Source organism: Bos indicus, chromosome 16 (genome assembly GCF_029378745.1).
Source record: "Bos indicus isolate NIAB-ARS_2022 breed Sahiwal x Tharparkar chromosome 16, NIAB-ARS_B.indTharparkar_mat_pri_1.0, whole genome shotgun sequence".
Taxonomy (NCBI): domain Eukaryota; kingdom Metazoa; phylum Chordata; class Mammalia; order Artiodactyla; family Bovidae; genus Bos; species Bos indicus.
In genome coordinates, this window is record NC_091775.1 from 8,185,162 (window position 1) to 8,257,250 (window position 72,089).

Below are 72,089 nucleotides of genomic sequence, written 5' to 3' on the forward strand. Positions count from 1 at the left end.
CTTTAAGAGTTAAAATCTATGTGGTTGCAAAAGGAAAAAAAGAAAAAAGAAAAAACCTCTTTAATTGAAAAAAGTCATGAAGGTGAGGCACTTTTCCAAGCAAAGAGCAGTCTTTGGGTGGGGAGGAAAGAGAGGTGAGGAGCTGGGGTTTCAGTACATTGTTCAATGCGCTAATGGAAATGTCTAGAAAGCTTATGGGGATATAGTGCTGAGCTTTGGAAAGAAGCTAGTTCTACGTAGAAATTAGTTATTTTTTCATCTTCTAAATGAATGAAACTTAAAAGAATTATTTTTTAAAAGAAAAGATACTTAAAGAAGAAAAAGTAGAAGAATGAATGTTGGCCTATTGAGTAGTAGTACTCAGTTTTAGGGCCAAAAGATGAATGTTCATCAAAAACTCCTTAGAAAAATAACATGAGCAGGAGTAACTCTGACCCAAAATCAGTGTGAAAAGATTTTATATAAGGCATCAAAGATACAACTAGCAAGTATAATAATGCTTTTTTTTTTTTTCTTTTGTGCCATCTGATAGTTAAAATTGGAGATGGCAATGGCACCCAACTCCAGTACTCTTGTCAGGAAAATCCTGTGAATGGAGGAACCTGGTAGGCTGCAATCCATGGGGTCGCTAAGAGTCGAACACGACTGAGTGACTTCATTTTCACTTTTCTCTTTCATGCATTGGAGAAGGAAATGGGAACCCACTCCAGTGTTCTTGCCTGGAGAATCCCAGGGACGGGAGAGCCTGGTGGGCTGCCGTCTATGGGGTCGCACAGAGCCGGACACGACTGAAGCGACTTAGCAGCAGCAGTAGCAGATAGTTAAACTATTAGAACTTTGAGGAATCAGATGATGATAATTCCAGCTGCTAATGTTCTTAAGGCAGCTGTCAAAATTTATATCCAGTAGTGATGATGAAATGGAACACTTTAAGTTAGATTAAAATATCTTATTTGTGATACACCTGGCTTTCAACTGCCCATTCTGGAGACTGCACTTCGTATATAATTAAAATATGATAAAACTGCTCTGTTTTTCTTGTGTCTATATTTACACATATCTTTCCTCCTTTGACCCATAAAATCAGGCCATTTCTATTAGGTATCCAGTCTGCCCTTGTAGTCCCAACTTCTGTATGCCTCTTTTTCAAAGTTTCAATTATATATAGTTTTAAATTGACTGTACCTTATTTCATAAAAAATCATGTTTTTGTTGAGGCTAATATGATTCTTTTCCATGATTCTTTTTCCTGAAATGGTAAGATCATGTTAACCTCTTGAGTATATGTACCTAGCCTTCCATCAAATAGATTTTGTAACTCAAAATAATTCCTGAAACTTTTTAAAACTCAAACATAAAAATAAAATATGGATGTTACAATATATACAGGAAAAATAGGCATGGGATTTTATGACTTTTAGATACTATTATGTGTATTGGTTTTGAGCTAAAACATCAAATTGACTACTATTTTGAAAAAAAAAAAAAGACTCCTTTGATATGCTCTGTATTTTGGGCATTGAGATAATTAAATTTTAGTATAACTGGAGCAAAAAAAAAAAAAAAAAGCTACCATGACAAGATGTACAAAAAGACATTCAAGAATTATTTTTTTTATTAGACTCATAAGTTTAGCAGTGATTATAATATGGAAGGGGACTTTTGTAGCTAAATCAATGAATTTAGGGGATAATGGATTATACCCAAACTCTTTCTAAATGGTTTCTAAATAGAAAACCCAAATGGTTTTCTAAAGAATCGCATGCAAAAGTTCATTTTAATTGAAGGCACAATATTAATTTGATTCAAAGAACAATAAATCACTAGATGATATGGTGATAAAAAGTTTAATGGGCACTATTAGTTTTCTTCATTGATCTACCATGCTATCAATATTCACAGTAATTATAAAGCAGGTGCATGGATAACAAAATGCAGTCGATAGATCCAAGGACACCAATTTCACCTTTCATTTGATGGAAGAACATAGACTACAGTGCTTTAAATGGCTCTTCTCATTTTCATTAAAGGACATCAGTTCAGTTCAGTTGCTTAGTCCTGCCCAACTCTTTGTGACCCCATGGACTGCAACATGCCAGGCTTTTCTGTCCATCACCAACTCCTGGAGCTTGCTCAAGCTCATGTCCATCAAGTTGGTTATGCCATCCAACCATCTCATCCTCTGTAAGACCCTTCTCCTCCTGCCTTCAATCTTTTCTTTCTCAGTTTCAGGGTCTTTTCCAATGAGTCAGTTCTTCGTAACAGGTGGCTCTAAAATATTAGAGCTTCAGCTTCAGCATCAGTCCTTCTAGTGAATATTCATTATTGATCTCCTCTAGGATTGACTGGTTTGATCCCCTTCCAGTCCAAGAGACTTTCAGGAGTCTTCTCCAACACCACAGTTCAAAAACATCAATTCTTCAATGCTCAGCCTTCTTTATGGTCCAACTTTCACATTCATACATGACTACTGGAAAAACCACAGCTTTGACTATACAGACCTTTGGTGGCAAAGTAATGTCTTTACTTTTTAATATGCTGTCTAAGTTGGTCATAGCTTTTCTTCCAAGGAAGAAACTTCTTGTAATTTCATGGCTGCAGTCACCATCTTTAGTGATTTTGGAGCCCAAGAAAATAAAGTTATTTACTGTTTCAATTGTTTCCCCATCTATTTGCCATGAAATGATGGGCCTGGACGCCATGATCTTAGTTTTTTGAATGTTGTATTTTAAGCCAGCTTTTTCACTCTCCTCTTTCACCTTCATCAAGAGATTTTTAAATTCATCTTTGCTTTCTGCCATGAGGGTGGTGTCATCTGCATGTCTGAGGTTGTTCACATTTCTCCCGGCAATCTTGATTCGAGCTTGTGCTTCATCCAGTCTGGCATTTCACATGATGCTCTCTGCATGTAAGTTAAGTAAGCAGAGTGACAGTATGCAGCCTTGACGTACTCCTTTTCCTATTTGGAACCAGTGCATTGTTCCACGCCCAGTTCTAACTGTTGCTTCTTGATCTGCATGCAGATTTCTCAGAATACAGGTCAGGTGGTCTGGTATTTCCATCTCTTTAAGAATTTTCACAGTTTGTTCTGATCCACTCAGTCAAAGGCTTTGGCCTTTGTCAATAAAGCAGAGAACATCTATGATCCAATATTCATAAATATGTCCTTTAATTCGGACATAGTTATGAATATCTTCCTTTTGGTCATTAAGAGAAGAAAAAATCTTCATTATAGTTCCCAGTTTCTCCATTTATTTGTGTGACTCCTAACATTATTACAAAGTGATGAAATACTCATTGCATTTGCATCTGAACAAGACATTTTAGGAGCTGTGTTACATGTATTCAGTTTCCACCTCACTTCCAAGTGCTCATGGCTTCCCACTGCCTCTAGAACAGGAATGGAAACTTATCCTGAAGCTGAAAGTCCTCCATTAGCATCTTTCTAGGTTCTTTTATGAATTTATCTCCTGTTATTTCTTGGTCTAACCAGTCCTCTGAAGTCAAACTCATTTTCTAAACATGCCAAGGCCATCCCTGGGATGGATTTTTTTTTTTTTTTCCAGTCCCATTTCCACTCCACTTCTACCTGGAGAGACATCAACCTAACCCCCTCAATAAAACATTCCCTCATTGTCTGCTTTCCTTTTCATCTTTCTGTGGTGTTTGGAATTTCTTTTTCATGCTTTTATCTGCTTCATAAATTAAACCCTCTGCAGGGGTCATAGAGTGTGGCTTTTCATATTCCCAGATCCAGCTTGTAGTCTAGAGAAGCTCAAGAAACAGACACTCATATCATTAGGCAGTCTGAAGTAAATCATCCTTCTTGAAACAAATTCTAACATTGAAATGTGTGAGCTTGGTAGATGAACATTTACCTATTTATTGATAGAGTGAATTAAGGATAATATTTTTGTCTAATTGCTTAATATAGCACAACCTGAATTTTAGGTTAATTAATTTAAACTGTTATCTATGCACAATGTTCTTCATAGCATTTCTGAAATTAATTTTTTTAGAATCATAGAATATTTAAAAGACTATAGAAATAATTTGGTCAAATTGTTAATAGTTATGAATGATAAAACTAAGAACAATCAAGTGATATATTCATGGCTAGAATTTAGGTCTCCTTGATAGAAAAATAGCCAAAATAAAGAATAATAAATCAATATATTTAAAATGGATAACTAACAAGGACCTAGTGTATAGCACATGGAACTCTGCTCATTGTTATGTGGCAGCCTGGGTGGCAGCTGGGTTTTGGAGAGAATAGTATGTATATGACTGAATCCTTTTGTTGGTCACTTGAAACTATCACAATGTTGTTAATTGACTATACCACAATACCAAATAAAAAATTCAAAAGAAAAAAAAAGAATAATAGATCAACAAAATACAGAATAAAACATAAATGCTTGATAAGGTGAATGTGGTGATGGATTGTAATTGAATGATAATGATTCATCATTCATCCATATTCATCTTCACAACATTTATAGGTATAGAAATAATACAAGCCCTGCAAAACTTTACAGACCAAATAATCAGGAAGTCCTTCCACCAACATTATATAGAGACAAGTTTTGATAACCATAAACACTAAACAAATAAACTTTAAGTAACAGTCTAAAGTGTCAGGGTGGATGAGCTTTGCCTTTAGTTGCTACTGCAGTCATTTGCTTTCTTTTATTAGATACTTAATCCAACCAGATCCACTGGCTTAACTACCCAACAGTGAACCCAGTCAAAAAAACAACATCTGCAACACCATGGTTCAGGACTCTTGAGAGGAAACTCAGCTTTGATTAAAAAAATAATAATAATAAGCTGGGTTTTTTTGTTGTGGTTGTTCTTGTTTTTTCCCCTCCAAGGATGTTGCTTGAAACAACTTTAGATCTTAGGAAAGAAAAAGCATTGCTGGCATGAAATAAACTATATTGGAATATATCCAGTTCTCTCATATTTAAAAAAATCTATTCTCCTGGAAGTATAGCGTATTTTGAAATGTGAAGTACTGCTTGTTGGTACTCTTCCTATTAATATTTGAAAGACATCAATGGAATGGTTTTGAAAACCTAAATCAGAACACAAAAATTTAAACCTGATGTTTCCTTGTTTGACAATGATGCAAGTTGTAGAAACCAATTTTTTAAAAAGTATTAAGGCTTTATGAAAGTAAAGTAGAAATCTATGTTTGGTGCATCCCAATGGACATAAAAGATCGTTGCTCCTCTTAAAATTAAATGTGTCCTATTACATTGCTGTTCTATAAAAACAGCTCATCATACTATGTCTAGTCTTCTTTACTCAGATAAACAAATTTATGTGGCTGACTTCTGTGTAAGGATCATAGTTTTCTTTAGAATATGAATTCTTCAGTCATTTTAACCTTTTTGTTGCCTTTTCATATGATATGATATCCATTTTAGAATTTGTCATGTTGATAGCATGTTTTATTACTCTGAAGAAATCAAAACCAACTAAAATAAATATTAACTACATGAAATTTTCCCTGTCCTTATGTTTGACACACATTATATGCAAAGAAAAGTATAAAAGCAAATATTTATTGTTCTCCTAACATATTGTTCTCCTAAGAGTATACCTAACATAGGGAAAATACTTGAAACACATTTGTCTACTTAAATTTAATCCAAGAATTGAAACTGAAGTGTTAAGTAATGATTTTCATTAAAATTTTGAGCTTTAACATTTTTTATATATCTATATAGTATATTTCATTAGAAAGATACTTTAATAGAGGTATAATTATGCTTTTTATAGAGTAAAAAGTATTTCAAAACATTAGAAGTCCTCATTTATGCCTTTAGCATTAAAATAATCATATTCCAGAAAATGCTATATCAAAAGTTTTATCTAATTTAACTGTACTTTAACACTGTGTGGAAAACATACACAATAAAAATAGGTAGCTTGGGGGAATTCCCTGGTGGTGTAGTGGTTAAGCCTCTGTGCTTTCACTGCCAAGGGCCTGAGTTCTATTTCTGGTCAGAGAACTAAGATCCTGCAAGCTGTGTGGTGTGGCCAAAAAGAAAAGGTAGTTTCTGCCATTTAAATTTAATGCAGACCATAAAGAATTTGACAGTTATAAAATAAAAGTTGACCCTTTGTGACTCCAGTGCTCTTACCTGTATGCATTAGTCCCCTTCAGAAACGGGTTGAAAAACACAGAGCTTAGTTTGCAAGGTAGTTGGAATGTGTTGTTATTCCCATGAAATAGATACTGAAAAATTTTAAAAGATATTTTTGTTCCAAATTTTTTTTTCTGAATTTTACTTTGAATTTTATTTCAACAGAAAGTAGAACATTTAAAACTAGAAAGAGACGTGGTATCATTTCTTTACACAAAGAAGCAGATAAATTGAAAAGAAAATAAGATTAAAGGTAATAAATAAATAAAATCTAATATTCCCCATAATTCTGTGAATATAAAATTTAAAGTATAAAATGTGAAAGTTTAGATTATAGCTATTGTATAATTTGGCTTTGAGTATATGAAATGCATTCTTGTTGTTGTTTTTGTTTAGTGTTTTATATTACTTTCATTTTAGAATAACATGAACATCAAGAATTTCCCCTAAAATAGGGAGACCCTATATTTAATTCTCTTTAACCAAACAAGGAAATAGAAACATAGCTTAAAACAAAGATGGTATGCTTATACATGTGTATATGTTATGAACACAGGTGAAATACATTTGATAAACATATTCACATATAAATTATTCAAACTGAAGGCAGAATTGAATTCATATATGTAATGGAGAACAATAATAAATTTAATGAACTTGTTTCATATTTGCACATTGAAATTTAAATATGATCTTTCTTTGAGTTGCCATGTCTTTACCTGTTACAGTTGTGTTTAGGTATAAATGTAAGGTTTTATGAAATCTTCTATTTCCTCCAATATCTCAAATTGAGTATTTTTGCATTATGACGGTTGCCAAGACTAGGATTTTATGCTAGGTAGGACCTGACTATATTTTCTATGAAAATAAAAAATTTGTTTCATAAATTTTAAAATAATTATTTTTGACTATGAACATTAGTCCAAATTTAAAATTTAACAGAATTCAGATCAGCTTGCTATAATGATGATAGTTTATTAGTCTTTCTGTTATTTAAAAAATAAAAACACACTTATAAAAGCCTTTTAACAAGCGGTTGCCTTTTTAAATTACTTACACTTGCACATGCAAGTAAAATATGAAGTCAATATTAGTTCTTGTAACCCTATAGGATTTGGGTCTGTCTATTGTCTATGTGCCATTTTGCTACCAGTTACATTGTTTTAAAATAAATAATAAAATTATTTCTGATGATGAAAACATTTATTTTGGCAAAACGAGTTGTGTAGGCAAATTATATTTTGATTTGCCACAATTGTATTTTTATCTATCACTTTAATATTTCAAAACCAATATAAACATGAAGGTTATATCACTGGGAAAGTTAGTGATGAATAAACAGTTGTTAAATTATTTAAGGAAAGAAGGACAGGAAAGCCAGAGAGACAGAGGAGGAAGTGAACAAATGGAAGGGAGGGAAAACTAGAAAGGGAAAAAGATGAAGAGAGGAAAAAAAGAAGGCAAAAAAAAAAAAAAAAAGGAAAGGAAAAAAATAAAAAAGAAACACCAATGTAGGTGCCAGAAGAGAAAAAAACATTTTTTTTTTGTTTGTTTCTTGCTTTTAAAACCTAGAACATAATGATTCAAAAGAGTAATTTAAAAGCCAGAAAAACAGTGCTTAGAGAAAAGCACTTTTAAATGCAAAGCTAGACTTTTGGTCAGGGAAATGGAGTAGAAACTTTTCTCCCCATTACTTCTAAGTGAAGCTGAAAACCCCAGCTATGAAACTGAGCAGCACCCTCTGGGCCTTCCCAGGGACAGACACACCATCCTGCATGTCCTAGGAAAACAGTCAAGCAAGACAAAATAGTATTAACTTAGCCAAAAAAACAGAGTCAAGGACACTTCATTCCTCAAGAGCTCTTAGTCATATTCTAAGCCATACCTTGGAGTTGTTTTGCAGACACTGAAACCCCCACAAGGGAAGAAGTTGACTACATGCTGACCACCAGAACATAGATCCCAGACTAGTGGGAACCAGAAAACTGATACTTGAGATTCCTGGAAAACCATTCTGTTACCTCAGCCCCAACCAACCAGAAGGATGTACATGAGCCAGTTGCATACGACCCTCTCCTTCTCCTTGCCTTTAAAAACCCTTCCTTGAAAGCCACTGACAAGTTTGAGTTTTCTGAACACTAGCTGACTGTTCTCCTTACTTGGTGTCTGGCAATAAACACTGTACTTTCTTCACCACCTCAAGCAAGCAGACCTAAGTTGGGTTGAATGACAAAATTATTTCTGATGAGGAAAACATTTATTTTAGCAAAACTTGAGTTGCGTAGGCAAATTATATTTTGATTTGCCACAATTGTATTTTTATCTGTCACATTAATATTTCAAAACCAATATAAACATGAAGGTTATATCACTGGGAAAGTTAGTGATAAATAAACAGTTGTTAAATTACTTAAGGAAAGAAGTAATCAGTCTATTATCAATTGGTAACTTGAAAGAAATTATCAATCCAGCATAAGAAGGCTGAAGAGAAGAAGGAAGATGGACTAGGGAAATAGGGCTTGAGGAGCAGCATGGTGATGAGTTCTCCGGGTTTTCTTTTTGCCTCCTACAATTGGTTTGGTTATTTGGAAATACCAATATGCATGCATGCTCAGTCGTGTGTAACTCTTTGTGACCCCACAGACTAGAGCCCGTCAGGCTTCTATACCCATGGGATTTCCAAGGCAAGTCTATTAGAGTGGGTTTCCATTTCCTCCTCCAGGGGATCTTTCCAATCCAGAGACTGAATCTGCATCTCCTGAATCTCCTGCATTGGCAGGTGGATTCTTTATCATTGTTCCATCTGGGAAGCTGGGAAATGTTCGTGAGAACAGCAAAACCAAGAAAAGCCTGCTCTTTCTACGGGACCAACTTTGCAGCATATGCAACTGTCACAGCACCAGACTCCTGATGACACTGCAGTGTGAGTGGCTTGTTTACAGAACATCGCCTAAAATATATGGCGGTCAAAACATCCAGTGGCCAGGAGCTTCCTTCAGCACCCCCAGGATGATTGTGTAATCAAGTGCCTCCAGTGGTACACTCCTCTGTGAAGACTGTCCTGAGATGTTCAGCAGAGGAGTACCACAGAAGTATCTGCAATTCTGTGAACTGTAGCGATACCAACAGCCTGGTTTCAGTCCTGGGGTCTCTTCCTGTATGCTCAGTCTCAGCTCTTAAGATAATACATGCTCCTTATATCTGTTATTGCTGTGTTATTTTCAAATCCTTTTTACTTAGCACTAACCAATCTGTCATTACTCCAAGGTTCTGATACAGTTAATGATTATCTGTAACTTTCTTTGTCAAAATTCTTCAGATTAGAACCTGGCTGACAATAATACATAAGCCAGTAGTTCTCCATCTGAATAAACATGAGATAATGGTGATATCAAATTCCAAGGCGTGGAATTTGAAGGACAAATTTTAGGAAAATTTAGCAAATTAGATAGTACCTGCTGGGAAATTTTTAAGACAGACAAAACTTACTCTGTGGAGCATTAGACAACTATTATTTCATTTTGATCTCTGATCATTTTATAGGGTTGTTCTCCAATCTATATTATTTGAAGGAACAGGTCAGATTTAACTGCGGCGGATCAATATGAGATTATACCAAGTGGTTCTGAAAAAAATGTTATTTGGCTTATAATTAAAGATTATGTACTATCTTCAGTTCAGTTCAGTCGCTCAGTCATGTCCGACTCTTTGCGACCCCATGAATTGCAGCAGCCAGGCCTCCCTGTCCATCACCATCTCCCAGAGTTCACTCAAACTCACGTCTATTGAGTTGGTGATGCCATCCTGCCATCTCATCTTCTGTCGTCCCCTTTTCCTCCTGCCCCCAATCCCTCCCAGCATCAGAGTCTTTTCCAATGAGTCAACTCTTCTCATGAGGTGGCCAAAGTACTGGAGTTTCAGCTTTAGCATCATTCCTTCCAAAGAACACCCAGGGCTGATCTCCTTTAGAATGGACTGGTTGAATCTCCTTGCAGTCCAAGGGACTCTCAAGAGTCAATAAAATTTCATTCTACTGTTTGTATCTATTAATAAAAATGTTGCAATAGAGTTAAAATGTCTGTCCTCCTAAGTAATAGCAGAAATCTAAGAAATTGCACTGTAATTTAGTCACATTTCAAAGAAATTCAGAGTTGTACTCAGAGACATATCTTTCCTTTTTCTCTCTATACAAATATGTTTAATTTCATGTGCTAACAGACTAGATAGTTTTGCACTTTAAAATTAAATACAATTCCAAAAGGAAAAGTTCCTGAATTTACAGACTGCCATTCCCTGATTTGTATGTTATTAATACTTATATAGAATAAGAAAACTTGAGTATGTCTTGGAATATTCTCAACTTAACAAATGATTAGGCCTATGAGATGCTCTTATTACTAAGCCTAAGGTAAGCACTCAAGTTGAGATTTGTAAATGCGATTATTGATTTATATTATTTCAAGTGTATAAATATAATGGAAATATTTATTATTTTAGCTAAGAATTCAAATGTAGACAAAAAATATTGAGAGAAACACTACTTGAAAAGTGCTTCAATTTTAGAGGTTTGGGGGCCAACTAAGACACAAATGATTTGATTTTGAAAAGAGACTATCTTATGATCACTTTTTAATGAAATTAATTGACTTTTAATGTTTTTGGGAAAAAGCACACTATGACATGACTATAAAATGACTAAAGTTTTCACTGAAAAACATTTTGCTAGAAGTAATTAAGTAGCTGTGTTTGATTTACTATCTCTAACTAAAGGAGAAAAATCTTTTATTTTGAAGTACTCAGCCTCTTCCAAGTTATTGTGAGAAATCCTCGTTTTTCACTTGTGCTCAGAGTCTCAGACATGTCTGATTCTTTGTGACCACATGGACTGTAGCCCACCAGGCTCCTCTGTCCATGGGCTTCTCCAGGCAAGGATACTGGAGTGGGTGGCCATGCCCTCCTCCAGCGGATATTTCTGATCCAGGGATCAAACCTGTGTCTCTTAAGTCTCCTACATTGGCAGGGGTTTTCTTTACCACTAGTGCTACTTGGCACCTCATTCCAGGACTCTTGCCCGGAAAACCCCATGGATGGAAGAGCGTGGTAGGCGGCAGTCCATGGGGTCGCTAAGAGTCCGACACGACTGAGCGACTTCACTTTCACTTTTCATGCATTGGAGAAGGAAATGGCAACCCACTCCAATGTTCTCTCTTGGAGAATCCCAGGGACGGGGGAGCCTGGTGGGCTACCGTCTATGGTGTCGCACAGGGTCGGACACATCTGAAGCGACTTAGCAGCAGCAGCAGTAATATTGGCATTTCTTAAATGAGGGAGATTGGTTCAGGTGTTGCCTTGTACTAACCTCAGGAAATTTCCTTCATGGAAACAAAAAATGCTCCAGGTAAGGTTAGCCTCAACAAATAAGCTGAACTGAGTTTGTTTGTCTGGCGAGGCTGGTTTTGTCTGAGTAGGGAAATAGCAAGGCTGGTCTCCACTGGTTTTTCATTTTAAAAAATTCTAACTGAACTCTCCCTTCTTTATGTTTCTGCCCATAAATGAAGTTAACCTCAAGCCCTAAACAGGCTTGCTTGTTATTTGCTATTGATTTCATGTCCCAAGTTGCAATTCCTCTGCTATTCCTGAATAAACTCATCCTTTTAAAAAGATTATTTAATTTTAATGGAAGGATGATTGCTTTATAATATTGTGTTGGTTTCTGCCATGCATCAGCATGAATCAGCTATAGTTATACCTATATTCTGCATTTCCCTTGTAGCTCAGCAGGTAAGGAATCCCCCTGCAATGCAGGAGACCCAGGTTTGATTCCTGGGTCAGGAAGATCCCCTGGAGAAGGGATTGGTTATCCACTCCAGTATTCTTGCCTGGAGAATCCCCATGGACAGAGGAGGCTGGCAGACTACAGTCCATGGGGTCACAAAGAGTCAGACAGGACTGAGTGACACAGCAGAGCACAGCACATACATATGTTCCATCCCTCTTGGTCCTCCCTCCCACCCCATCTCACCCCTCTAGGTTGTCGTTGTCATAAAGTTATCATTTGGCAATTTTGAGTTGCTTCCTTTTCCCTTTTCATTTTGGTCAACAAAGCCATGTCTTGTAAATACGCTACTAAATGCATATTATTAAGAATCTGCAAGAACAAAAGCTTAGCATTTCAGAATTGTCCCTGTAATATTTGTAAACTTTTTCTTAAATAGAAACTATCCAATATGACAGGATCTGTTGCTTCATAATTATTTGGACTTAACAGAGACATTTTTGCATGTTAAAAGAATCAAAATTCCCTGACATGTTTCAGTATTTCTCAACACCCTGCTTTTGCTTATCTTTTGATATAAAATAGCTACCAAAACAATTACTAAATTCGTGTAAGCTTGAAGGAACTTAGTGAAGTAATTTAATGTCTTTTGTCCCTGTAATATTTGTAAACTTTTTCTTAAATAGAAACTATCCAATATGACAGGATCTGTTGCTTCATAATTATTTGGACTTAACAGAGACATTTTTGCATGTTAAAAGAATCAAAATTCCCTGACATGTTTCAGTATTTCTCAACACCCTGCTTTTGCTTATCTTTTGATATAAAATAGCTACCAAAACAATTACTAAATTCGTGTAAGCTTGAAGGAACTTAGTGAAGTAATTTAATGTCTTTTTGTGTCATGGGTAAAATTCAATATTCATCTGAGTCCAAAATCAATTGTTTCTTTGATGATACTCTCCCAATGTCATTGCAGAATAAACTATGGGATACAGATGATGATCAAGGGTAAGTAAGTAATTTGCTTTGTGTGCACAATATTGATCACTTCTGTAGATTTGCCTGTGTTGTAATTGCCACATCTTATGTTCTGGTATGGATGACTGCACCCACTTACAGAGGCAGCTACTTTGTGCTGGGCATGCAGATGAAGCTAAGTGGTGGGAAATTTTGGCTGGGTGCAAAGGTGATTTGTCATCCAGCACCAGCTCCTCAATCTTGTAACATGGCAATTGTTTCTGTTCCCATTTCTTACCAACTCATATGCTTTGTCCAAGGCTTTGAGGGCTGGAAACTACTGGCCTTGGTACCTGCATGATGAAATTGGGAGAAAATTGTTCATATGCAAACCCATAACAAATCATTTATTTTTCACTATTGCATTCCCACAGAGTAACTCTTATGCTTTCTGTAATCATTTAATACTTCTTGATATGAACTTACTTTCATTAAGTCCATGCAAGCAATTCTCAAAACTATATACCCACTTAAAAAATATCAGTAGGGAATCAATAACTTCAGATATTCAAATCACCTTTAAATCTTTATTTATATGTTTTCTTTTGATATTAAAATTAGGATGGAGTCAAATTTGAATCTCATAATTATGGTATAGTTTGAATTTCATAGAGGGAACACAGATAATCATGAGAGCCCAGAAATTTTGTGATAGACTCAATTCTTCTGTATTCAGAACAAGAGTCCTTACCAGCTTGAACAAAGTTTCCAGAATATAATCATCTCAGTAGAAAAAAACAAATAACGGGGGTAACAAGCTTATTAAAAAAGACAGAAAGAAAACTTCAGTTTATGTAAATTTAGGAATGATATTCTGGGTGGTAATTTTATTGAGAATCATAAACTCTGAAGACCTAGCCCTACATGCAGACCTTCTAAATGTTTGTATGCTGAAAGATGGAGTGTAGATGTTTCAGGTCAAAGATCCTGAAAGTACATATCCAGTTTCAGGAAAAAAAAATCTGGGTGTTGTACTTCCAGATAAATATCCATTGGCTTGTACCATCTTTGAACAGAATTTCATTTAGACAAAAGCCTCACAGAAAGCCACTGAACTAAAGTTCTGAAGGTGAAATTGTTGCTAATAGTTTTTGTATAAAAGTCGTAAATAGTAACCCATTTTATACCCATTAAAACTTCATGGATCAAGATTTTTGTGTATCCCCAAAGTCCTGTTGAAAAATATCATGACCTTTTCTACTTTCTTTCTTTCATTACATCTTCAGTGAAACAGTTTCTCTGAATACTTGGAATAAATATGTGAAACAATGTATAGCCCTCTACCACAGTTTCATTTCCCTGGATTTTTCTGATACTATTTCCATCTGACTTTTTATATGGTTGGGAACAGAGGAAGAAAATACCAAAAATGTTTAGTCTTTACATTTGTGTATTTCATTGATTAAAAAATGCATATGGTTATGAATACATGTTTTCCCCATTGGTTTTGACTGTTCATCTATTGCCATTAAACTTGTTTTTCATAGGAAACAGACTTGTGGTAGACGCATTCATTGTGGGGGTGTTTGTTCCTTCGATTTCCTTAAGGGATGAGGTTTCTTCTTTCAGCAAAATTTTCTGAAAATTAAAAACAAATTTTCTCCCTATTATCAGTTCAGTTCAGTTGCTCAGTTGTGTCTGACTCTTTGCGACCACATGGATTGCAGCATGCCAGGCTTCTCTCTTTAGATTGTCTCCGTGTCTGTGGAGATGAACAAAAACTAAGAACGCCTTCACCCACCCTCACTGTGCATAGCTGGTCATGTGGTATAACCTGCCTCAAGGGCTCAGAAGAGAGAGCTGGAGATACTTAATGAGCGTAACCAATGGCTGCTGCCACATACACCTAGACATGCCCTGGGATTTAGGCCTTGAGTCATAAAAACAACAACCTAAATCTCCCAGAGAAACAAAGACAAATGAACAGACACACAACTAAAACAGGTCATCTAGAAATAAATGAAGTTCAGATCAGCAACAGTTTGCTCTCTGACACGCTTTGTCTAGAATGGAGCTATGCTTTTAAAGTTTAAAGGAAATCATTTTCCACTTTGATTTTATACCAAATAAAACTATCAGCATCTTCTGAGGTTAGAGAAGGTCATTTTTGAGATTCGGAAGGACTCAGATAATCTATCTTCCATTCATCTTTCTTTTTTTCTTTATGAGGTTTTTTGTCAATATACAAAAGCAAAAGCAGAGAACAATGAAGAATGAGATGCAGGGTTAGAGAAAAACTATTTGCTGTATAGAAGGAAGGGGATAGGGTCCTCCATGAAAGAGGTGTTCTGGTTAAATGGGACCAAGAAAATCAATCTTATGATGAATAAATAAACCAAGATGGGACTAACATGTATGGTTATAAATCTAAAGGGGTTACCCATCCTAATTTCACATTGAAAATTTTTAGATTTCTGAGAGCAATTTTCTCCAGATAGCAGTAAAATGCCTTGCACCTAGAAAATCCATATAACAAATGATTTGAAAGTAGAAGTTAGTTGCTCAATCCTGTCTGTCTCTGTTCGACCCCATGATCTGTAGCCCGCCAGGCTCCTCTGTCCATGGGATTCTCCAGGTAAGAATACTGGAGTGGGTGGCCATGCCCTTTCTCCAGGGGATTTTCCCGACATGTACATTCACGGAGTGCCCATGGGTGCTAACTCTGAGGTGGTGCAAGACAGTTCCTAAAACGTGTACCCACAGTGCACAGAGTCTTTTTTTTTTTTTTTTTTTTTAACCTTTGGACCATTCAGTTCAGTTCAGTCACTCAGTTGTGTCCAACTCTTTGCGACCCCAGGAATCGCAGCACGGCCAGGCCTCCCTGTCCATCACCAACTCCTGGAGTTCACTCAAACTCACGTCCATCGAGTCAGTGATGCCATCCAGACATCTCATCCTCTGTCGTCCCCTCCTCCTCCTGCCCCCAATCCCTCCCAGAATCAGTCTTTTCCAATGAGTCAACTCTTCCCATGAGGTGGCCAAAGTACTGGAGTTTCAGCTTTAGCATCATTCCTTCCAAAGAAATCCCAGGGCTGATCTCCTTCTGAATGGACTGGTTGGATCTATTTGTAGTCCGAGGGACTCTCAAGAGTCTTCTCCAACACCACAGTTCACAAGCATCAATTCTTCAGAGCTCAGCTTTCTTCACAGTCCAACTCTCACATCCATACATGACCACTAGAAAAACCATAGCCTTGACTAGACAGACCTTTGTTGGAAAAGTACTGTCCCTGCTTTTCAATATGCTATCTAGGTTGGTCATAACTTTCCTTCCAAGGAGTAAGCATCTTTTAATTTCATGGCTGCAGTCACCATCTGCGGTGACTTTAGAGCCCCCTAAAATAAAGTCTGACACTGTTTCCACTGTTTCCCCATCTATTTCCCATGAAATGATGGGACCAGATGTCATGATCTTCATTTGTTTTCTGAATGTTGAGCTTTAAGCCAACTTTTTCACTCTCCACTTTCACTTTCATCAAGAGGCTTTGTAGTTCCTCTTCACTTTCTGCCATAAGGATTAGTGTCTGCAATTTCTAGTACAATTTATTCTCGGCTTCTAAATCCTCAAATCACTCTGTCCGTATGACACACTGAGAGTCTTGAGAATCTTCAGACGTTACACTCAGCTTCTAGACAAGCTGAAGCATGAGGGTCTTGAGTTGTTTGAGGCTCATGAAAGAGTACTAACCAGTAACCACACCGTTTTGGACACAGGACCATCAAAAGCAGTGTGAAGAATATCAAATCATCTGGGATTGATACTTTGTTATGAATTTCTCTCAATTTCTGTGTATTTTGGAGAAGTTCCTTAATTGTTTGTTGCCTTAGCTGGTTAAGCAAACCTTTCAACACATGGAGATCCAGATGGTGAGGAAAGAGAGGGACCTGACCCAGTGAACAAAAATATCCTTTCAGCTTCTTAATGAGTTTATTATTTTCCCAAGTGCTTGCTCTGTTTGTCATTGTTTGACACTGATCCAGGAGCAGGAAATCTCTTCACTATTAAATAACAAGAAACAAGTCAACAACAATAATGAATATAAATGGCAGTATATTGTTTCCTGTTTTTGAAATCTTATTTTGCTATTATTGCATATGGGTTTCAATACAATAGACTTAATTAATATTCTCTGAGGTAGTAGATATGAGGGGCAAAAAAAATACAGACATGGAACAGATCAAGAAATACAACATAATTTAAGAGAAGTCACTGATTGACAAGAATATTTACATTTAAAGACTTAAGTTGGAAAGAAACACAAGCACTTTGGAATACAATTTTATTTCTTTGAACTTGTTTTGTGATAGCACCATCTTGTGGACAAATTTAAAATAATTTTCCATTGCAAACTAAGTAAAGCTGGGTTTATTTCAATACAACGTCCTATGAACATGTGTGTATGTGTATGCACGCACACATGGGCTTAGTCACTCATTTGGGTCCAACTCGCTGAGGCCCCATGGATTGTAGCCCTCCAGGCTCCTCTGTCCATGGAATTTTCCAGGCAAGAATGCTGAAACGGGTTGCCATTTCCTACTCCAGGGGATTTTCCTGACCCAAGGATAGAAACTGGAGTCTCCTGGATTGGCAAGCGGATTCTTTACCACTAGCACCACCTGGGAAGCCCTTCCTATGAATATTCTACCATATTAAACTCATACAACACTGTCTTTTTAAAATTTACTTTAGTGTAATTTTAAGAACTGGTTTTATGTTATCTAAAATTCAAAAAGTATCATAAATTATTGATAAAGACCTTATTGTACAATTTAAGGCTAATTTAATCCTAAGTAAAAGTATGTAATACTTTTGAAGAGCAATGTTACATTTGAACAAAGAAAAAGCCTGTTTACCTTACATTATATATAGAAATTCATTTAAAGTCAGAACTATTTCCACTTATGAATTTATTATTTAAATATTATAGGAAAAAAGTCAAAGAAATTCTATTATCCTTAAGCTTTAAGATGTTCTAGCATCTAAGGTCTTGATAAGAGAAAAGTAACAATCTATTTCATAGGAAACATGGCATTAAGTATGAAAAAGTGTAACAGAGAAAAGGCTAATACATGTGTGTTTGTGTGTATATATAATGACATGTTGAATAAGACAGCTGATGTGTGTGTGCTCAGTTGTATCTGATTCTTTGCAACCCTGTTTACTGTAGCCCACTAGGCTCCTCTGTCCTTTGGATTTCCCAGGCAAGAATACTGGAGTGGGTCACCATGCTCTCCTCCAGAGGATCATCCTACCAAGGGATTGAACCTGTGTCTCCTGCATTGCCAGTCTGATTCTGTACCACTGAGCCCCCTGGCAAGCCCAAAGAAGCTGGTACCAAGGTAAATACCATTTTTGCTTGAAGGAAGTCCTCCTTTCCTTCTGACAGGCCTTCAGTGTGGGGATTTGTGTTTATCGCTTCCGGGTTTGGACTGAGCTCATAGTTTTTCTGTGTTGTGGCAACTCTCACTGCACAGATGTCAGACTACTCTAGCCACACCTCATGTTTGTGGTGAGATAATTGCTGGTGTTTCTATCTTTGAACATCTTTTCTCTGCTTGTCTCTGGGTCTCCCATTGTGCTGTCCCTCAAGAAAACCTGCCTAGGGCAGCTCTGCCCAGGGTACCTGTGCTTGTCAGTGTGTGGTGGAGTCACACCGGGTCTTGTCTGATGTTCTGATTAGCTGTGGACTGTAGGCAGCCCCGTCAACCTAGGCTTTGGGACGAAGGTGTCACAAGGTTTTCTGTCCCTCCTGCAGGTGTAACTTTGGTCCTAAGATGCCTTCCTGCTCCTCCTCCAGCAGTAGAATTTCCCTGTTCTCATACCCCAGGTGCTACAGATTTCTACCGTGACTTCAGGGGGAAATATATGTGGACATATATATTCCTTTTCCATGTAGACAAAAGCTTTCCATGGAGGAGAGGGAGGAGATGGATTCGTGGAGAGTTCCGGCAATGCCCACCATTTGCATCCCCTGGGTGGCCATACAGGTAAACCTTTCCCAGGAACACCACCCCACCCCGTGAAAAGCTTCCCCTCAGATGCCTGCTTATGTCCATGGAGGAAAAGCCCACAAGACAGAGACAATCCCCCAGTGTCTGCAACCCAGGGAGTCACACTCTTCAGTGGCCCCTGCCCAGTCTTTAGCGAAATATCAAGCGTTCTCACTCCACTGCTAACCAACGTGCCCTTGACATCCTGGCGTGTGTCTCAGGTAAGCAAAAGCTTGGAGTTTGTGTCTAGGCATCTGTAGGTGTTGTCTATTGCTAAAGAAGTGCAGTTAATTGCCTTTATCATTAAATTAGTGAATTTAAAAAAATATGTCCCTTCCATATTTAAACTATTTCCTTACAAATATGTAGTTGTCACATCTCCAGTCTCAGAGTTACTTGGTATCTTCAGTAGCAAGTCTAGCAAAAAGCAGTGCCTGAGAGGTGGTTCATAAGCATATTTTAAAGGATGGGACCTGGAGACTGTCAAACACAGTGAAGTAAGTCAGGAAGAGAAAAACAAATTTTGTATATTAATGCATATACGTGGAATCTAGAAAAATGGTAGAGATGAACCCACTTTCATGGCAGGAATAGAGACACAGACATACAGAACAAACATTTGGACACTGAGGGGGAAAGGGGGAATAAGGTAAGTTGGGAGTTGCCTTTGACATATATATAGAGCTACGTAGAAAATAACTAACTAATGATAACCTACTGAATAGCACAGGGAACTCTCCTTAATGCTTTGTGGCAACCTGAATGGGAAGGAAATCCAAAAGAGAGGGGCTATGTGTGTGTGTCTGTGTGTGTATATACACATATATGCATGTATGTACATATATATACACACAAAGATGTATATACACACACAGAGACATATATATCAGATCAGATCAGTCACTCAGTCATGTCTGACTCTTTGCGACCCCATGAATCGCAGCACTCCAGGCCTCCCTGTCCATCACCAACTCCTGGAGTTCACTCAGACTCATGTCCATCGAGTCACTCATCTGACTCATCATCTAGCCATCTCATCCTCTGTCGTCCCCTTCTCCTCTTGCCCCCAATCCCTCCCAGCATCAGAGTCTTTTCCAATGAGTCAACTCTTCGCATGAGGTGGCCAAAGTACTGGAGTTTCAGCTTTAGCATCATTCCTTCCAAAGAAATCCCAGGGCTGATCTCCTTCAGAATGGACTGGTTGGATCTACTTGCAGTCCAAGGGACTCTCAAGAGTCTTCTCTAACACCATAGTTCAAAAGCATCAATTCTGCAGCGCTCAGCCTTCTTCACAGTCCAACTCTCACATCCATACATGACCACAGGAAAAACCATAGCCTTGACTAGATGAACCTTTGCTGGCAAAGTAATGTCTCTTCTTTTCAATATGCTATCTAGGTTGGTCATAACTTTCCTCCCAAGGAGTAAGCGTCTTTTAATTTCATGGCTTCAGTCACCATCTGTAGTGATTTTGGAGCCCAGAAAAATGAAGTCTGACACTGTTTCCCCATCTATTTCCCATGAAGTGATGGGACTGGATGCCATGATCTTCGTTTTATGAATGTTGAGCTTTAAGCCAACTTTTTCACTCTCCAATTTCACTTTCATCAAGAGGCTTTTTAGTTCCTCTTCACTTTCTGCCATAAGGGTGGTGGAATCTGCATATCTGAAGTTATTGATATTTCTCCCGGCAATCTTGATTCCAGCTTGTGTTTCTTCCAGTCCAGTGTTTCTCATGATGTACTCTGCATATAAGTTAAATAAACAGGGTGGCAATATACAGCCTTGACGAACTCCTTTTCCTATTTGGAACCAGTCTGTTGTTCCATGACCAGTTCTGACTGTTGCTTCCTGACCCACATACAAATTTCTCAAGAGGCAGATCAGGTGGTCTGGTATTCCCATCTCTTTCAGAATTTTCCACACTTTATTGTGATCTACACAGCCAAAGGCTTTGGCATAGTCAATAAAGCAGAAACAAATGCTTTTCTGGAACTCTCTTGCTTTTTCCATGATACAGAGGATGTTGGCAATTTGATCTCTGGTTCCTCTGCGTTTTCTAAAACAAGCTTGAACATCAGGAAGTTCACGGTTCACATATTGCTGAAGCCTGGCTTGGAGAATTTTGAGCATTACTTTACTAGCGTGTGAGATGAGTGCAATTGTGTGGTAGTTTGAGCATTCTTTGGCATTGATACACACACATTTATATATATATACACACACAGATATATATACACACACACACACAAATATATATATATATATATATATACATATACATATATACACACACACATACACACACACACACACACACACACATATGGCATTAGGTGAATAGTGAGGAATGGAGATTAATGAGATTCATTCTCCCAGTCACACTATGAGCTAAACTCACAGAGCTTTGCTAACACACACACATATATATACACACACACACATACATATATATACACACACACACACACACACATACATATATATATATACATACACACATATATATACCCACACATACATATATGCTGATTCATTTTTCTGTACAGTAGAAACTAACACAGCTCTATCAAGTAACTATTTTGCAATAAAATTAATTTAAAAAATACAAAATAAAGGATGGGTAGTGAGAAGCTGCATGGGATCAACATCAAGTCTGAAAGGCCCCTGACTGATGCTGTAGGACCCCTGAATCTGCCACAGGCTCTGCTCAGCGTGGGGTCTCTGCAGCCTCCTTTGCAACATCAGAGGAGCAGGGTTCTCTCGAGGCTCCAGGGCAGATGACTAGCCTGTAGTCTTTGAATCGCAGCCAGGGCCTGACGCTGTGGCTCTTCTGTCTGTTTCAAACACACTTTTCATGGATTCACTGATACGGAGACCCCAAGTGTGCATCCTGAATTAGATTCTGATGCTTTCAGACTCAAGATAGTCAGACCTCTGCCAGGAAAGTGCACAGCTATCTTGTTGACAGTTTGTTCAGATTAACGAAAAGAGCAAGACACACTTCAGTAAATCAAGCCAGGGGGACTATTTAAAGGAAGCAGAGGAAGCTGGTGACCCTGGACAGATGTAAGGACTAAATCTGTAGTTCCTTTCTCAAAGAAGACTGAGTTGAGTGAAAGGAGCAGTGACCCTAGTAGCAGAGGCTAGGGTGACTGGCTCACGACAATTCATTAAGTTCTACCTCTGCTGAGGTTGCTATTCTATACATGTGTGTTTTACAAACAAATACTTTGTAAAAATAACAGATTTTAAAACTTTAATGAAAAACCTTACCTATAAACATTGAACATACAAATACATACAGAACTTGTAGATAAAACTAGATAAAACTAATACTAAATCTATACAACAAAACAACTGAAGCTGTACTAAATGAGGGCCATCAGGAAAGAAGCAATGAGGCCTCCCCTAATCTGATCCAAATGAGGCTCCTCGTGCTGTGTGGGCTCCACCGCCTCTGGGGTCCAGGATGGGGTCTAGATCCAGGTCTTCAGGGATTCAGATGAGAGCCTGCAATGACAACACAGGTGATGGAGTCCCTGGGAGGTGCAGAGTCAGACGGAGGAAGGCTCCCTGGGGAGGGTGAGCAGGACCCAGAAGACTTCCCAGGATCTAGACTTGGCTTTGGGGCTCAGATCTTCAGGGCGCTGGGTCTTTTTGCTGCTCTTTGTTGAGGGTGTTGTCTGTGAGTGGGAAGCATTTAAAAATGCCCCACAGGAGCAAGTACACCTGAGCATCTGGCCAGCAATGTTCAACTGATGGGTCCCCTGGACAGTGAGACTCAGGTGGAAGAACAGGGGACTCGGATTCAGGACTAAAAGCTTGGGCCCCCCTTCCCTCTAGGCCCTGGGAGGAGCAGGGATCAGATGACACAGTGGGTAGGAGAACCTGTTCACCCATCCTACACTCAATACAACTGCTCCTGAGACCTGAGCATTGGAAATGGACAGACACATAGGGTCTCTATTTTCCTGAATAATCATTTCTAACCCCCAGCCAAACTCTCCTGAGGTTTATGATTTTAAATTGTTATTATGTTGTTATAATATAAAGGTACATTTTATTTGTTTAGCATATTACAACATTAAAATTTGAGAGAAGACACTGCTTTTTAAACAGTAATAAAACAAGATATGTTACTAAGGACAGAATTGGAAAAAAAAAAAAAAAGGAACATGAGTAAGTTAAATCCTGCCACTTATCCCAAGTATGCTGCTCAGTCATTTCAGTCATGTTCGAGTCTGTGCAACCTTATGGATGATAGCCCACCAGGCTCCTCAGTCACTGGGATTCTCCAGGAAAGAATACTGGAGTGGGTTGCCATTACCTTCTCCAGTCTATCTTCCCTACCCAGAAGTTGAACCCGAGTCTCCTGTGTCTCCTGCATTGGCAAGTGGGTTCTTTACCACCAGCACCACCATCCCAAGTGCACACGGCACTGAGTTGATTTCTGGTGATTCTTAAGTTGGAATTGGACACATACACAGAAGAATCTACACAACCACTAACTTCAGGTTAAGAAAAGGTACCTGAGCTGACCCAGGACCCCAGGGTTCCAGATCCTGAGGGACCCCAGACTCAGACACCCCCAGGCTCGCTGGGACTCTCAGGGCCAGGGAGCACACACAGGGAGGCAGAGCTGCCAGGTGACTCCCTGACTGCACGAGCTCTGGGCGCCCGTGTCTCTTTCACTCTGTTCCCTGGAGCCCAGGACTGGGGAGGGTGGGGCCACCCGAACCTCTCTCTGCAGCTGGTGATGAACTAGGGATTCCCCCTGCTGCCTTTGGGGTGTTGGAGGGCAGAGCTGGGTCCTGCAGAGGGAGATGAGGAAGCCCCCAGTGGGGATCTTCAAAAAGAACACGCTGGAACAGCAGCTCCTGGACTGCACACAGTGGACCCACAGTGCCCCCAGCCTCCCTGCAAATGTAAGAGCTGCCAGAGGAGCCAGCCCAGCAACCTCGGGGATGTCTGTGGATGGGACCTGTGCCCTGGGGAGACGTGCTAAGGGCATCCTCCACTCATCAGTGCGGATTGTTACCACCCTCTTGTCTCCACTTTTGTGGTCACACTCAGCAGCAGACCCCAGGGTTTTTGCTCATGTTTCTGAAGCACCAAGTGAGCTGGGGTCATGATGGAGACACATGCCCTCGTCTGCCTCACCTTTTCAACTCGGGCCCCACGTTCACACTTCCTCCTGGTCTTTTTCATCATCACTGATGACATTTTTGCCATTCTCCAAAGAGCTGATTAGAGAGTTGTCTGACATCTGGAAAGAAGAGATCAGTCAGGCAGGTCCCAGAGCAGGAAAGCAATCATATGGAGTAGCTCAGGGCAGTGCAGACTTCATGGGGCTCCTTCAGCTTTGTGGGTCCAGCCCTGCTGACTACAGCCTCAACTCCTGCTCAGGCCACTCATGGTGACAAAGCCAGGTTCAAGGGTGTAGACGTGAGGTCAGGAGCCAGGGCAATGCTAAGAAAATGGGGGAAGAGGGCTGCAGACAGATTTCATAGATTTTATATAAGCTTCCAGAACCCTAAGTGCCTACAAGACACCAAGTCCTCCAGAAGGTTAATCACAAAAAGTTGGAAAGAGGAGATGGGGAAGGGTTACAAGGAAGAGTCTATGGATCAGAGAAAGATAAAATTTTTGAAAGATATGGAAGAAGAAATAAATGACCTCAGTATTCTTGCTCACTGTCTCTGAATCTTCATCATCTGCCATGTACTCGTCTGGTGTCTGAGGGCAGCAGTCATATGGAGAGGCTGTGGGAAAGCAAATGGGAGACTTAGAGTCAGGATATGACCAGGGGACCCTGGTGCTCCTCACAGCCTGGCGTTGGGACCCCTGGTGTACTTGCCTCAAGGACCTCCCAGGGCCTCAGAGTTTCATCTCTGCAATGAAAAAGTGGGTCTCTGACCTCCAACATCCTGTTGCCACCCTCAAATTGTCTACATGTGACCACAAATGAGGCCGTGACAACCTGTTCCTCCTCCAGGCGGTCACTGTCTCCATGCTTCTCTGCCCATGACCTCGCTTGCCTCTTTCTCCCACTATTTCCTCTCTCTTCTTTCCTCATTTCTCTCCTCTTGTCCCTGGTCCTTTCCTTCCTCCTTGAACCTCCACCAACCCTAGAGTTCTCCAACAGGGGCACATTGGAAGAAGGACCATGGGTGTATGATCAACATCTCCAATCAGCCCATATTGAATTAACCAATCCATCCCTCCCAGGGAGGACTTGGCATGGATCTGAGAGTGTTTTGACCCCTGTGGGAGGGAAGGACAAAAATTCCACACAACAGAGATTCTCCCGTTGACTGGGGTGACCTGAGGTATCTGGGAGATGCTTAATGTTCAGAGCAACACCTCAAGTTTCCCAAACCCTTAGAGAGGACAGAGGCAAACGCTTCCAGTTTCATTTAGCCAGAATGCTGTGGCAAGGGTCCTCTATAAACACCTGGTAGATTCCGGGTTTGCACTGAGACTTGGAAAATTGGAGGGATGAAACCTGGGAAGGTGTAAGGAAAGGACAGAGGATGGGGCAGGCCTGGGACTGGGAAGAAGGGGCAGGACTCTGTGGATGCAGCAGTGGGTTATGAGAGCAGAAGTGACCCCAGGACCTGCTGCCCTGGGACTGCTCAATCCCAGGAGAGCAGGTCAGCAGGGCTGTGAAAGCAACTGTGTGAAGAAGCCCCGTGGCCCCTTCACAGACTCTAGAATCTGCAGCCATGGAGGGTCTCTAGGAGCAGCTGGACGTGGACTTCTCACATGGAAGCACATCAGCCTTGGCTGGTGCGGAGGCTGAGTTGAGCCCAAGGAGACCGAGTCCAGAGAGGGACACTAGGACCTGTGTGCTGTGACTCATCCACCCCTGGGAGCGACCTCTACATGAGGAATTAACAGTGAAGGCAAACATGAGGGGAAGTCACAAGTCCTGAAAGCTCAGGAGGAGAGAGTTCACATCTCACACACTACCTCACATGAGCTACAAGTACCAGGTTTCCAGTGTCAAGTGGCAATGAGAGTTTTGTGCCCACTAGGATATGGCCATCATAGTTCAACATGAAATAGAAAACAGACTTCAGTGCACAATACCCGAGATGTGCTGACCAGAGACCAGGCTTCCATACTAGTAGAAAAGCAGAAAAGAGCAGCTCTTATGGGCAAAATAATTTTTGAAGAGTAAAGGAACAAAAGGTGTTTATAAACAGAGGACAATGCAAGTCCAGGACACGATTTCTCTATCATATGAAAATATGAAAATAGTAAGTCAGAACTGTACACAGAGTTCCTTCTTCCTAATTTCATGTTCACCTTCCTTAGGCTCCAAGCAGGGTATTTAACCCTAAAGTTCCAGGAAGCCTCTCCCATCAGATCCCAACTGAATATTGTTTCCTGCCCGTGTCCCCTTCCTCATCACTGCACCAAATGCTCTCCACAACACATGCCATAGGAACACAACCAGGAGCAACAAGGTGATTAGATGAGCGACCCACCCACTTTTGCCCCAGTTGAGGCCCTGCTGGCTCTCACAGCATCACCCTGAACTTTTTCCTAGGATACTAGAAAGACACTTCACCATGGATAGCAGATGGCAGTCATCTGTGCTCTGTGCAGTCAGAGTCCTTCAATAAGACACTGATCTCAGTTGCAAACCTAAAGATACAGACGGTGAAAGAGTGAATTCCAACCTCTCACTTCTACACGCCCATTAGACTTCTCACCTTCATGCTAACCAACCTGAAATTCCAAGTGTTTTTGACACCTGTAAAACATGCCTTTAAGCAAATTATAACAGTCACATCTGGCTAGTGGCTACCACACTATAACACACAACAACCACTATATCCGTTTATACACGTGCATGTGCTTAGTCACTGAGTCATGTTCAACAATTTGTGACCCTATGAACTGTAGCCCACCAGGCCCCTCTGTCATGGATTTCTCCAGGCAAGAACACTGGAATGGGTGGTCATTTCCTTCTTTAGGGGATCTTCCTGACCCAAGTTTCAAATCCAGGTCTCCTGCATTGCAGGCGAATTCTTTACTGTCTGAGTCACCAGGGAAGATTGAATGAATCTTGAGATCAGTACCACTTGTTCTAACACTTCTGATAAATTGTGGTAGAATAGTTTTTGGAATGCCAGGGGACTTTGTTACAAGGGAGGGTGTAGGGCTTCCCAGGTGGCTCAGTAGTAAAGAATCTGCCTGCCAATAGAGGACACATGGTTTGAATCCCTGGGTTGGGAAGAGGCTTTGGAGGAGGATATGGTGAACCACTTTAATATTCTTCCCTGGAGAATACATGGACAGAGGAGCCTGGTGGGATATGGGTCCATGGGATCTCAAAGGGTCAGACAAAACTGAGTGACTGAGCATGCAAGGCTATATATAGGATGTTACCAACCCTCTGTTATTTTCCCTCTCCTGATTATTTCCTCTGCAATTTCTGGCCATTTCAAGATGGCTGTTTGCTGATAGATTAACAAAGACAAGACTTCAGCCCCATGAAAGTATTTAGCCTGAGGGGCTAAGAGAGGGATGTGATGCTCTACTGGTTTCCATGGTAACCAATTTAACCAAGGAGCCAACCTGCTGTTCATTCCCACTGTAACTGGTAGACTCCCAATCCCCCCGAGTGAAGAATGCTGCAGCTGCTGTCTTCTGTCTGTCCCCTGCTATCCACAGTGGGTGTCTCTCCAGGATCCTTTTACTTCAGACATGGAAATCATCCCATCTATTAAACCTTTGATATCTCTGTCAACTCTGGGATCTTTCTTTGGTCTCAAGTCTAGATAAGCACAGGACTTGCAGGCCTGTGAATTGTACCCCAACAGTTTCTGTAGAGCATCCGACTGGCTTGATTTGATGATTCATTTGTAGGTATTTCCTGGGCTCATGCACACATCCCAGGTACTCATGAGCCGTTGGGACACTGAAACAGCAATGTCAACACCCAAATCTTAGAGGAATTCCCAGCAGGTATTCCTCTTGAGGGAACAGGTATGGATACAGGGCCCAGGGCACCTGTGCTGAATATCATCAGAGAAGAGGTGAGGAGGAAGGGAGAGACACTGTGTCTCCTCACAAGCCCATCCCTCCACCACTGACTCTGAGATCAGGGAAGGAGGGATACAGGGCCTTCAGAGAGACACGAACAGCACACTGAACGCTACACGCCACACTGAGAGAGTGACTCAAGGATGAGGAATTGACATGACATTCCATGCTCATAGACTGGAGACTTAGTACTATTGACATTTCTGCAGTACCTAAACCTAAGTAAAGAATCATTGCAACACCAATCAAAATATTAATGTCATTTTCATAGAAATAGAAAAAACAATTCCAAAAATATGTATGGAACCACAAAGAACTCCAAATAGACAAAATGATCTTGAGAACAAAGATCAAAGTTTCTCACCTCTTGACTTCAAAACACATTACAAAGTTACTGGAATCAAAGCTGTATGATACTGACATAGAAATAGATGCATAGCCCTAAATACCAGAATAAAAAGCAAACAAACAAGTAAACTCATGGATACAAGGTGAAATAAAATTTATGAAGGTTCTAAGACAACAAAATAGGGAAAGGGTAGTCTCTTCAACAATCAGTAGGATGAAAAGTTAACCTACAGAAAAATTGCAAACCATATATCACATTAGGAGCTCATACTCAAAATATATCAGAAAATCCCAAAGCTCAAATGCAAAACAAACAAAAAAATAAAAGGTAAACAAATGAGTTGAGGAGTGTGCAAAGATGGTGATCAAAACCACCTGGAGCTTTGGTCTGGAGGGAGTAGTGGTTCTAAGGGGAGCAGTCACCCCGGGTCCTGCTGCTCTGAGTCTCTGACCTAGGTCTGGTCAGTCCCAGGAGACCAGGTCAGCAGGACTGCTAGAGCAAATGTGTAAAGAAAGCCAGCAGCCCCTTCACAGTCTCTAGAATCTGTGGACATGCTGGTCTCTAGGGGCAGCTGCACATGGACTGCTCTCATGCAACACAGCATCCTTGGGGAGGTGTGGTGCTGAGATGAGCTCCAGGAGACTCAGCCCAGGCAGGGACACCAGAGCACATGAGCTTTGACTCATCCAACCCTAAGAGCACCCTTCATACAAGGAACAAACAGTGAGGACAAATATGAAGGGAAACCACAAGTCCTGAAAATGCAGAGGGAGATGGGTTCACATGTCACCCACCACCTGACACTCACTGCCAGAACTTGGTCTCCAGTGTCAAGTGACCGTGAGAATTTTGTGTTCATAGCATGTGGCCGTCATAGGAGAATTTAAACAAAAAGCCAAAGTTCCTTGTACATAAAACCCTGCAGGTATTGACCAGAAGCCAAGCTTTCACATTTAGCAGTGAAAGGACAAGGAAAGAGTAGTCTTGTCGGAAAGGAGATTTTTAAATGGACAAACAAAAAGAGATGTCTTGAAGCACAGCACGATATAGCACATGATCACATGGGTCTATAAAATCATTAAAATATGAAAATAACAAATAAAAAGTCTACGCATATTTCCTTCTACTTCCTCAGTTGATATTCACCTTCCTTCATCTCCTAAGAGTTAAGTGTAACTCAAGTGGTCCTGGAACCCTCTCCCTGTTAACCCCACCTGAGAGTTGTTCCCTACCTGAGGTCTCTTCTGCATCACTGTTGTTAATATTTTCCAGGAAGCAGTCTGCAGAAAGACAACCAGGAGCAATAATACAGTTATTATACAAGTTGACCCACCCATTTCTCCTCCTCAGCTTGGCTCACACATCATCGCCCTGGTCTTTCTTCCAGGTTCACAGACCTCCCCTGTGTTTGTGGAGTCAGAGCCTTTCAACAAGATGTCGATCCCAGTGCAAAATTTCATATGAGAGAGAGATGCTGACAGAATCACATTGTAACCTTACACTTCTACAGGCCCAATATAGCTTTTACATTCAAGCTTGCAAAGCTTCAATTCCAACAGTTATGGACACACTGGAGATATGGCTACTCTGATCAACAAATGTGTGTTTTTTGTGATTTTTAAAAAATATGTTAATTATTGTTTGAAATATGTTAATTATAGATAGGGAGATCTGACTACTGCCTACTACATTGGAAAGTTCAGCTCTCATAGCTCCAAAGACAAGGAAAAGGTAATTAATTGCCTCTTCAGGTTTTTCTCTATTGTAGACAATTTGATGCCCTGATGAGATCATTCATATATAGGTATACCTGGGGCTCTTGAACCTAGGCCAGGGATTGGGAGAGTGCTTGTGAACATTAAAATAGTAAGATGAACACTCAGATTCAAAGCAAATTCCCTGTAGGGGGCTCACTTGTAGGCAGTGGTGAAGGGCATGGCCCAGAGCTCCTGTCTGACAAGTAACTAGAGAGTAGGTACAGAAGGGAGGGAAGGGACATTCACAGTCTTCAAAAGCCCATCTTTCCCATCCTTGACTCTAGAGGTCCCAAGCAAGGCAACACAAAAGGCCCCTTAGGAAGTGAAAGATTTGTGCACTGAAAACCATAGAATGCTTTTGAAAGAAAGACGAGACAAGTAATCAGAATACCATACTATATTCATTGACTGGAACATTTAGTGTTGTTGACCTTCCTATACTCCTAAAAGTGATGTACATATATATTGAAACCACTCACAAAGTCTCATGTCATTTTCATAGAAATGGAAAGAAAAAATCCCCAAATACTGAAATTTATGCAACCAAAGAGAAACCCAAAGAACAAAACTAATCTTAAGAGCAAAGAATGACAATGGGGTCTTCAGGCTTCCTGAATTCAAAACAGGTAAGAATGCCACAGTAGTCAAAACTAGTACAGCTACTATGGAGAACAGTGTGGAGATTCCTTAAAAAACTGGAAATAGAACTGCCTTATGATCCAGCAACCCCACTGCTGGGCATACACACTGAGGAAACCAGAAGGGAAAGAGACACGTGTACCCCAATATTCATCGCAGCACTGTTTATAATAGCCAAGACATGGAAGCAACCTAGATGTCCATCAGCAGATGAATGGATAAGAAAGCTGTGGTACATATACACAATGGAGTATTACTCAGCCATTAAAAAGAATACATTTGAATCAGCTCTAATGAGGTGGATGAAACTGGAGCCTATTATACAGTGAAGTAAGCCAGAAGGAAAAACATAAATACAGTATACTAACGCATATATATGGAATTTAGAAAGAGGGTAACAATAACCCAGTGTACGAGACAGCAAAAGAGACACTGATGTATAGAACAGTCTTATGGACTCTGTGGGAGAGGGAGAGGGTGGGAAGATTTGGGAGAATGGCAATGAAACATGTAAAATATCATGTAGGAAACGAGTTGCCAGTCCAGGTTTGATGCACGAGGCTGGATGCTTGGGGCTGGTGCACTAGGACGGCCCAGAGGGATGGTATGGGGAGGGAGGAGGGAGGGGGGTTCAGGATGGGGAACACATGTATACCTGTGGCGGATTCATTTTGATATTTGGCAAAACTAATACAATTATGTAAAGTTTAAAAAAAAAAAAAAGATAAGCATAAAAAAAAAAAAAAAAAAAAAACTGTGTTCCACCTGCAGCAAAATAGGCAGAGACACCAATGAATCATAAGGAGGGAATCTTGAATAAATTCACACATGTGAGGCCAAATGATCTTTGCCAGGGTTCTAAAATGACAAATCAAGAAAAGATGGTCTCTTCAACAATCAACAGAAAGGCTACTGATGGAATGAGAGGAAGTATCTGCAAACTTTGCATCTGAATAAGGGGCCAATATCCAGAATATATAGCAACTACTACAACTCAGCTTCAAAACAACAAAAGGCAAATAACTGACTTTTAAAAATGTGTAAAGGCTTCAATAGATATTTTTTCATAGAAGACAGAGAAGTGATCAATATACATAGGAATAGTCCTCAACATCAGTAAGTATTAGTGAAATGGAAACCACGTCAAACCACCTTTCAGGTTGTGTATTTTAAAAAGAATGTAAAAGATTTTGGCAACAGTGTAGCAAACTGGAAATTTTGTACCTATTGGTAAGAATGTAAAATGACATAGCCATTATGGAACAGTTTGGAAGTCCCTCAAAATATTATTAAGAGACTGATCTAAGATCCAGGAATCACTCTTTTGAGTTTATGTCCAAAGAAGATAAAATGAGAATGTTCAGGAGATATCTACAATCACATATCCATTGCCATATTGTACACAAAATCTAAGAAAACCGCCCAGTGTCTACGGGCAGATAAATAAAAAAGAAAATGGGGTGTACACATACACTGGAAGCCTTTCAGGATTTAATAATGAAGGATACCTTGTCATTCGCAGCACTGTGAATGAAGCTCGAGGATACTGGTAAGAGTGAAATAAGGTAGTCAATGAAGGACAAATACTGCACAATTCCATTTACCTGAGGTTTCTAAAGGAAAATTCAGATAAGCAGAGAGTGGAAGGGTGGTTCCAAGAACTGGGAGGAGGCTGACAGAGGGATTATCTGTTTAATGGTTATAAAATTTTTGTTGCAGGATGGAGAAGTTCTAGACACAAGCTGAACAACACAGTGCACTGAATTAATAGGACTGACTGGACACTTCAAAGCTTAAGAGGCAAAGCTGGCCTGAACTTCATCTATGCTTTTAAGTTCCTCCTTTCTCAGACTCCTCTAGACCTGGGTGTGGCATGTGGGTACCACCAGGGATCCCTGCAGAAGGAAGGAGCCTCCCCAGTACTGGGGGCCATGATTGAAGGGGAAAGATTCATTCTGAGGCTCTAATAGGAAAGAGTTTGAATGATGGAAATGGCAGATGAATCATGACCAATCAAAATGATATAAGACCTAGTAAGAAATGGGATTTATGACTAAATGAAGGTGTAATTGGCCCAGGAGGGGGATACTAAAACACAGTTTTGTTTTTTATGAATTGTATAGGGCTTCACTGGTGCCTCAGTGCTTAAGAATCTACATGCTAATGCAGGAGATACGAGCTCAATCCCTGGTCTGGAAAGATTCCACATGCTTTGGAGAAACTAAACCCGTCAGTGCACCACAAGGACTGAGCCATGTTCTAGAGCCCAGGAACCACAAGTGCTGAGCCCACCTTCCAAAACTACTGAAGCCCAAGAGCCCTAGAAGCCATGCTCTGCAACAAAAGACGCTGCTAAAGTGATACACCTACGCACAACTAGAGAGATGCCCTCATTCTCCACAAGCAGAGAAAACCCTGCAGAGCAATGAAGACCCAGCAGAGCCAAGAAGAAATTCAAGAAAAATTAAAAAGACTCCAGGGTAAACATTTTCCTGGGTAGTGATGAGATTTGTCTTTCAGGGTATTGGATGTTCACTTGGTATAAAATCAATGGATACAGTGAATGTGTATACTTGGTTTAATTTTTATGTACATACTCGTTAATGGTACATGGTGATGGGAAATTTTTTTGGGGGAAGTTGACACCAGTAACAGTGATGTTTAAGGTGACAAATATCGAGGAAAGCACAAGACAGAAAATTCACAGACACGTGGAGAATCACACTATTCATTACACACAGAGACACACCCAGTCCCATGGACACAAACCTACACTATTAACCATAGTACAGCTTCCTCCTGTAATCAGTACAGGAGGAACTATAGTAATCAGCCACATTGCTCTACTCATACATTACTTTCTATCACTAGGGCCCCTATACTCATTGCCAGCAGGAATTTGAAATCAGTTTGGCCTCTACACTAAAACCGGAGAGAAAGCCCCAACTTTCTCATCTACAAAGTTTTTCTCCCAAAGTGAATGATTCTACAATACATACCATTTTCACATTCTGAAAGGGCCACCTGCAAGTACAGAAGAGAAGACACTATGAGGATAAGATCACATAGATGCACACTCTTTGGTTCATTTAGTGACAGTTCCTGATGAAGAACAGTGGTGGAGTTCAGCAATATCAGAACACACATACTCAGGATGAAAGGCAAGATCTTTGCCTGGAGGATGGAACTTCTAAGATCGTTTGGGTTGGAAATTGCAGAATTCTTTTCTTAGAGGAAATCTGACTGCAGGAGAGAGAAATCTGTACTCAACAGGATGTAATGGATGCTAACAATTTTAATATCCTGTGGACTGAGGCATCATGATCTGGTAATAAGTATCTCACTCTACATTATCCCAACCAAGGAAATCGTCTCTATCTGAAATGAACACCTTCAAAGACTCATAACCGAATTCTACTCAAAAAGAAATGAAACAGTATTTCTATCTCAGACCAGAAAAAAATAAAAATAAAAAAAAAGAACTTTCCTTGGAGACACATGGAGTCTCTTTGGTCCTGTCACAAGTTGGGTTGACTGGCAGGTCCTCAGTGAAACCTAGGGGACACAGAGTAGCTGTTAGAATGCTAGAGAGGAGGCTGAGGAATCATGCAGGATTTTTTCTCCTTGTGTGGACATGGGGTGGTGTGTATGGATGTGGGAGGTTAATAAGCATGGACTGAACGTGTGTTCCTCCATCCTCTTGGAGGAGGAAGGAAAGTAAAGGAGAGGAGGAAGCAAATGAAAACACATCTTTGGTTTTCTAGCTAGAGGAATCTAATCAACATGAAATATTCAATCTAAAAAATGGAAAACTCTAAAATGTGTGTATTCTTCAATGAAAGAGACCCATGACTCCTCCTGCTCGTTTGCTGCTGCTGCTGCTAAGTCACTTCAGTATGTCAGACTCTGTGAGACCCCATAGACGGCAGCCCACCATTTGAGCTCCTGCTAAATCGCCACTGTCTCCTGATTTTTCCCAGATCACTCTTCCTCCGAGATCCACAGTTGCTGCTACTCTGTTCATCATGTTTTCTATGAGACTTTGCACTTGATTTAAAGTAAACTCTGTTAGAGGACTGAAATCAATCCTGGGCAAAGTATGCTATTCTATTAATTCACTAATTACTTGTCTTAGAGAAAATCAAATACACAAGATTTTATATTATTGAATTCCTACCATTTAAAAATAGCTATTATGAATAATATAGTATTTTTCTATCAATATTCATTTTCTATACAGTGTGTACATGCCCACTGAGCCAGTAGCTGCCCATACTCACAGGGGCCATCTGTTTAGTTGGCCACAGCTGATTATAGAAAGCACAGTTCCTCCACCAGGTTTTCCTGGGGAGCTAGAGGGACAGAGTAGCTCTTAGGACACAGGTGAGGCTACTCACCAGTCACTCAGCTTTTTTTTTTTTTTTGATAGGGACAAGGGGTGAAGTGTATGCATGAAGGGGTAAGTAACTATGGACTAAGCTGCTGTTGAATCATCCTCTTTGCTGGATGAAGGAGAATAAACGAGAGGAGCAGGAAAGAAATGAAAGAGAGCCTCTGCATTTTAACAAGTGATCTAATGATAACCTAAACAGTGGGGGAAGAGGAAACACTAAAATGCATTCCAGCTTTAAATGACAGAGATGAACATCCCTCCTGCTTGTTTGGAGCATCTGCTAAATCAGCCCAGGATTTCTTCCTAGATCACTCCCTCCCCAAGATGCAAAGTTGCAGCTATTGAAATGAACAAGTTTTCTGTGAGATTTTGTTCTTGATTAAAAGCAAGCTCTATTAGAGGACTGAATTCAATCCTGCCTTTGCAAATATCTATTATCAATCATGTGATATTTTTTCCCAGTCTTCACTTTCCAAACAATATTTGCATGTCCACTGAGACAGTGGCTGTCCACAATGAGAGAAGTGATACATTTAATGGGACAGTTCATTATGGAGAGGAACCAAGGGTGAATGCTGACTGTCTGTGACCCAGCGCTTTAGGAGATTACAACGACTCATAGTCATGAGGCTAACTATCAAAATTGAATGTGAGATCTATTTGACACATTCCCTAGAGTGTGTGTTACCAGGTTTAATCAATGTAGGGCTTGTGGTAATATCATCCAGTAAAATGAAATATCTCCCTGATGATAATCTGCTTTATTCCTTGTTTAAGCATGACACTAGCATCAAGAGATAGGACCAACATTGTCTACACAAGGCCGCAAAACTCTAACAATCTGTGAGTTCACCAGGGGATGCAAACCCCGAGGTGCCTTTCACAATAATGACTGTGCCAAAGTTAGCTGTTAATCCACTTTTCTTGCCCTGGTTTTGGGACCACTGTGCCAACCTTATAATGATGGGCACGGTCTGGACCTCGAGCTTATAGTACCTCCAGGTATAAACATAGATGCAGGGACCCCTTGTTTCATGACTAGGATTTCAAGGATGAGTGATTAGTTCAGGTGAGGTGTGCAGACCAGAAACACTGGAAGCCCCCTAGGTTCTAAGTTTGGCTTTTCCACTTAGGAGGACAAGGGCTTGGGCCATTTTTCTCAGCAGCATCTTCATCTGAGGAAAATGAATATTAATGAAACTTGAGGAATGGCTGAGTTGAGGAAACAATCAGGTAATGTATAATCAGTGGGCAGTGGTGATGAGAAGTGTTTAGAAAGTTCACAGTTGACTTGTGCTGTGTAAGGGGGAAAAATCTCCTGAGGAAACACACATACACACACTTTAAGAATCACATCACAGGGGCTTACACATGGGCCCCCAACCCTGATTCATACAAACTCACATCATCTAAAAGATGTGGTTGTTTCCAGGGACCATAGAACACAGACATTGTTCTTAATGTGAGATCAGTCTTTTCTCAGAACCCCCAACCCTCACTCCCATTATAGGAATCCAGCATCAGGGTGACTCTGCAAAGCTAGCTGGCAAGAGAGCCCCACAATCATCAGCTAAATTGTTCCTCAGCAGAGGGACGGTTGCTGAATATTTACCATGTTCATTGGCTGCTCCGGCTGCCTGTGATTAGAGAAAAGAAAACAGTGTGAGGGTGGCAGCGTCATGTGTTCTCTGCAGTAACTTTTATGTTATCTGATTTTTTTGTTTTCCTCAGGTAACTAAACTCTTTAATAAATCATTCATTCCAAAATAAAACAGAGAGGACCCTTGTTGAAAAGACTGGGCTCTTTCATTTAAGATCTTTCAATTTCAAGGAGGAAAAATTTCTACTTAGGAAAGTGCCTACAGTAGTAATTGATAGTACTTTTAGTGTCCTTTTGAATCAGGGCTGTGTTTATAACAGATTTAACGTCAATATTTCACCAGCAAGGAATTTCATACATAAGTGCTAATATACATTGTCTGATTACTATAACTGTATTTCGCTGAACAAAACATAAAGAAGTGAGGCAGCAGTCTATGTGAGACACAGAGAGTTGAGCTTACCTCCAGGGGATGCAGGGGCGGCTCCTCAGCCCCAGCCTGGGGCAGATCCAACACCAGGTGCTCCTGGGGAGCTAGAGGGAAACAGAAGGCCATCAGGACAGATGAGAGGCTGCTTCCAAAGATCTCAGGCTTCTTTTTTGTTTGTTTGATGGGACATGGGGTGCAATGTGTACATGAGAGAGGTTAGTAACTATGAACCGAACTGTTCTTGAATCCTCTTCTTTGCTGGATGAAGTGCAAAAAAAGGAGACAAGCAGGAAGGCAATGAAAGAGATTGGCTGCATTTAACTGGTGATAACCAAACTGATGGGGAAAAGTGAAACATTACAATGCATGCCAACTTTCAGTGACAGAGACGCATGTCCCTCCTGCTTGTTTAGAGCTTCTGGTACATCACACCTATCTTCTGGATTTCTTCCTAGATCACTCAAGCCTCAGGATCCACTGTTCCAGCTATTGTACCTACCAAGTCTGGGAGACTTTATTCTTGATTAAAGGCAAACTCTTGTTAGAAGACTGAATTCAATACTACCTTTCCAAACAGCTGTTACCAATCATGTGATGTTATTTCCCAGGCTTGATTTTCCAATGTTTGCATGTCCACTGTGTCAGTGCTATTCACACTCACAGAAGTCATACTTTTAGTGGGACAGTTCATTATGGAGAGGAAGCATGGAGTGAAAGTTACTCTCTCTGACCCCCCTGTGCATGAGATTTACAACAAGGATCATGGTCACTAGACTATCATTTTCCACTGTGAGCTTTATTTGACAACTTCCCTTGAGTGTGTACTACAGGATTTAATCAATGTGAGGTTACAGTAATGTTACCCAGTACAATGAAATACATCTCTGATGAGAATATGCTTTTGTCCTTGTGTAAACAAAGACAGGAACACCAACATATATGACTTCCACTCTACAAAAGGTCATGCAACACTCAGAATCTGTGAGTTTACCAAGAGGATCTGAGTCCCGATTACTTTTCCCAATAATGACTGTGCCAAAGTTGGCACTAATCTAACTATGGTTACCCTGGGTTCCTTGAAATGGTGACCACCTTATAATGATGGGCAGGATCAGGACTCCTGGACCTACTAGTACCTCCAGGGATGGACATTGATGTAGGGACCCTGGTGCCCCATGACTAAGGATCACTTGACTGACTGGTAAGAGCAGGTCACTCCTCCAGAGGAGCCAAATTGGGATCAACACTAGGTACTCAGTTTGGCTTTTTCACTACGAGGTCAAGAATGTTGGGCATTTGTATCATTTCCATCTTCACCTGAGGAAAATGAATATTAAGCTAGTTTGAGGAATGGATTCCCTGATTGCTCAGTTGTTAAAGTGTACACCTGCAATGCTGGACACCCCGTTCGATCCCTGGGTTTGGAAGATCCACCAGAGAAGGGAAACACTACCCACTCTAGGATTCCGGCCTAGAGAATTCCATGGACTCTAGTCCATGCGGCCTCAAAGAGTTGGACACAAACTGAGTGACTTTCACTTTGGCTTTTGAGGAAAGACTGAGTTGAGGAAAGAATCAGGTAATGTATAGTCAGTGTGCAGTGGTGATGAGAAGTATTTAGAAAGTTCACAGTTGACTTGTGCCATGTAAGAGGGAAACATGTCCTGAGGAAACACATATACACACACCTTAAGAATCACACCACACAGGCTTACACAAAGGCCCCCAACCCTGATTTACACACACTCACATCATCTAAAAGATGTGGTTGTTTCCAGGGACCATAGAACACAGACACTGTTCTTTCTTTGAGATCAATCTCTTCTCAGAACCCCCAACCCTCACTCCCGTTAGGAATCCAGCATCAGGGTGACTCTGCAAAGCTAGCGGGCAAGAGAGCCCCACAATCATCAGCTAAACTGTTCCTCAGCAGAGGGATGGTCACTGAATATTTACCATGTTCATTGGCTGCTCCGGCTGCCTGTGGTAAGAGAGAAGAAAACAGTGTGAGGGTGGTAGAATCGTGTCTTCTCTGCAGTAACTGTTATGTTATCTGATTTTTTGTTTTCCTCAGGTAACTAAACTTTAAAAAAAATCAATCATTCCAAAAGAAAACAGAGAGGACCCTTGTTGAAAAGGCTGGGCTCTTTTACTTAAGATCTTTCAGTTTCGAGGAGGAAAAAATTCTACTGAGGAAAGTACCTACAGTCGTAATTGATGGTATTTTTAGTGTCTTTTTGAATCAGGTCTGTGTTGATAACAGATTTAACATCAATATTTCACCAGCAAGGAATTGCATACATAAGTGCTAATATACATTGTCCGATTACTATAACTGTATTTCACTGAATGAAACGTAAAGAAGTGAAGGAGCAGTCTTTGTGAGACACAGACAGTTGAGCTTACCTCCAGGGGACACAGAGGTGGCTCCTCAGCCCTGGCCTGGGGCAGTTCCAACACCAGGTGCTCCTGGGGAGCTAGAGGGAAACAGAAGGCCATCAGGACAGAGGAGAGGCTGCTTCCAAAGATCTCAGGTTTCTTGTTTGTTTGTTTGATGGGACATGGGGTGGAATGTGTACATGAGAGAGGTTAGTAACTATGGACTGAGCTGTTCTTGAATTCTCCTCTTTGCTGGATGAAGTACAACCAAGGAGGCAAGCAGGAAGGCAATGAAAGAGATTGGCTGCATTTAACTGGTGATAACCAAACCAATGGGGAAATGTGAAACATTACAATGAATGCCAGATTTCAATGACAGAGACCCATGACCCTGCTTTCTGTTTATAGTTTCTGGTAAAACACACTATCTTCTGGATTTCTTCCTAAATCACTGCATCTGCAGGATGTGCTGTCTCAACTATTGTACTTAACAAGTCTGGGAGACTTTATTCTTAATTAAAAGCAAACACTTGTTAGAGGGCTAAAGTCAATACTACTTTTCCAAATAGCTATTATGAATCATGCAATATTATTTCCCAGGCTTGATTTTCCAAACAATGTTTGCAAGTCCACTGAGTCAGTGGCGGTTCACACTCACAGAAGTCACACTTTTAGTGGGACAGTTCATTGTGGAGAGGAAGCATGGAGTGAATCTGACTGTCTCTGACCCAGCTATGCATGAGATTTACAACAAGAGTCATGGTCACTAGATTATCAGTTCCACTCTGAGCTTTATTTGACAATTTCCCTTGAGGGTGTACTACAGGGTTTAATCAATGTGAGGTTATTTAATGTTACCCAGGACAATGAAATACATCTCTGATAGAATATGCTTTTGTCTTGTGTAAACAAAGACAAGAACACCAACACATATGACTTCCACTCTACAAAAGGCCACACAACACTCAGAATCTGTGAGTTTACCAGGAGGATATGAGTCCCGATTACTTTTCACGATAAAGACTGTTCCAACGTTGGCATTAATATAACAATGGTTACCCTGGGTTCCTTGACACTGTGCCCACCTTATAATGATAGGCAGGATCTGGTACCCTAGACCTGCTAGTGCCTTCATGGATGAACATTGACACAGTGACCCTCCTGCCCCATGACTGGGGATCACATTGCTGACTAGTAGGAGCAGGTTACTCCTCCAGAGGAGCCAAATTGGGATCAACACTTGGTACTCAGTTTGTCTTTTCCACTAGCAGGTCAAGATCTTGGGGCATTTGTATCATTTCCATCTTCACCTGAGGAAAATGAATATTAAGCTAGTGTGAGGGATGGATTCCCTGATTGCTCAGTTGTTAAAGCATTAGCCTGCAATGCTGGACACCCTTGTTCGATCCCTGGGTTTGGAAGATCCTCCGGAGAAGGGAAACACTACCCACTCCAGTATTCCGGCCTGGAGAATCCCATGGACTCTAGTCCACGCAGCCTCAAAGAGTTGGACACAAACTGATTGACTTTCACTTTGGCTTTTGAGGAAAGACTGAGCTGAGGAAAGAATCAGGTAATGTATAGTCAGTGTGCAGTGGTGATGAGAAGAGTTTAGAAAATTCACAGAAATTTCCCTCTTAGGGAAACAACACCTGAGGAAGCACACATACACACACCTTCAGAATCACATCACAGGGGCTTACACATGGGCCCCCACCCTGATTCAAACAAACTCACATCATCTAAAAGATGTGGTTGTTTCCAGGGACCATAGAACACAGACACTGTTCTTTCTTTGAGATCAGTCTCTTCTCAGAACCCCTAACCCTCACCCCCATTAGGAACCCAGCATCAGGGTGACTCTTTAAAGCTAGCTGGCAAGAGAGCCCCACAATCATCAGCTAAACTGTTTCTCAGCAGAGGGACAGTCACTGAATATTTACCATGTTCATTGGCTGCTCCGGCTGCCTGTGATAAGAGAGAAGAAAACAGTGTGAGGGTGGTAGAATCGTGTCTTCTCTGCAGTAACTGTTATGTTATCTGATTTTTTTGTTTTCCTCAGGTAACTAAACTCTTTAAAAAGTCAATCATTCCAAAAGAAAACAGAGAGGACCCTTGTTGAAAAGGCTGGGCTCTTTCACTTAAAATCTTTAGGTTTCAAGGAGGAAAAAGTTCTACTGAGGAAAGTACCTACAGTCGTAATTGATGGTATTTTTAGTGTCCTTTTGAATCAGGTCTGTGTTGATAACAGAATTAACATCAATATTCCAACAGCAAGGAATTGTATACATAAGTGCTAATATGTATTGTCAGATTATTATAACTGTATTTCACTGAATGAAACATAAAGAAGTGAAGGAGCAGTCTTTGTGAGACACAGAGAGTTGAGCTTACCTCCAGGGGTGGCAGAGGCAGATCCTCAGCCCTGGCCTGGGGCAGTTCCAACACCAGGTGCTCCTGGGGAGCTAGAGGGAAACAGAAGGCCATCAGGACAGAGATGAAGCTGCTTCTCAAGATCTCAGGTTTCTTGTTTTTTATTTGATGGGACATGGGGTGGAATGTGTACATGAGAGAGGTTAGTAACTATGGACTGAGCTGCTCTTGAATCCTCCTGTTTGCTGGATGAAGTACAACCAAGAAGACAAACAGGAATGCAATGAAGGAGATTGGCTGCATTTAACTGGTGATAACCAAACCAATGGGGAAATGTGAAACATTACAATGCATGCCAGCTTTCAATGACAGAGACTCATGACCCTGCTTTCTGTTTAGAGCTTCTGGTAAATCATACCTACCTTCTAGATTTCTTCCTAGATCACTGCATCCTCAGGATGCAGTTTCAGCTATTGTACCTACCAAGTCTGGGAGACTTTATTCTTGATTAAAGGCAAACTCTTGTTAGAAGACTGAATTCAGTACTACCTTGGCAAATAGCTATTATCAATCATGAGATGTTATTTCCCAGGCTTGATTTTCCAAACAATGTTTGCATGTCCACTGAGTCAGTGGGGGTTCACTCTCACAGAAGTCATACTTTTAGTGGGACAGTTCACTATGGAGAGGATGCATGGATTAAAGCTGACAATCTCTGACCCAGCTGTGCATTTGATTTACAACAAGAGTCATGGTCACTATACTATCACGTTCCATTCTGAGGTTTATTTGACAGTATCCCTTGAGTGTTTACTGCAGGGTTTAATCAGCGTGAGGTTATGGTAATGTTACCCAGTACAATGAAATACATCTCTTTTGATATACTTTTGTCCTTGTATAAACAAAGACAGGAACACCAACACATATGTCTTCCACTCTACAAAAGGCCACCCAACACTCAGAATCTTTGAGGTTACCAGGAGGATATGAGTACCAAGATTCTTTTCCCAATAATAACGTTGCCAAAGTTGGTGTTAATCCACCTATGGTTACCCTGGGTTCCTTGACCACTTGCCCACCTTATAATGATGGGCAGGATCTGGACCCTTGGACCTGCTAATACCTCCTGGGATGGATATAGATGCTGAGACCCCCTTTCTGCATGACTGAGGATCACATTGGTGACTAGTAGGAGCAAGTCACTCCTCCAGAGGAACCAAACTGAGATCAACCCTAGGTACTAAGTTCGGCTTTTCCACTAGGACATTAAGAATTTTGGCCATTTGTCTAATTACCATCTTCACCTGAGGAAAATTAATATTAAGCTATTTTGGGGAATGGATTCCCTGATAGCTCAGCTGTTAAAGAGTCTGCCTGCAATGCTGGATACCTGTGTTTTATCCCTGGGTTTGGAAGATCCCCTGGAGAAGGGAAAGACTACCCACTCCAGGATTCTGGCCTGGAGAATTCCATGGACTCTAGTGCATGGGACCGCCAAGATTTGAATACAAACTGAATGACTTTCACTTTTGTTTTTGAGGGAAGACTGAGTTAAGGAAAGAATCAGGTAATGTATAGTCAGTGTGCAGTGGTAGTGAGAAGTCTTTAGAAAGTTCACAGTTGACCAGTGCTGTGTAACAGGGAAACCCCTCCAGAGGAAACACACACAGACACAGAGCTTCAGAATCACACCACTTGGGCTCACACATGGGCCCCCAACCCTGATTCACACAAACCCACAACATCGAAATGATGTAGTTGCTTCCAGGTACCGTAGAACAAAGACATTATTCTTTCCTAGGAGATCAGTCTGTTCTCTTCACCTACAGCCGACACCCCAAGTAGGAATCTAGCATCAGGGCCACTCTCCAACCAGAGCCAGAGAACCCCACCTTTATCAGTTGGATTGTCCCTCAGCAGAGTGATGATCCCTGAATATTTACCGTATTCACAGGCTTCCCCGGATTCCTGTGATTGCAGAGAAGAAAACAGAGTGAGTGTGTCAGGATCTTGAGTTTTCTGCACTAAGTCTTCTATTATCTGGTTTTTGTCCTCAGGTAACTAGCACTCTTTATTTCAGTGTCTCCAAAATAAAACAGACAGTCTCCTGTTGGAAAGACTGGTCTGTTTCATATTAGATCTCTCAGTTTTAATTTGACCAACGTTTACAAATTGTTTTTCAAGAAAGAAAACTTTCTGCTGAGCAAAGTACCTACAGTAATAAATGATGCTGTCTTATTTAAATGTCCTTTTGAATCAGGACTGTGTTAATAATAGATTTATCCTCTCTACTTCCCCAGCCAAGGATTTACATGCCTCAGTGGTAACATAAATTCTCAGATTACTATAACTGTGTTTGACTGAAAGGAAAATAAAGAAGTGAAGCCGCAGCCTTGCCCCGGTTAAGAAAGCTGCACTTACGTCCACCATCCTCAGAGGCTCGTCCTCAGCCCCGGCCTGAGGCAGCTCCACCGCCATGTCCTCCTGGGGAGCTGGAGGGACACAGAACAGCATAGGGACACAGGTGAGGTGCTCACTAACCTCTCAGGAGCCTTTTTCATAGAAGGGGCATGGGGTGGAGTGTATGCATAAGGCATTAGTAACTATGGACTGACTTGCTGTTGAATCATCCTCTTCATTGTATAAATAAGAGTAAATCAGAGGAGCAGGTAACTTCTGTATTTTAACTAGTGATAACATAACAGTTCGGGCAAAAAGAAACACTGGAATTCATGCCACCTTTCGATGACAGAGACTCATGAAACTCCTGCCTGTTTATATCTTCTGCAAAACCACCCCTATCCAGAAGGATTTCTTCCTAGATCATTGCCTCCCCAGGATTCAGTTTCAGCTGGTGCACTTATTAAGTTTTCTGTGAGATTTTGTTCTTGATTAAAAGCAATCTCTGTTAGAGAACTGAATTCAACCCTACCTTGCCAAATAGCTATAATCTATCATGTGATGTTTCTTCCTAGTCTCCATTTTCTAAACAATATTTGCACGTCCACTGAGTCAGTGTCTGTTCACACTCAGTGAAGCCATACATTTAGAGGGACAGTTCATCATGGAGAGAAAGCACGGGGTAAACGTTGACCTTCTTGGACCTTGGTGTGCAGGAGGTTTACAACAAAAGTCAAGGTCACCAAGGAGAGTGTCAAGTTCCACTGTGAGATCTATTTGACACCTTCCCTTGAGAGTGTGCTACAGGGTTTAACCAATGTAAGGCTTATGGTAATGTCACCCAGTACAATGAAATATCTCCCTGGATGACACTCTGCTTTTGTCCTTGGTTAAGCAATGACACTAGCACCAACAGATATGGCCTGTACTGTCTAAATAAGGGAACACAACTTTCAGATCTTTGAATTCACTAAGAGGATATGAATCCCAAAGTGCCTTTCACAATAATGACTGTGGCAATGTTGGCGATAATCCACCTATGTTTGCCCTGGGTTCCGTGACCACTGAGCCATCTTACAATGATGGGCACAATCTGGACCTCTGGAGCTCTAGTACCTCCAGGCATAAAAGTAGATGCAGTGACCCCCTTGCTCCATGACTGAGGATCCCATGGTTGAGTGATAAGTGCAGGTCAGGGGTCCAGAGCAGACACACTGGGACCACCCATAGGTTCCCAGTTTATTCTTTTCCAGTTTGGAAGTCAAAAGCTTGGTCCACTTTTCTCAGCACCATCTCCATTTGAGCAAGATGAATATTAACCAAACTTGAGGAATGACTGAGACGAGGAAAGAATTAGGTAATCTATAGCCAGTACACAGTGTGTTGAGAAGTGTTTAGAAAGTTCACAGTTGACTTGTGCTGTATAAGAGGGAAACATCTCCTGAGGAAACACACACAGACAGCTTGAGAATCACACTGCATGGGCTCACACATGGGACCCAAACCCACGCATCTAAATGATGTAGTGGTTTCCAGGTACCATAGAGCACGGACATTTTCTTTCCTGGGAGATCAGTCTCTTATCTGCACCCCGTGCCTTCACCCCCTTTAGGAATCCAGCATCAGGGCGACTCTCCAAACAGAGCTGGCAAGAGATTGCCACATTCATCAACTAGATTATTTTCAACAGAGGGATGATCCCTGAATAATTACCATGTTCACTGGCTTGTTCACAGGCCTGCAATTAGAAAGAAGAAAACAGTGTGAGGGTGTCAGCATCTTCAGTCCTGTGCATTCAGGTCTTTTGTTCTCTTTTTCTTTTCAGAAAACCAAATGGGAATGTGCTGTTGCGTCCATATCCCCAAAATAACACATAGAGGACACCTGTGGGAAAGGCTGGAGCTCCTCCGGAAAAGCACTCCAGCTCATTTTCACCAGTAATTAAAACTTTCATTTCTGGAAGGAACACTTTCTGCTGAGGAAACTGATCCCAATTCCAGTTTTTAATTTATGTTGTAATTTTTGAAAAACATCCTTTTGAATAAGTTATCTGCTAGGAGAAATTCATCCATCAAATTAAAAACTGTTTATATGAACTGTCTTGAATATTTTGAACCTTTATCTGAATTCAGCTAGAAAATAAAGTCATGGAGCAACACTTTTATCTCAGATGAATAGGAGGCACTTACTGTGGAGTTGGGCAGAGCCTCTTCCTCTAACGTTGAAATGGATAGCTCCTCAAGCTGGTCCTCAGGAAGCTCTAGGAGGACATAGAGGAATTTTCAGGACATTTGTGATGCTGATTGGGAAGACATGTTAATATGGACACATCGGGGGAGTGTGTGGATGTGGGTGGTTAATAAGTGTGGACTGAAATCTGTTGGACAACCTTTATCATGGATGGAGGAAGGCAAAGGAGATGAATGTTTCAGAAATGAGTCAGAGAGCCTTAAGCTTTCTGGCTAAGGGGAACCTGATTGACTTGGAAGTCGGTTTGACAGAGGGAAGCACTAAAAATCACACTATGCTTCAGTAGTCATGTACTGTTGTGAGACTTGGACCATTAAGAAGGCTGAATGCCAAAGAATTAATGCTTTAGAATAGTGGTGCTAAAGAGACTCTTGTGATTTCCTTGGACAGCCAGGAGATCAAACCAGTTAATCATAAAGGAAATCAATCATGGATATTCATTGGAAGGACTGATGCTTAAACTTCAATACTTTGGCTGCATGATGTAAAGATCAGGCTCACTCGAACAGCCCCTGATGCTGGGAAAGACTGAGGGCAGGAGGAAAAGAAGGGGCCACAGAGGATGAGATATCTGGATAGCATTATCGACTCAATGGACATGAATTTGAGCAAACTCCAGAAGATAGTGAAAGACAGGTCAGCCTGGTGTGCTGCTGTCCATGAGCTCACAGACATAAACTAGGGACTGAGCATTGTCATAAAAAATACATTGTATTTATTCTTTTCATTATTTTTAAGAATTAAAAAGTTCCATCAGTTCAGTTCAGTTGCTCAGTCATGTCCGACTATTTGTGACCCCATGAATGGCAGCACACCAGGCCTCCCTGTCCATCACCCGATGCCATCCAACCATCTCATCTTCTGTCATTCCCATCTCCTCCTGCCCTCAATCTTTCCCAGCATCAGGGTCTTTTCAAATGGCTCAGCTCTTCACATCAGGTGGGCAAAGTATTGGAGTTTCTGCTTCAACATCAGTCCTTCCAATGAACAGGCAGGACTGATCTCTTTTAGGTTGGAATGGTTGGATCTCCTTGAAGTCCAAGACACTGTTCAGAGTTTTCTCCAACACTGCAGTTCAAAAGAATTAATTCTTTGGTGCTCAGCTTTCTTTATAGTCCAACTGTCACATCCATACATTACTACTGGAAAAACCATAGCCTTGACTAGATGGACCTTTGTTGACAAAGTAATGTCTCTGCTTTTTAATATGCTGTCTAGGTTGGTCATAACTTTCCTTCCAAGGAGTACGCGTCTTTTAATTTCATGGCTGTAATCACCATCTGCAGTGATTTTGGAGCCCAGAAAAATTAAGTCAGCCATTATTTCCCCATCTATTTGCCATGAAGTTCTGGGACTGGATGCCATGATCTTAGCTTTCTGAATGTTGAGCCTTAAGCCAACTTTTTCACTCTCCTCTTTCACTTTCCTCAAGAGGCTCTTTTGTTCTTCTTCAGTTTCTGCCATAAGGGTGGTCTCATCTGCATATCTGGTGTTATTTATATTTCTCCCAGCAATTTGATTTTTCTGTATTCACAGTTTAGTGTACCTATCAACACCATCTACATCTTTTTCATCAGATCCAATATAACCTCTGTACCCATTAAGTCATAATCCACCTTCTCCATTGCCTCCTTGCTTTGGTAATTTCTATTTCCAACTTCCATTAGTTAGCCTATTCTGTGTACCTTAAACCAGTGGAATCATACAATATTTGTCTTTCTGTGCCTGCCTTATTTCACTAACTATAATAAATGTTTGTGTTAATCATTCATCCACTTTATAGCATATCAATCTTTAATTCATTTTTATGGCGGGATAGTATTCCATTCTGAGTACATACCACATTTCATTTATCCATTCATCACATGATGGTCTTTGGGGTGTTTCTAGTATTTACGTACTAATAATACACTGTGAATATTAGTGTGTAGATTTCTGTATGGTAGTATAATTTAAATGTGCATATTTAAAATATCACTGAATACAAATACAAATACTGAATACAATACAAAGTGTGAATGTTAGGTGAACTAACAATGTTAGACTTTGAATTACTAAAATATGTATTTTCTCACTAATTGTAAAAAATGTGGCACACATATGTTATCTGTGAGTAGAATTTGATAGCTGAAACTGAAGTGATATGATATTGGAATTTTCTGTATAATCCATACAACTTTTATGTCAATGTAATCCTGCTTTAAATAAAGTCTAATGATTTAAAGAAACCTTGAAACATGACTTCAGGGGGGAACACATCACAGCTAGTGTTAAAAAATTAGCTAATGTCCAAACCATAGCTAGAGACCATCTTCACTTTTAAGCATGAACCAAATGTTGAATTTAGAATGCATCTTTCCTTTCATAGTTAAAGCAGTACCAACTGATATAGTTTCAATTTGAACACATGAAATAAAAGAACATTGCTTAATATTTCTGTTTTTTTTTCTTAAATATGAGGCCCTGAACATACTACAATAATTATTCTTGAATGAAATTAATGAGAAAATTTCCACAGTACCTTCAGTTGAGTCAGTTAGAGGGTGCACCCTATTATGTGGCCAACAACAAACTCTCTTCATCCAGCTGACTCTTGATGTTCTTGACATTTGAGGGGTGTCGCTTCTCACCTTCTGGATGAGACATCCTGTGAAATGGTGAGAGGTGTTGACATGTTGCCGGCAGAGGACCACCCGGGAACTAATAATAATTGATCCATAATTCAATCCTCTGGTCCCCTTCCTCACCAGATGCCTCGCAAGGCCTCCTGAATCCAAGGTGGACTTAGGAAGATCTGCAGTTTGAGGTGCACTGAAAACATCCAACAGACTGGCTGTGTGTGCAAATATCTCTATTTAACTGAGACCTAGAAGCTCAGCAAAACATGGTGACCATGGCTGATGGACTGGATTCAAATCACATTTAGGAGAAGCAGGTACTTGGGAAAGACATATGGGTACCTCTTTGCCTCAGTTCCCTGTCCTGAGTTGGAGAAATGTTAACATGGCCTATTTTTAGTATTATGAGGCCAAGAATGATTAAGTACAGGTAAAATATTAGAAAAATAAAGGAGGGACTTCCCGGGCAGTCCAGTGGGTAACAATCTGCCTCTCAACGCAGGGGACAGGGTTTGATTTCTGGTCGGCAAACTCCGGTCCCACATGCCTCTGAGCAGTTAAGCCCACGTGTTGCAACTACTGAGGTCAAGGACCACGAGTAGAGAGTCAGTGCCCTACAACGAAAGAGCTGCACGATGTCATGAAGATTCCACGTGCCACAACTAAGACCCAATGCAGCCAAATAAATAAATGATAGACAGACAAATAAATAAATAGAAAAGTAAAGGACTGGTGCTTCATAATGCCTCTGTAAGTGTTCAACCTTGAATGATGGCAAGAATAAGATGGACCTTCAGTACTGGTTGAAAGCAGAGAGGACATTTGGATGGCTCCAGTAAGTGGGGATGGAAGCTTATTCTTCAGCTTTTTCACCAAAACAAGTTTTTATAGCTCATGGAGAGTATCTATTATCACCTCTTCGGACACCCAGCCCTGTTCAAGAGGAAGGGTGGCCAAAGTGTGGGCTGTAATCCATATGTTACATTAGATGGTGTTGAAATTTAGAGAGATGAAGTGATTTTCCAAGGGTCACACAATAATAAATAGTGGATCTGGGACAGGATTGTGATGGTTCCCTGAGGACACAGATGCCTGCACCCCTGAGACCTGTGCTAAAACCCCTTAACCAGGACCTCAACCCTACTTCCAACTCAAATTATTCTGTCCCTAGTTTTCTGGGGATGAGAGCTGATGCCCTGAAGAAGATGCCTCAGCCTTAAAAAGAGCTCAAATCCTCCTTCTACCACTCATCTCTATATCTCAGTTCCTGATCCCAAACACAAATTTCCTCTGAGCAAAGCCCCTCAGAAAGACCACAGGATTCCAAGTCTGTCCATCCTCCAAAGCTTCTTCACACACTCAACCATCTCAGGAGCAGCCTTCCCAAAGCCCAGTTCACCTTGCTAAGTGACCAGGGGTCTGTTTGGCCAACAAGTTAGCTCAGAGTTCAGAACCTTCTAAACCAAAGGCCACATGATGTCTCTACCAAGAATTAGCTTCCCTTTAACTTGACCAAGTCTAGATGAGCAGTTAATGTGAGTTAACTGGGGAGGTGGCCATCTGTGCTGGCCTTTGGTGTCTTAATTAAGTCTGAGATGCTCAAAGCCTCACAGCTGATCTGAACTCTTATTTGAGCAGCCTGGACCAAGTGCTAGCTAAGAATGGGCAGGAGTTAAACCTTTCCCTACTATAATTCTGACCCTATCAACTTCTCATCATGCTCTAGACCCTGGAGTGGAAGACAACAGAGCCCCATATTCTTTTTGAAAATCATCTCCATCCTCACAGCCTGGAGACTGTAACCCTAGATTCTCCTTGAGGATCAACAGACAGGCTCTCCTTCCCTTAGTGACCAAATGTTCATCCTACCAACCCAACAGCACTATGCCATCTCACTAAACTCCTTGGCAACAGCCAAACAATGATTCAGCCCACATCCACCCATGGGAATCCGACCAGTAAATCCCAGTTTCTTTCCTTTTTAAGTCTCTAGATTTACACTGCTAGTGTTTGTAGATTTAGGCAGCAGCATTTGAGAACAGTTGAGATGTAATTCCCTTTACTATAATGTCAGATGTTGGGGAGACATCATGGTTCTCTTCTGTTAGTTCTTTCCATCTGTTCTCTGGTAAGAGTGTGTACAAAACTGGCTTTGGGAAATTGGAAATTTAGGAATATATTTAAGGCAGCCAGCTGACAGGAGAATCAAAACATAATTTAAGGAATAATACAAAACTATAAGACACAGTTATAACTCTGTAGATAAATTAGAGTGATGGAAAAGAAACATAATAAGATGAGGAAAATTCATCAGTAAAGGTTAACCAGCCCATTTGAAGGAACAGCGTTCAGATGATCAGTGTGAACCTACCTCCCAAACAATTCAGGTTGCCCATTTCTCTTTGCCACCATACATGAAGCTCTCAGCTCGCAAACACACTGAATGCGGAATGTGTATCACCCCATTACCAAGGCGACCACACATCACAGAACCTTCAGAATTAACTGAACTCTGCACAGGATGAGTCCAACTGCCACTGTCCAATTGCTACTGTCATTCCATGGACAAGTTTGGCTTTTCAGAGAAAACATTTTATTTCAAAAATTGAATCTCAGGCTCATACATTCCTCTCTGATTATGAAAATAATTTATATGAATGAAAATGTTCTGTCCCCAAGTATAGCTGATAGTGAACATTTCGGGGTGAGGAGGGACAAATCTAACACATTGAGAATAAAAACAGATTCTATTATTGATTAGAATATCATCTTGGTACTGATCACAAGTTTGTGCTTCTAACACAGTGAGGAGAGAAAGCCTTACTGCAGGGCCACACAAGGAGAAAAGACAGACAAACAAAAAAAGCTGAGCACCCAGAAAACTTTCAGCAAAGTGCTTTTCTAGGAAAGCTGAGGGAGTGGCCTGGTTACTTCTGGGGTCAGAGTTTTTGTTCTTTAGGTCAGGTCATGGTCAGGTCACGATGTTCTTGTGGTGTTGGTGGTGGTTTAGTCACTGAGTCAAGTCCGACTCTTGTGGCCCCATGGACTGTAGCCTGCCGGGCTCCTCCATGGGATTCTCCAGGCAAGAATACTGGAGTGGGTTGCCATTTCCTTCCCCAGGGGACCATCCCAACCCAAGAATCAAAACCCAGGTCCCCTGCACTGCAGACAGGTTCTTTACCGATGGAGCTAAGAGGGAAGCCGTAATGTTGCTGTAAACCTCCCCACAAAACAAATGCTACTCTCATTTCTGACAAGAAAGCATCAGGTCGCAGGCACCACCCTCTACCTCTGGGGTCCAGGCCCAGGCCAGGAGGAGGGGGTCCTGGGTGTGCAGGATATCCGGCACCCAGTCGGGGTCCTATGTCCAGTGCCCGGCCCTGGCTGAGGGGGCGGGTCTCAGTGGGCAGCACCTCAGAGCCAAGTCCCAGACCCCATCCAACTTTCATCTCTCGGTGCCTGGCGCCCAGGACCCATCCGGGCCTCAGGCTGTTCATTTAAGCTGCAGAGACATACTTGTAACGATTTCCAACTGGGTTAATCTTTAGTTCACAACAATTACTCTCTTTGAGAGAGGTCCCAACTACAGAGGTGAGCCTGAAATGATGTGTAAGATCCTTGCACACCAACCTAACCTCCTGCCACCTCCTGGGGGTGGACAACCGATCAATGCTGGACCAAGTGCAGAAACGTGAATGGAGAACAGGAGCTGGGAAACTCTTCCCTTAGTAGCCAGGGTCGTATCCTCCAGCTGCCCAGGGCTCTGGGGACCATGCCCATATTGTCCTCTGCAGCTTATAGGTCATGGAGGCAGGGACTGGGGAGAGGTGCATTGCTTTGTGTTGGGAAGAACCCTTGGAAAAGGGAAAGGCTACCCAATCCAGCATTCTGGCCTGGAGAATGCCATGGACTGTATAGTCCATGGGGTAGCAAAGAGTCAGACACGACTGAGTGATTTTCACTTTCACTTCGGCGGCTTTGTGGCCTGAATCTGGCCTGTGGGTACCCATGGCAAGGGCTCTGGGACTCTGTGGGCACAGTCCCCAAACTGTCCTGGGCCCCCATCCCACCGGCCTGCATGGACAGTTTGTAAATGAGCTCTATCAGGGTGGGCTATTAAGATGTGATCCATATAATGGATCATATAGACTTGTTCATATTTACTTCTAACATCTTCTAAAGCAGCATTAACAAACTTTTGACATAGGGTGGGGCTATTTTTCATTCCCTGAGTCAAGACCTTCCATTGAAACTTTAGATAAGACTGTTTACGATTTTCTAATGGAAGACTAAAGGCAAATCGCTTTTTATCCTCAGTATTTAAGGGAATAGTGAAAAAACAATCTTGTAAATCAATTACAATTACATTGTGTCACTCTGGAATGGTTACTGGGGACAGGAGCCCAGGTTGTAGGCCCTCCATGTCCTCCATGGTGGCATTAATAGCTCTTAAATCTTGTAAAAGTCTCCATTTACCAGACTTTTTCTTAATGACAAAAATAGGAGTATTCCAGGGGCTATTGGAGGGCTCAATATGTCCCAATTCTAGTTGTTCAAAAATTAATGTTCTAGCTGCCAGAGGTTTTTCTTTAGTCAGAGGCCATTGTTCTACCCACACCTGGTCCTGAGATTTCCACATAATGGGGTCGACAGCAAAAACAATGGCCTCCATCAAACTTTGGATACCCCAATCCAGTATGGAATTTTTGAGGGGCCAGGAAAATTGGCTCAATTATTCCTGTCTGTTGTTTACCTAATCTTTTTGAAGGGTCATAGCCCATTTGTAACATTTGAGCAGTTACTTTATCATCAGGGCTAAAAAGTAACATGGCCATTTGAGACAGCACATCCCTCCCCCAAGGCAAGAAGGGCAGCAAAGGAATCACATACAGTTGGAATGTTACATGGGTATCAGCCTGTCTCGGGTGCCACTTGCTGGGGTCCAGCCCCGGTGGATCCAGGGAAATTCAAAGGAGAGACGGTATTGGTGAATACACTGGCTTTAATTAGATATTAATTAGAGATATAAAGAGTAATAGAATGAGGATAGCTCAGCAGGAAAATTCAGTGGAGAAAAGAGGCTGAGTAGCTTGGTTTACGCGGAAAACCAATAAAACTTCAAGACAAGAAGTTTGCACCACTTACATAGGCCCCAGGCGTCCTTCCGTTCTCCCAAAGGAGAGGAGACACTGAGGCCTTCCTGGCCAGATCTTAGAAGCCCAGGCAAAATTAGTAAGCTTGGCAGGCCTCCACGCTCCAGATGGAAACTCAGCCAGAGGTTGAGAAAAAGAATGACATGAGGAGACCTGTATTTCGAGGAACTGATCCCAATCCCAAAGGAATTGATCCCAATTCTTTATTTTCCAGGATCTGTTTTTATACACTGAGATGTTATACAAAAGTCACGCAGGGTCAGCAGTCCTGACTTTTATCAAAGTCAGGCACTTCATACAGATGTATACAGAGGTCTTAGGGGTGTTACATCATCTTCTGGCCAGGGGGGCCTGCTGACAATTTATGACCCTCTTCTTGTGACAGCGTTCAGTCAACACTTATTTCTCCAGCGGTGATTGATTATTCTTAAAATAGACGTGACCTTCCAAAGGTACCAGATAAAGTTAAATTTCTATAGGGTGAGGGTGTAGTGGGTTTTAATTAAAGAAATAATTTACTTAGCCTAAGGTTTAACATGATTAATATCTAAGATTAATACTTATTTCTTCTATATATTCATTAATGTGTATAAGGGCAGGGGATGTGGAGACTTAGCAGAAAACATTGGCTCAACAAATGAAAAACCCTTCACCAATACAATTTCTAATCGGCCCACTACACTATACTAATAGTTTTCTAACTTCTCTAAAGAACCTGTTTTTAGAAGGTTTAAAACATCTTGTGCCTCTCACAGTTGGGAGGCTGTGAGCAATCACATGTGGCCGGACAAGCCTGTCAGGCAGGCTAAAGAACCTTCAGAGGAGTTTGTAAGTTTGGAGCACTCCTGTCACGCCCAGGAATTATTATTAACTGGAGCTCTAAGTTAACTCCTTCTCTGAAAGAGGTGGTGGGGGACAGCACCCCGTAAAGTCAGAGGTGTAGGTGAAAGCACAAAGTAGTAAAGTAGGCAGGCTCTGGTTATGGGGGTAGGTGCTCTAGAATTTCCAGGGGGACTCCTGAGGCTCGATCCCGCCTTTGCGTATGTCGAGCCTCCTTCCTCATGACCTTTGCCACGGGTGGAGCTCCTGACGCTGACTCCCAGCAAGAGACCTCTTTATAATGAAGGGCAGGGTCTGGAACTCTGGAGCTACTATTACTTCCAGGCATGAACATGGAGCAGGGACCCCTTGCTCCATGACTTGAGGACTCATCTCACTGACATGGGCAGGTCAGGGGTCCAGAGCATTCATACTCAGACCCCACCCTGGGTTTTCACTTTTCCACTTAAGAGATCAAAAGCTGAGAACATTGATCTCTGCACCATCTCCAGCCAACTAAAGGGAACATGAACCGAACCTGGGGAGGAGCTATGTTGATGGCATAAGAGAGAATGCGAAGAGACTGTGCAGTGTTAATGAGACTTTTTTGCCATATGCATGTGTCAGACAAGAGGTGGTAATAATCCATACAGATAAGTGGAGGATGCCCTGAGCACGACTTCCCAGGACACAGGTCCCATCCACAGATACCCCTGAGTTTGCTGGGCTGGCTCCTCCAGAGGCTAGGGGCACTGTGGGGCCACCCTTTGCAGGAGTCCAAGAGCTACTGTTCCAGTGTTTTCTCTTTGAAGCTCCCCACCAGGGGCATCCTCATCTCTCTCTGAAGGACTCAGCTCTGCCCTCCCAACCACTAAAGGCAGCAGGGGGAACCCCTAGTTCATCACCAGCAGCAGAGAGGTTGGGGCTGCCCTGCCCTCTCCAGTCCTGGGCTTCTGGGAACAGAGTGAAGGAGACACAGATGCCCAGAGCTCGTGCAGGCAGGGGGTCACCTGGCAGCTCCACACACCTATGGGTGCTCCCTGGTCCTGAGGGTCCCAGCAAGCCTGGGGGGTGCCCGAGTCTGGTCTCCCTTAGGTTCTGGAACCCTGGGATCCTGGGTCACCTCAGGGCACCATCTCTCAAGCTGAAGTTGGAGGTTCTGTAGATTCTTCTCTGTATGTGTACAACTCCAATTAAAGAATACCGGAATGCAATTTAGTGCTGTGTGCACTTGGGAGGGTGGTGCTAGTGGTGAAGAACCTGCCTGCCAATGCAAGAGACACAAGAGACTCTTGTTCGAGCCCTGGGTAAGGAAGATCCCCTGGAGAAGTAAATGGCAATCCACTCCAGTATTCTTGCCTGGAGAATCCCAGCAACTGTGGAGCCTGGTGGGCTATAATCCATAGGGTTGCACAGAGTCAGACATGACTGAAGCAAATGAACAGCACACTTGGCATGAGTGGCAGGATTCAAGTTACTCATGTTCCTTTTATTTTTTTTCCAGTTCTGTCATTAATAACATGTTTTGATATGTTACAATTTACAAAGCAGTGTCTTATCTCAGATTTCCATGTTGTAATATGCTAAACAGATAAAATGTCCTTTTTTATTACAACAACAATATACCACTTTAAAATCATAATCTTTAGAAGAGTTTGGCAGGGGGTTAGAAATGATTATTAGAGAAAGCAGGGACTCCAGGTATCTGTACATTTCCAATGCTCAGGTGTCAGGACCAGTTGTACTGAGTGTGGGATGGGTGGGCATGTTCTGCTACCCACTGTGTCATCTGACCTCCTGCCCCTCCCAGGGCCTAGAGGGAAGGCGGGGGGGGGACCCAGGCTTTCAGTCCTGGATCCCAGAGTCACCTGTTCCTCTGCCTGAGTCTCACTGTTGAGGGAACCTATCAGTTAAGGGTTGCAAGCCAGATGCCCAGGTATACTTGCTTCTGTGGGACATTTCTAAACACTTCCCACTAAGAGACAATGCCCTTAGCAAAGAGCAGCAAACAGGCCCTGTGCTCTGTAGATCTGAGCCCCAAAGCCAAGTCTAGATGCTGGGAGGTCTTCTGGGTCCTGCACTCCCTCCCCAGGGAGCCCTCCTCTGTCTGACTCTGCACGACTCAGGGCCTCCATCACCTGTGTTGGTGTTGCAGGCTCTGATCTGAATCCCTGAAGACCTGGACCTGGATGTCTTCCTGGACACCAAAGTGTTGTTTGGTTGTATAGATTTAGTATTTCATCTACTGTTTTATCTATATGCTCTGAATGTATCTATATATTCCATACTTATATGTAAGTTTCTTCATTAAATATTTTTATCTATTTGTTACTTTATGTATTCATTTATTTATTTTGTGAAAACTCACATGTATAGAATAACACCCTCAACAGAGGTAGAACTTAATGAATTGTTGTAAGCCAATCACCTCAGTGTCCACCATCAGGATCACTCCCCCTTTCACACAACTCAGTCTGGGTTGAGTAAGGAACTGAACATTTAGTTCTCACATCTCTTCTTATGTCATTGTCTTTAAGAATTCTGTTTTCTCACATCTGCTCATTCTGCTAGTCATAGGAGATCAATACTACCCTAGATATTTCATGACTTGCATGTCAGGATTTTTTGAAACTCTGCATGTAGGATAAGAAGTTCATGATAAATCATTTCCCCCTTGTGTAACTGAAATGTGTTACTCTCTTTTCTTCTAATATAGATAATTTCTCTCTGAAAAGGCTCTTAAAATTCTGTTTTTTATTCTTTTATATTTCTCCTGCTCTTTTTTATTCCAGCTGCCCAAAGGACAATTCTCACTGACTATATTCTCATGGTGCTCATTTCATCCCAAAACCTCATTTATTTTGTAAGAAAAGTTTGTAAAATCTTAATCTCTCTCACTTAATTTTCTCATCACCATACCCCTCTCCTCTCTGGCAACCACTTCTTTGTTCTCTGTATCTATGACTACATTACTGTTTTGTTATTTTGGTTCATTAGTTTTGGCTTTCAGTTTCCACATACAAATGACATCATATTGTATTTTTCATTCTGACATATTTTACTTGGCATAATCCCCTCTAGGTCCTTCCATGTTGCCACAAATGATAAGATTTTATTTTTCTTTATGGCTGAGCAAAAATACATGTATACCACATCTTATCCATTCACCTCTTGGTACAGGCTTTGAAAAAATAGCCACAAGTGGAATTTCTGGATCATATGGTATTTCTATTTTTAATTTTTGGAGAAAACTGCACACTTAGTGTATATAACTTAAGATATTACTCAATAATGCACCCTAATACCTAAAGTTGGTATTTTCTATAACTGAATTATTTACAGTGACACTTGGACATCTATTAGTTCAGTTCAGTTGCTCAGTCATGTCTGACTCTTTGAGACCCCATGGACTACAGCATGCCAGGCTTCCCTGTCCATCACCAACTCCTGGAGCTTGCTGGAGGAGTTAATGTCTGTTGAGTCGGTGATGCCATCCAGTGAACTCATCCTCTGTTGTACCCTTCTCCTTCTACCTATTTCCTAATATTTCCTAGCATCAGGTCTTTCTCAGGGGGCAAAAGTATTGGAGCTTCAGCTTCAGCCTCAGTCCTTCCAATGAATATCCAGGACGGATTTCCTTTAGGATTAACTGGTTTGATGTCCTGCAGTCCAAGGGACTCTCAAGAGTCTACACCAATGCTACAATTCAAATGCATCAATTCTTCAGCACTCAGCCTTAAAAGTTAGTATTTTAGACTATTTAAAATCAATATTAAAGGTGTATAATGGTATTATATTATCTTTTTGATTATATGAATATTTGAATGTTCAAATATAAAAATTGAATATTCCTGATCATCAATGTAATTGATTTTTCCAACTATTTTTATTATTCTGCAGATCAGCTGTCAACCTGAAGTATTTCTCAATTATGCTATCAGTTTTTTCACTTTTTATGTGTACATATTAAATATGTATCTTTGAGACTAACATTGGTGATTTATGTGCATTGCATATTTATCATAGTATTTAAGATCAATTTTTAAAAATAAATTCTTTTCTTGCTTGTGTGTGTGCTTAGTTGCTCAGTCATGTCTGACTCTTTGAAACCACATGGACCATAGCCTGCTGGGGTCCTCTGTCTATGAGGATTCTCCAAGCAAGAATACTAGAATGGGTTGCCATGACTTCCTCCAGGGATCTTCCCAACCAAGGGATCAAAACCAGATCTCCAACACTACAGGCAGATTCTTTATCATCTGAGCCACCAGGGAAGTCAGTGTTATTTTATATTACAGTTGTATAGTAGGTCAAATGATTCTTCCTTTGTACTTTTCTCTTGTTGACTGGAACTATGTCTCTTAGTGATTATTTAGAAAAAAGAAATTTTATCATGATATTGTTACTGTTGGAGAAGGAAATGGCAACCTACTCCAGTATCCTTGCCTGGAGAATCCCATGGACAGAGAAGCCTGGTGGTCTATAGTCTATGGGGTTGAAAAGAATTGGACATGACTGAAACGACTTAGCATTGTTACTGTACCACTTATCCCCATTATTTTTACTTGAGCACATTTTTACTGACTTTAATGTTACTTCTGAGCATTTTGAAAGTGATATATTAATGTTTTATGTTTATGTTTTATATTATTTTTACAGTTTTTCATGTCCTCATCTCTTTTTTCCAGTTTTTATATTCAGAATTTATAGAGAACTAACCTGGCATTTTTATTTTATTTATTTAATAAATCTTTTTATTCCTTAATACAAGCTTTTGGCCATGCCAAGTAGTACGTGGGATGTTAGTCACCCAACCAGATATCAAACCTGTGCCCCTTCAGTGGAAGTTCAGTGACCTAACCACTGGATCTCCAGGAAAATCCCTTACACTGGCATTTTTTTTTTCTTTTTACATTATTTGTTTTTTAAAGAAGGATAATTGTTTTAACATAATTTGTTTGTTTCTGCCAAACATAAACATCAATTAGCCATAGGTATAAATATGTCCTTTCCCTCTTGAACCTCTCTCACATCTCCCTCCCCACCCCACCCCTCTAGGTTGCTACAGAGCCCCTTTGTGAGATCCCTGAGTCATACAGCAAATTCCCATTGTCTATCTATTTTACATATGGTAATGTAAGTTTCCATGTTACTCTCTCCATACATCTCACTCTCTCCTCCCTCCCCCCCAACCCGTGTCTATAAGCCTGTTCTCTATATCTGTGTCTCCATGGCTGCTCTGCAAATAATTTCATCAGTACCATCTTTCTAAATTCCATATATATATATGCATTAGTATATGATATTTTGGAGAAGGCAATGGTACCCCACTCCAGTACTCTTGCCTGGAAAATCCCATGGACAGAAGAGCCTGGTGGGCTGTAGTCCATGAGGTCACTAAGAGTTGGACTCGACTGAGCGACTTCACTTTCACTTTCATGCATTGGAGAAGGAAATGGCAACCCACTCCAGTGTTTTTGCTTGGAGAATCCCAGGGATGGGGGAGCCTGGTGGGCTGCCGGCTATGGGGTCGCACAGAGTCAAACACGACTGAAGCGACTTAGCAGCAGCAGCAGCATACTATATTTATTTTTCTCTTTCTGACTCACTTCCCTCTGTGTAATATCTCTAGGTTCATTCACCTCATTAGAAAGAACCCAAGTGTTCCTTTTATGACTGAGTAATATTCCATTGTGGATATAGGACTGGAAAAGGTCAGTTTTCATTTCAATCCCAAAGAAAAGCAATGCCAAAGAATGCTCAAACTACCGCCCAATTGCTCATCTCATATGCTACTAAAGTAATGTTTAAAATTCTCCAAGCCAGGCTTCAGCAATATGTGAACTGTGAACTTCCAGATGTTCAAGCTGGTTTTAGAAAAGGCAGAGGAACCAGAGATCAAATTACCAACATCTGCTGTATCATCAAAAAAGTGAGAGAGTTCCATAAAAACATCTATTTCTGCTCTATGGATATGCCAAAGCCTTTGACTGTGGATCACAATAAACTGTGGAAAATTCTGAAAGAGATGGGAATCCCAGACCATCTGAGAGAAACCTGTATGCAGGTCAGGAAGCAACAGTTAGAACTGGACATGGAACAACAGACTGGTTCCAAATAAGAAAAGGAATATATCAAGGCTGTATGTTGTGACCCTGCTTATTTAACTTATATGCAGAGTACATCATGAGAAACGCTGGGCTGGGTGAAGCACAAGCTGGAATCAAGATTGCTGGGAGAAATATCAATATCCTCAGATATGCAGATGCCACCAATCTTATGGCAGAAAGTGAAGAACTAAAGAGCCTCTTGATGAAAGTGAAAGAGGAGAGTGAAAAAGTTGGCTTAAAGCTCAACATTCAGAAAACTAAGATTATGGCTTCTGGTCCTATCACTTCATGGGAAATAGATGGGGAAACAGTGGAAACAGTGTCAGACTTTATTTTTCTTGGCTTCAAATTCACTTCAGATGGTGATTTCAACCATGAAATTAAAAGATGTTTACTCCTTGGAAGGAAAGTTATGACCAACCTAGACAGCATATTCAAAAGCAGAGACATTACTTTGTCAACAAAGGTCCGTCTAGTCAAGGCTATGGTTTTCTAGTAGTCATGTATGGATGTGAAAGTTAGACTATAAAGAAAGCTGAGTGCAGAAGAATTGATGCTTTTGAACTGTGGTGTTGGAAAAGAGTCTTGAGAGTCCCTTGGACTGCAAGGAGATCCAACCAGTCCATCCTAAAGCAGATCAGTTTGGGGTGTTCATTGGAAGGAATGATGTTGAAGCTGAAACTCCAACACTTTGGCCACTTCATGCGAAGAGCTGACTCATTGGAAAAGACCCTGATGCTGGGAAAGATTGAGGGCAGGAGGAAAAGGGGACGACAGAGGATGAGATGGTTGGATGGCATAATTGACTCAAAGGACATGGGTTTGAGTGGACTCGGGGAGTTGGTGATGGACAGGGAGGCCTGGCGTGCTGAGATTCATGGGGTTGCAAAGAGTTGGACATGACTGAGGGACTGAACTGAACTGAATATTCCATTGTATATATGTACCATAGTTACTTTATCCATTCTTGTGTCGATGGACATCTAGGGTGCTTCCATGTTTTAGCTATTGTAAATAGTGCTGTAATGAACAGTGGGGTACTTATGTCTTTCAATTTCTTTAACCTGGCATGTTTCTAATAAGTTTTATTTGTGGTAAATAATAGCTATAAAATAATTGATAAAACTTATTCAGAGTTTGTTTCCTTTTACAGTATTTTGTTAACTCTGATGTAATATATTTATATAAATATTTAAGCATAGTCAGAAAATGAACAATTGCCAGTAATTTCAAGAGCTACAAAAGTATCATTAGTATTGAATCTAGATGTCTGTTCTAGTGTAATTTAATTTCACCTTACTTTGTTTCATACTTTTTTGCTCTTTTAATGTAAGTTATATTTTCATGTATAATTTTGAACATCTTTTTCAGACTCATTTCAAAACTTTGAAATGTTGCTCTTTAAAGATTAATTTTATCAGTAATCAATTTTATTTATTTAATAATAAAAAATTATTACTCAACATTATTGGCCTTTTCAGCATTGCATTTCTTACTGTTTTGTTTTTAACTTTTATTGAGAGTTCATTTTCAGGAAGGGGGCTCAGGTTTCACCACCCCCCCCGCCCCCGTCTCTTTCCTTCTGTTTAGCATTTTAAAATTATGTACCTCATGAAGAATAATAGCCTTAAGATATGTTTGAGCGAGTGAGTCCTGAGTCACTCAGTCGTGTCCAACACTTTGTGTCTCCATGGACTGTGCCCATCAGGCTGCTCTGTCCATGGAATTTTCCAGGTAAAAGTACTGTAGTGGGTTGCCATTTCCTCCTCCAGTGAATCTTCCCAATCCAGGGAGACATGTTTAGTAGTATTAGTTTTTCCTTCTTTTATTCATTAGTAGAAGTAAAATACTGACTTCAAGCATTGAGTTAACCTCAGATCCCCATAATCATAACAAGTAAATAAGGGCACCATCCAAGAGGAGCCATACTATGTGATAGACAAATTCTCTGTTCTCAGAGATTTATCTCCTATATGAACCCAGATGTCTTTTTTGGTTTTCTTCATATTTATAGTTGCTCTGACTTTAAAGCAAAGGGCAACCCACTAGGCTCCTCTGTCTCAAAATCTTCTGCTCTTTGATATGTGCCCCACCAGGCTCCTTTTTCTCAAAGTTGTCTGCTCTTTGATATGTGCTTTAATCCTTTTCAGGGAATTAATGCAGTTTGCATCATTTCTCAGTCAGGACTCTTGGTATCTCTTTCACACATCTGGATGGGTGTGAGTCCTAACATTTTATACAGTCTGTATAGGCACAGCAATCTTAAAGAAAAAATATACCCTAGCTATCTCGGCAGAGAAGCACAAGTGATCTTCTGTTTTTCTTGGTCACATTGTTGTCTTATATCAGAAAGTTTTGGTTCATATTCTGATCGATAGAAGTGATATTTATTATGCCTTATCAGTTATTTTATTTTTCACCATAAAAATGCAACTAATTATACTTACAAAGTTACTTGCTCACATATTTTCTGTATTGAAATCTAATTCTGTATTGTTTCTTTTTTATATTTTCGCTTGTGTATGGCAATAATACTAATTACATTTACAGCTGTTAGATGTACCAGCTATTTTAAACACATGCACATAATTTATTCTTTACAACAACTCTATGAAATAGATATTATGTCTCAGATTAGAATGACAAGGTAGGAAAAGCATAGTTAACCAGTCCTAGGGTACAGACCAAGTAAATGGTAAACTAAGGATTCATAAGCAGCCTAATTTCAGAGTTGATATTTTAACATTTATTTTAAATCTCACACAGCATCTTTACTGCTTTCTTCATTAAAATTGCATATAACATAAAATAAAGTAAATTTTTTCAAACAACTAATGGTGTGCTTACTTGTTATTAACAGTATCAAAATTAAGTGATTTTCACAATACAAACAAGTTCAGTAAAGGACAATAAATGTGGGATTTTTGTTGTTCAATTGCTCAGTCATGTCTGACTCTGTATCCCTGTGAACTGCACCATGGGAGAATTCCTTGTCCTTCATGATCTCCTGGAACAGGCTCAAACTCATGTCAATTGAGATGGTAATGCCATCCAAAAATCTCTTTCTCTGTCATCCCCTTCTCCTCCTGCCTTCAGTCCCTCCAAGCATCAGGGTCTTTTCTAATGAGTCAGGTCTTTGCATCAGGTGGTCAAATTATTGGAGCTTCAGGTTCAGCATCAGTCCTCCTAATGAATATTCAGGATTGTATGATCTCCTTACAGTCCCAGGGACTCTCAAGAGTTCTCCAAATCCACAGTTCAAAAGCATCAATTCTTTGCTGCTCAGCTTTCTTTATGGTCCATCTCTCACATCTGTACATGACTACTGGAAAAACTATAGCTTTGACTAGATGGAATTTTGTCAGCAAAGTAATGTCTCTGCTTTGTAAAATGATGTCTAGATTTGTCATAGCTTTTCTTCCAAGGAGCAAGCATCTTTTAATTTCATGATTGTAGTCACCATCTGCAGTGATTTTGGAGCCCAAGAATATAAAGTCTGACATATTTTCCCCATTGTTTCTCAATGTATTTGCCATAAAGTGATGGGACTGGATGACATGATCTTCATTTTTGAATGTTGAGTTTTAAGCTGGGTTTTTCACTCTTGTCTTTCACTTTCATCAATAAATTCCTTAGTTCCTCTTCTATTTCTGCCATAAGAGGGTTGTCATCTGCATATCTGAGGTTTTTGATACTTTTCCTGGAAATCTTGATTCCACCTTGTGCTTCATCCATCCCAGCATTTTACATGATTTACTCTATATAGAAGTTAAACAAGAAGGGTGAAAATATAGCCTTGACACACTCCTTTCCCAATCTGGAACCAGTCTGTGGTTGTATGTTCGGCTCTAACTGTTGCTTCTTGACCTGCATAGAGGTTTCTCAGGAGGCAGGTAAGGTGGTCTGGTATTCCCATCTCTTTAAGAAATCTTCACAGTTTGTTGTGGTCCACACAGTCAATGGCTTTATTATAGTCAATTAAACAAAAGTAGAAGTTTTTTTTTTCTGGAATTCTCTTGCTTTTTCTATGATCCAACAGATGTTGGCAATTTGAGCTCCTGTTCCTCTGCCTTTTCTAAATCCAGATTAAATTTCTGGAAGTTCTCAGCTCATGCAGTATTGAAGAGTCACTTGGAAAAATTAGAAAAACACTTTGCTAGCACGTGAAATGAGTGCAATTGTGCGGTAGTTTGAACATGGCAATGTCTTTCTTTGGGATTGGTATGGAAACTGACCTTTTCCAGTCCTGTGCCACTGCTTCAGTTTTTCAAGTTTCCTGAAGTGGGAAAATAAGTAATATGAGAAATAAAATTGCCTAGAGACAAACTGGGGCTTCCCTAATAGCTCGGTTGGTAAAGAATCCACCTGCAATGTAGGAGACCCCAGTTTGATTCCTGTATTGGAAAGATCCACTGGAGAAGTGATAGGCTATCCACTGCAGTATTCTTGGGCTACCCTTGTGGCTCAACTTATGTAGAATTTGCCTGCAATGCGGGAGACCCGGGTTCGATCCCTAGATTGAGATCCCCAGGAGAAAGGAAAGGCTACCACACTAGTATTCTGACCTGGAGAATTCCATGGACTATACAGTCCATGGGGTCTTAAAGAGTCAGACACGACTGAGAGACTTTCACTTCACTTCAGAGATACATTAGGGATCACAGTGCATAGACAGAAATCCCAGACAGAGGGCAGTGATATCCCTGAGCTAAGCATACAGGTAAAGAATCCACCTGTGATGCAGGAGATGCAGGAGGCGTGGGTTCAGTCCCTGGGTCGATAAAGTCTCCTGGAAGAGGGCATCACAATCCACTCCAGTATTCTTAACTGGAAAATCCCATGGACAAAGGAGCCTGGCAGGCTACGGCCCAAAGGGTCACAAAGAGTCAGACGTGACTCAAGTGACTGACCACAGGTATGGAACATACAGAGATTAAAGTTTAGGTGCACTGAGGTAGTTGTAAGTTGCAAGCAGAGTTCAATATAAGGGGAATCTATGTAGAAAAACTCTGCATAACAATTGCTTTGAGTCTTCAAAGAACACTAAACTGCATATGTGTACAATGAAAGTTTATGAGACTAGGGAAAAAACAATGGGCTGATAATATAAGCTAAATAATTCTCAGATTACATGAGGTGCAGAGATATTAAGCATACAAACAACATTATAGGAAAGTCAACTGTCAGTAACCTATGCAATTCAGTAAGGTTCCCTGGAGGTTAATATTTTAGTAGTAAAACAATGACAGTAGTATGCCTAATTTGTCTAGTCTAGAAGCAAGATAATAACAATGATAATAATAAGCCTAAATTTTCTCCAGAGAAACATCTATTTTATAATCAAAATACGAATCCTTAAAAGTAAGTCTAGAGAAAAATCAACCTGATGTGGGAATAATTTAATTGACTTCTAGAACAAAAGTCAGGCTTATTTTCAAGAAAAAAATAAATTCTAGACTTTCAGCAGTGTAGTAGGTATAATGTCCAACACCCAATTAAGAGTTTCCCTGGTGGTTCAGAAGTAAAAAACCTGCCTGCAATGCAGGAGAGGCAGGTTTGATCCCGGGTCAGGAAGATTCCCTGGAGGAGGCCATGGTAACCTACTCTACAGGGTCATAGTAATTGGACATGACTTGCTGACTAAACCACCACACCATCCAATTAAGAAAATTTCTACACATGCCAAGAGACAAGAAAATGTGACTCATTGGCAGAAGAATAATAGTATAAAAGATGAGAGTACCAAAACAGTACTTTTTGTATTTCTTTTGTGATATAAGATTCAATAAATTAAAGAGAAAATAGAAAGATGAAAACATAGCTGTAAAGACATCACTGTCAAAGAGAAGCTATTTGATGATACTGCAAGCAGATTAGATACTGCAGCAAAGATGAACACACTTGGAAAATATCAATAGGGATTACCAAAATCAAGTGCAGAGACAGGCCTTCCCCAATGCAATAGCTTTGTGGTAAAGAATTTGCTTGCAGTGCAGGAGACACAAGAGATGCAAGTTTGATTCCTGGGTTGGAAAAATCCCTGGGAGGAAGAAATGGCCACCCATTCCAGTATTCTTGATTGGGAAATTCCATGGACAGAGGAGCCTGGTGGGCTACAGTCCAAAGGGTCGCAAAGAGTCAGACATGACTGAGCATAGACCAGAGTACAGACATGAAAAATAGAATAGTGGTTCCTATTGGGTAGGTGAAGGAATAGTGGGAAAAGACTGCTAGTGGACACTCAGTGTCTAAAAGGAAAATAATGTGTGATGGGCAAAACTTAATAAGGCTTGGAATTATAATGTCCATGAGAAGGGCAAGTTACTAAGTTACTAATGGGAATTATGTCAATCATGCCAGTGGACTACTAACAGTTATTTCTATATTGAAGAGGCACTATTACAATATCAAATTAAAATATTTTCTGATAAAAAATAGTGTATGATTATGATTGATCCATGTTTTCTGCAGCTAAATGAATAATTTTCATTATTTACATAAGTTGTTATGAGAATGTATTTTAGACTAAGTACAGGTTTAGTTAGGTTTAAAGTAACATAGTTTTGAATAAAAATCTGTATTACTCACCGCCTGGTGAATGAGCTCAGATCATGCACTAGCTCTCACATTATAATTAGCCCACACTTTAATAGTTTCTAATTACTGCCTGAGTGTATTCATCAGTGGATTTGGACTCTGTGGGGCTGCAAAGAGTCAGACATGACTGAGTGACTAACACAATGTTAAGGAGACTGTAATATAGCTACATTAAAAAAATAATTAAATGCAAATGCAACTTTGGTAGATTTACTCTGTGGAATGGAAACAATACCAGAAGTTACCCATATATAAATATTATATTATTTTTTATTTCATTCAAAGACATGCAAATAACTTTAAAAGCAACCTTTATTTATCATGGGTCCTTTGCATAGAATTGGGCTTCCCAGATAGCTCACTCACAAAGAAACTGCTGCTACCACAGGAACACAGGAGCCACAGGAGACTCAGGTTTAATCCCTGGGTCAAGAATATTTCCCTGGAGAAGGAAATGGCAACCCCCTCCAGTGGGAAATCCCATAGACAGAGGAGCCTGGTGGACTATAGTCCATGGGGTCACAAAGAATTGGACAACTGAACAACTAGGCAGCAGAGCATACATAGAATTAGGTAAAAATGAAGATTTGGAGGAAGTCAACAGTATTTGTCAAAAGCAAAGGAAGTTTGTTCGTAATTCTCTAGGAAATCACCAGATGCCAGAGAACTAAAATTATTTGATTTCATGCATTTTTATACAGTATTTTTGGATTTCCTAAAATTACTCACTTATATCATTGAGACAGTCTCACAGAAGCCTTCTAATACCTAGCCTGTATGCAAATAAAAGGAAAATAATGATATTTGTCATAAGCAACACTATATATACATACACACATATTAAAACAAGGGAATCAAGTACTCAGGAGTGATGTATACGATTAAAACATGTAATGGTGAAAGTTGATTGGATAAGTTTTAGCCTTTTGACTAGTTCCTTTGCTGAAAGCTTGGGTATTAATTAAACCAAATATAAAAGATGTGTGGAGAACAGCCAGATAATTTATTAACTCTTAAACTGAGCCATCAATCTGTTCAAAGGCTAATTAGACAAATCTGAGAATGTATCAATCACATAATTGCTCAGAGTAACTATATTAGTTATCCATAATATATTCATGAGAAACTGCTAATATCTAACCTTGTGGTTTTGCAATGATGTTAGTTCAATGAGGAAATGAAATCCATGCATGATTCACTGAATCAGGCATAATAGGGCTTCTTAAAATACATGCATAGATAAAGCACATATAGAGACCTTTTAAAGAACATATAAGCCCAAAATTGGTGAGATGAAATGAGTTTTAAAATATCTAATCATCAAGGTCTTGACCCAAATAAACAGTACTAGATATATCTTCATTAGGAGGTAATGAATGATGAGGTTATTTCTTGGTGATTTCTTTCTTCAGAACTCTGTGTCTATTGATGTGTGCGTGTGTGCATATGTGTGTGTGTGTAGCTGTGCATCTTAGAAGTTACATATGTATGTGGATAATTAATTTTATCAGCAACATATATTAAATTCAGATGAATTCAATACATTTATTTAAAAGGCTTGTTATACACCAGACATTAATATTGTTGTTGTTTAGTTGCTGTCATGTCCAACTCCCTTGCGACTCCAAGGACTGTACCTACCAGGCTCTTTTGTCCATGGGATTCCCCAGGCAATAGTACTGCGGGGGTTGCTATTTTCCTCCTCTAGGGGATCTTTGAGACTCAGGGATCAACCTACATCTTTTGTATCAGCAAGCAGATTCTCCACCACTGAGCCTCCAGGGAAGCCCAGGATTAGTATTAGATGGTGGGAAACTATGGATGAAAAAGAAGCAGTTGCTTGAGGACAGCAAAAGAAAACTATATAATAATAAGATGCAAAATAATGAAACACCCTACTTCTACTCACATATAAAAGCAATATTCATTAAGAGTCAGAGAATAGTCAACAACGAGCTGAAGTTTAATGTCTACAAGCAGCAGTCAGAATGGGAAGACTGCAGCAGACTGGGAGCCCAGGGGCACCAGATGAAACTGCTCTGCCACTTAAGTCACATCAGTCAGCAGATCTAATGGTGCTCCTTTGAAGCATTATTGGCAGATAGAGAGGTTGTTCAGTGCCACTGACAGGTCCCCATAGGTGAATCACATTTCCCACCCTTAGAGTTTTGGAGCAAAGCCCAGACATCATCTATGGAAAAGGAGAGTCCTTTTGAACATAGCTTTTGGCTTGTTTCTGGGTCTTGGTAAAGACTAAAGCTCAACCGTGGGCCACCGAGTTACCATGCGTCCTGAGTTGTCCATCATGAGGCAAGATATTGTGACCTACCGAGGCACAAAGTCAGGCCTGTGTGACAGTGCTTCATTATCAAAAGGAAGTGGGGATGAAGGAGACAGGGCTTGAGCAGGGCTGAGGGAAAAGTAGCTTGTGTGAAGAAGTAGCTCACATGTCCATGGCTCCTACTCATATATGGCATTCTGGAACCCTATAAAGACAGTACTGCATGATGTAAAGAGACCACCCAAAGCTGACAGCTGTGGCCATCTAGTTTCTCTCTGGGGGTACCTCTAAAGGACAGGGTTGAATGGAGACTCGCTCAGGAGACTTGTAACAGAGCAAAGCCAAGTGTAGACCTCAGCACAGCCGTACCTGTGAGCTATTACTCAGCACCCTGTCACCAGGCAACAAGTCCTGTTCAGCCATTTGCAATGGGTTCCCCTCCACAAGGAAGCAACTGTCAATGAGTGACTGTTACTGAGGACATTCAGCCAAGGTCAGTGGAACAGTGATTGTCAGGTGGACAGTGAGGTAAGAGTCAATCCCGGCCTTCCCCCAAGGGTGTTTCAGTTCATCCAGCCTCAGACCAACAGTGATCTGGGGGACCAGCAGTGATCTGGGGGCCCAGGGGACATGTGGGGTATTGTGTCCTGCTCACCTCCAGAGCCTTCACTGTGGCCGCCCCCCCCCCGGCCGGGCCCAGGCCTTGAGGAGGCAGTGATCCTCTCCCTACCTCTGTCACCTCCTGGCAGCACCATCTGCCTGGGATGCCATCTGTAGGACCTGCTCCCACACCCTCTACCACATGGCCAGCCTGAGGAGCCTGAGGGCCAGTTGGGTTGGGTGCCCGGCTCCTTCAGCAATGATGGCTGAGTAGGGTCTGAGGACCCGGCACTGAGGTCGCTGCCAGCTGAGCTCTGACTCAGCCAGGACTGGACCCTGGAGGGTAAGTCCTGCCTCAGGACCTGCCCTTTCTTGTCAAAACAGAGACTAATACTCATGAGATATTTACGGGAACAGTTATCTGACCATGATCTGACCCTCAGAACAAGGGCTCTGCTAGCAAGATGTTTAAGCAACTCACCACGGTCTGCCTCACCTTTCTAGGAAAGGGCCTCACTGAGAGCTTTCAGGGAGTTTGGGGTTTTCAAGGCATGAGCCACTCCTCTCCTTGCAGGGCCCTCAGTACATCTTTCTGGGCTCCACACACTGACCTTCTGTTCTTGTTTAGCCTCCCTGTAAGTTGGGCATAGGGACTTGTTTTTCAGTAAAAGGCAGAGTTTCAGTCAGGGTAATTGCCTGTTTGTTTTTGCCTATAAGGAGAGATGTCAAATGATCAGCTCGATACCAATCCATGAAATGTGGCCAGTGATTTGGTGGAATGATCAGGGGCACAATTGTAAGATTCATGAAAAAAGAGTCTTGAAGATGGTATGTAGATAGATGTCTTTGGAAACAGGATAGGAAGATATTTGTGTTCCATGTAAATTAGTAAAAACAAAAGAAAAAGAAAAGAGGAACTTCAGTAATCAAGGGACTAAGATGGCCTCTATTATGAATGTCTGTCAGCATCCTGCTCAGCCACCTTTGTCTGCCCAGTGACTCATGAACAAAGCAGCTCTGGTGACAAGGATGGGTCAGCATGATCTTAGCAATGCTGAATTCCACCCCCAAGGCTGGCCTGGCTATTGACTCTGTTGAGTGTCCTTATCCCAACAATGGAGACTGACCCTGAGTTCTCTGAGGTGATCAGCCAGCTACCTGGTGGCAGGCTGACTACATTAAATCCCTTTCTTTATGTAATTGTGTAACATCTTGCTTTCCCTAGAAAATACACTCACTCAGAAAATGAATTTGCTTTCCTTGTCCACAGTGCTTCCCTCCAGACTACCATGACTGCTATGTCCACAATCATGGTTTCCCACACAGCTTTGCTTCTGAA

The 72,089-nt window shown here is 40.9% G+C and overlaps 2 long non-coding RNA genes across 2 annotated transcripts; both read right to left on the bottom strand.

The window, feature by feature from the left end:
• Positions 1–22,188: 22,188 nt before the first annotated feature.
• LOC139176325 (uncharacterized) lies at positions 22,189–29,629 on the bottom strand. Its single transcript, XR_011560727.1, has 3 exons — positions 24,622–29,629; positions 24,106–24,211; positions 22,189–22,455 (listed from the first exon to the last, which is right to left on the bottom strand). It is a non-coding gene; the product is annotated as an uncharacterized lncRNA (long non-coding RNA).
• A 1,958-nt stretch (positions 29,630–31,587) lies between these two features.
• LOC139176552 (uncharacterized) lies at positions 31,588–37,885 on the bottom strand. Its single transcript, XR_011561015.1, has 3 exons — positions 37,204–37,885; positions 36,753–36,777; positions 31,588–34,302 (listed from the first exon to the last, which is right to left on the bottom strand). It is a non-coding gene; the product is annotated as an uncharacterized lncRNA (long non-coding RNA).
• Between the last annotated feature and the right edge of the window lie 34,204 nt (positions 37,886–72,089).